The 72,089-nt window shown below is 33.1% G+C and overlaps 3 protein-coding genes, 1 long non-coding RNA gene and 1 pseudogene across 4 annotated transcripts; 2 read left to right on the plus strand and 3 right to left on the minus strand.

The window, feature by feature from the left end:
• Window positions 1–14,650: 14,650 nt before the first annotated feature.
• On the plus strand, window positions 14,651–16,879 carry LOC107644098 (U-box domain-containing protein 21-like). Its single transcript, XM_016347899.3, has 2 exons — window positions 14,651–15,485; window positions 15,759–16,879. The coding sequence occupies exons 1-2, from the start codon at window positions 14,966–14,968 to the stop codon at window positions 16,559–16,561; spliced, it is 1,323 nt and encodes a 440-aa protein (XP_016203385.1). The 5' UTR covers window positions 14,651–14,965; the 3' UTR covers window positions 16,562–16,879.
• Window positions 16,880–18,867: 1,988 nt separating this feature from the next.
• On the minus strand, window positions 18,868–19,452 carry LOC148565941 (uncharacterized). The gene has a single exon (XM_088487308.1). It carries the CDS (start codon window positions 19,450–19,452, stop codon window positions 18,868–18,870), a length of 585 nt encoding a protein of 194 aa, XP_088343434.1.
• A 25,104-nt stretch (window positions 19,453–44,556) lies between these two features.
• Window positions 44,557–48,130, minus strand: LOC107644099 (uncharacterized). Its single transcript, XM_016347900.3, has 4 exons — window positions 47,840–48,130; window positions 47,436–47,518; window positions 45,383–45,438; window positions 44,557–44,955 (listed from the first exon to the last, which is right to left on the minus strand). Exons 1-4 carry the CDS (start codon window positions 48,009–48,011, stop codon window positions 44,877–44,879), a joined length of 390 nt encoding a protein of 129 aa, XP_016203386.1. The 5' UTR covers window positions 48,012–48,130; the 3' UTR covers window positions 44,557–44,876.
• A 12,030-nt stretch (window positions 48,131–60,160) lies between these two features.
• LOC148565942 (uncharacterized) lies at window positions 60,161–65,230 on the minus strand. Its single transcript, XR_015883732.1, has 3 exons — window positions 65,158–65,230; window positions 64,673–64,738; window positions 60,161–61,467 (listed from the first exon to the last, which is right to left on the minus strand). It is a non-coding gene; the product is annotated as an uncharacterized LOC148565942 (long non-coding RNA).
• Window positions 65,231–71,215: 5,985 nt separating this feature from the next.
• LOC148565943 (uncharacterized) overlaps window positions 71,216–72,089 on the plus strand; it is a 1,764-nt pseudogene continuing 890 nt past the window's right edge.

Here is a 72,089-nt window from a genome sequence, read left to right on the forward strand (position 1 = left end):
AACTCCAAACTCAAAGTTGCAAATCACAAGCAACATTTCAAAAGCCACCATTCTTACGACCAAGAACAGAAATCAAGGAACAGTTGGAGTAAAAGACCAACCTTGAAGGAGCACAAAAGCAAGGAGCACTTCAAATGGCAATACACGAACGATCCTCTCCAAGAGAACGAAACAAGACCTTCGAAAACCTCAAGATAAAGAAGTCTTAATACGAACGAAGAATGGAGGAAGAAGAAGAGAAAGAGGCAATGGTATGATAAAAATGAAAAAAGGAAGAAGGGAAAAAATGAAGTATTTATAAGACACTAGGGGTAAAAGTGACATTCCGCACCCTCATTAATGACGCGCACAGATTCCAAGGAAACCGCAACGTAACACACGCCGTGTCATTAAGCAGTACAACGTTTCAAAAACTTTCAAAACACGTTGAGTACCCGACCTCTTGAAGGCGGTATGCTCGACGAAGGAAACTAAAGCCACAAATGCTTGAGCCCAACCTCATAAAAGCTCGAACTCAAGCATGGACACTATTCATACTCTGACCCCAAAAACATAAAGCCAGTCCCAATAAGGATAAAAGCCCACCCAAAAAGGTGGCCTCATCTACTTGTCTGACCTCTACGACCTCATAGAGGCCGGGCACGACAAGGATGGTTTAACCCTACTTATTTGCATAAGTAACTACTCCCAAAAATATCTCCTCCTATCTCGCTATTTTATCTAGAAGGAAGATTTCAACAAATTTTCAAGATAAATGGAATGGGCATCCACTATCAAAGGTACTCTAAAGGTGGTTATCTTTCTACTATAAATACACTGATGAAATCTTAGGTATATTCAGAACCCAATCTACTAAAAACCTGATTAAAGCCCTTGCAAACTTAAGCATTGGAGTCTCTTGCAGATACCACCTCTTCATGAGGAACTCGGATGGCGGCACCAGTACAAATCGGACGTTGCCTTAAAAAAAGTTTGGACCTCACATTCAGGATCAAACTACCATTTTAGGTAACTCAGAACAACATATATATATTACCTTAGGGGATATCAATGATACATTTCACTTTAAAAGAATATTTAGTTTCACTAAAAGAAGTCACGATGTTGTGCCATTCTTTTTTAATTTGTGGCGGTTTTTATCTCTGTAAAATGTATTTTGGCGGTTCTAAAAACTGACGCAAGTTTCTCTCTTGCAACGTGATTGTAGGGGTTTTTATGAAAATAGGACTGCTATACATACAAGCCTTTTTGGCTTACAAGCTATACAAGTTGCTCCAAGTCCAAGAAAAAAACACGTGCACCACTCTTTTAGAATCAAGCGTCCAACGCACGCGCCTTAATCACCCTTCCACAACACGTTCACTCTTCCTCTTCTTCCTCAATCAAAACACAAACCGTCAAGATTCAAGGGACATTCGAAATAAACTACAATTCTGCAGAAACGTTCCAACTCCTCGCGAAGAGTAGAAGAAATCAAGAAGAAAAGATACAAATCTCCATAAAAAAATCACCAAAAAAAATGAAGAAACATTATTCAAGGTACTGTTTTACTGTTCTTCTAGGTTTTTCTTCTAGATTGTCTCTGTCATATGCCTCATTCTTAACCAGCAAAACATTAAAAGATTTCAAGAAGAAATATACTGTCTCCCCCTGTTTTTGGTGTATTTCTTAAATCCTTTGGGTGTATTTCTATAATCCTTTGAGTATATTTCTGTAATCCTTTTTGTAACCGTTTGGGTGTATTTCTGTAACCGTTTGGGTGTATTTTTGTAATCGTTTGAGTGTATTTATGTAATCGTTTGGGTGTATTTCTGAAGTTCCATTATCTTCAAAACGATTTCAAAGCTTGATTTCAGAAACCATGAAAATCGAAAAAAAATGAAGCACAAGAGAGAACGCACGAAGGAGATCCAACAAATTTGGCAAAAAACTCGAAAAAAGAAACGAAATCTTTTGAAAAATGGAAGCTATATATTTGCGCGTTAATTGATTTGAATTGATTTAAAAGTCTATTAAAAATGCACGTAACATAAGTAACGCGTTTAGTGGGTTTCGTTCTTTTCAAACTTATAAAGCTTGTAAATGCAAAACACTTCTTATGAAAATGTTATACGGTGTTACCTATGGACATATTGCAGCAGTTTTCTGCTCCTGCAATTTGCGGCATTTTTAAAACTGCGGCGGGTTCAGAAATTGATCTCTCATTGGGTGCGTTACAAGATTTGTAAGAAATTGATCATGTTATTAAACGAAGAAAATTATATGGTACAGATCTAAATCTGTACAGATTTAAAGATTTGTTTACTTAAACCACACTTTCTAAAGCCACACTTTTCACTTAAAACCGTAGCTCTTCACAAAGAAAAACGTCACCTAATGGAAAAAAGTAAATTAGAAGATTTAAGAGAAGAAATAATTAAGTTATCAAAATTAATAGATCAAAAATTAATGATTTTAACTAATGTTAACTGTAATGACACCGAATTCTTAAAATCAATACAAAATGATTTTTCTCAAAATCTTTATTTTACTATAAGTTTTATTGAAGGACTTGAAAAACCTGAAAAAATTTATTTTTCACACGGAATTTCTAAGAAATGTTACCATGAAAATGATTCCCTACATCTTTATCATACTTTTAACCCACAATTAAATTCTATAGTAGATATGCTTGAAGAAATATTAGTATCTATAAAATTTCAAAGAAATAAGGAAAAAGAAAATCCCAAAGAAGAAAAATTTCAAAATATAATCAACATAACAGATTTAAAAGTAAAACCACCACTAAAATTATGAATATTGAAGAAAAATTAGAAGAAGTTACAATGCTTTTTAAACAATTAAAAATGGCTCAAGAAAATAATATTATGGAACAGGGATTTCAGATAGAAGAAGAATTAGTAAATTCTGAAAATATAGAAAATGAAGAACACATCATAGATTATTCAAGTGACGAAGAACCAGCAATTCCAATACAAGTAAAAAATGAAGCTGGAACGTCTAGGGATAATCAATCTCAATTTAAATGGGAAACAGGTTTTGATAATTATGCTTTTAAAAAAGGATTTATAAATAAAGATTCAAAATATACAAAAACACCATCAAAATACGTTCCTAAAATCCAGGAAATGGAAGGAGAAAGAATGCTCGATTTAGACTGTAAAAAGAATGAAAAAGAAATTTTCGAAAACTGGTTGAATTCCTTCTTATTAGAAGCCTTTACTAATCCAAAACTTAATGAATTATCTGGAAGAGATATTTGGAATTACATAGGGTTTCATACTAAAGGAGCTATAAGAGATTATATGACATCAATAAAAAACCAAATAATAGAAGAATTTGCAACAAAAACAACAGCTTATGATAAGATATTATATATAATGATGATTCTATATAAAGAATTTTTTGGAAAAAATATTATAGATCATAAACAAGAAGTCTATAATAAAGAATATCAAGAAGCAAAAAATCATTTAGCTAACATTCAGATATATGATCTATGTAATGTGGAGTCTTATATATGTGAATATAGAATACATTATTACAAATTAAAAGAAGAAGATAAAAATCATTATCTTAGTATGTATATAACAAAACTTCCATATCCTGCTAATGAATTTATTATGGGAAGATTTATAAGAGAAATAAATAGAGGAACAAGTGAAAATAATTTTGGTGGAGCAACCTCTGCAATAAGAGAGGAAATAAAAGAACGTTGTATGCAAGAAGCAACTCAAAAAAGATTTGCAAATATAATTAGAATTTGCTGTCAGGATAATGAAGAGATACCTCAAAAATATGGTCTTAATAAAAATTTTCAAAGAAAAAGAAAATATCAATTTAGAAAAAGAAAATACTATCCAAACTGGAGAAAAAAGAGGTATTTTAGAAAAAGAAATAACAATAAAAACAAAAGACAAAAAAGTGATTATTGCCCGAATAAAAAAGAAAATTGTAAGTGTTGGTATTGCCAAGAAGAAGGACACTATGCAAATGAATGTTCGAAAAAGAAGGATAAAAAGGATCTTACTAAACAAATAGAAATTGCTAAGTCCTGTTTCATGGAACCATTAGAAGAATCTGATGATAACTTAGACTATATTTTTGAATATGTCTCGGAAACAGACTTAGAGACTGAGTAATAATGCTACATTTATTACTATAAAAATAACAGAAAAGTTTATAAATGCTTTCATAGATTCTGGAGCAACGCAATGCTTTGCTAGTTCAAACATAAAACTTGATTGGAAAAAATTAAAGAAACCATTAAGAGTTAGAATAGCTGACAAATCAATACATAAAATTAACCAAAAAGCAGAGATGGTTGAAATTTTTATTCAAAATTATAGGTTTATTGTTCCATCTATATATATGTTAGACTCTGGAATGGATTTTATCATAGGAAATAATTTTTTAAAGCTATATCATCCATTCATTCAAGAATTAACATATATAGTTTTAAAAGCACCACACGATTCTTCAATAAATCAAAAATCAAAACGTATAAAAATACCAACTACCACTATAGATAAGATCTTAAAATTTAAAATATTTTCTATATTAGAGACATGTTATTTAAATTTATACTTTCAGATAAATATCCCAAAAAATAGTCTTGAAATAAAGATAGAAGAACTTTTGGATGAAATTTGTGCTGAAAATCCTTTAGATGTTAAAAATACAAATAACGAATTAGTAAGTATTAAAGAGATAAATGTTCCAAATAAAATTCCTTATTCCGCAAGAGATAGAGAAGAGTTTTCATTAGAATGTAGAGATCTTTTGGAAAAAGGAATTATAAGATTAAGTAAAAGTCCTCATGCGGCTCCAGCCTTTTATGTCGAAAATAATAATGAAATTAAAAGGGGAAAACGAAGAATGGTTATTAACTATAAGAAGATGAATGAAGCAACTATTGGTGATGCTCATAAACTTCCAAGAAAAGATTATATTTTAGAAAAAATCAAAGGAGCAACTTGGTTTTCATCTCTTGATGCAAAATCAGGATATTGGCAGCTTCGTTTAGACGAAGAAACAAAGAAATTAACTGCTTTTACTTGCCCAACAAAAAAATCAACAAGTGTGTTACTCTATGAATGGAATGTATTACCATTCGGATTAAAACAAGCCCCAGGTATTTACCAAAGATTTATGGAAGAAAATCTAAAAGAGTTAAATGAATTTGTTTTAGTGTATATTGATGATATACTAATTTTTACAAAACAGGATAGAGAAGATCATCTTCAAAAATTATTAATAGTTTTAGAAAGATGTAAAGAAAAAGGATTAGTTCTTAGCAAAAAGAAAGCAAGAATAGCAAAACAAGAAATAGAGTTTCTTGGATTAATTCTATCCACTCAAGGAAAGCTAAAATTTCAACCAAATGTCCTAGAAAAGGTAAACTTATTTCCTAATAAAATAGAAGATAGAAAACAATTACAAAGATTTTTAGGATGTATAAATTATATTTCTGATTAAGGATTTTTAAAGAATATAACAGAATACACTAAAAGCTTATTTCCAAAAATAAGTACTAAAAAAGAATGGAAATGGGATGAAAAAGATAGTATGCAAATTCAAAGGATTAAAGAATTATGTGAAAAACTTCCAGAACTTTATATTCCAGAAGAAAATGACTACTTAATAGTAGAAACAGATGCTTCAGACATAACCTGGTCAGGATGTCTAAAAGCTAAGAAAGCTATAAAAAGTTTGGAACAAGGAAAAGAATCACTAGATTCTAAAGATTCCCTAAAGGAATTACTTTGCAGGTATATTTCAGGGACTTTTACTCCAACAGAACAGAGATATACCACTCATGAAAAGGAAACTCTAGCAGCAATTAAATCTCTTAAAAAATGGAAAATTGATTTACTACCAAAAGAATTTACATTAAGGACAGATTCAAGCTACCTAACAGGTTTCATACGATATAATTTAAAAGTTGATTATAATCATGGACGATTGGTAAGATGGCAATTATTTTTGTTACAATATCCAATAAAAATTGAATATATTAAGGGTGACAAAAATGTTATTGCAGATACATTAACAAGAGAATGGAGTTCGTCTACAACGCATTAGATCAAGAAATTCAAAAATATGAGCAAGAGCTCGAAAAATGCAAGCATTGTCAGCAAATAAGGACACAGATCCAATCCCTCAAGAAGGCCATCGAAGCAATGAAATCAACACAATAAGCAAAAACATCATAGTTTAGCCAGCTAAGCATGGTGGACAAATCAGGTGAAGAAAAAATTTCAGAAAATAAAACAATTGCTGAAATCATTAAAAAATTCACCCAAGATAAAAAATATTATGTAATTTATAATGGCCCCATGAAAGGAGTATATGATGCCTGGGAAAAAGCAGCACCATTCACACACCAGTCAAAGATAATTCATAAAGGAGGGTTCCTAACACTGGAAGAGGCAAAGAAATCCTTCAAGGAATATGAAGCTCTCCATCCAGAGCAAACCCTAAAAAGAGCAGATAAAGCTCCAATTCAAACCCAGAGAACAGGGATAATAAGAAACATTCCTACAAGGGCTGAAATCAAGGAAAAGAAAAGGGTCTGTAGATCTAATCTCAGAGAAACCCTTAACATAGTCCTGAATTGGACTGAAGAAAAAAGGGCAATTTTGGGATATTATCCTGTTGCCAAAGAACAGCTAACAAAGCTAGTTATATTTCCAGATGCTTCCCCATCTGACACCTATCAGTTTTTCCAGTATGGATTAATTGATACAATCTTAATTTTTAATGATCTAAAAATTATTAGTGAGTTTCCTGCAGGATTCGTTGATGCAGTAAAGAGATTTAAAAATATGATTGACAATGTAAATCCAAGGGATATATCCCTAAAATTTACAAACAGTCAACCTATTTTTAATGAAGAAGAAGAATGCTTGGTTCCAGCACACCAAGTAATATTCATGTCCGTCTTCCCAGGAAATTTTCAACCAATTGATCAAATTCAAGATTTAACAATTTACAGTCATGAAGGAAGGCTAGCCAGCACATTAGCAAGGGTCTTTGAAAGAACTCAAAAAATAACGAAAGAATCTCACACAAGGATTAATTATAAAAGTAGAAATACTCTACTTGTGTCCAGTAAAAGAAATGAAATTGAAGAAAGAGAGATGAGACTCTTGGTAGAATTTGAATCAGCATTCTACAACTTATCTGGACTTTTAGAAAAGCTCCCTGAAGGGATAAAGAGGAATCTCTGCTATTTGATAAAAGACAGAGAAGACCACAAGTGCCAGCTATGTGCCTCAGAGTTATCTGAAGAAAGCAATAATGAAACGGAATCAACTGACATGATGAAGGAAGAAGACAATACATCTGACGGTCACATGATAAAAGAAGAGGACAGCACATCTGAAGCATCTCTCAACATTATTGCATAGTGACGTAAGCACTTAGGTCATAGAGCACCAACAATGTAGCTGGTGAAAGAGAACAAACAATGACGTAAGCAATGACGTCATAAGAAGGGTAAGGATGGGAATTGTCCATCAAACCCAACTATTATAAATAGGCTGCTTAGGCAATTGTAAAGGCATCAGACAATAGGAAGCAGGAGGCTAAGAGTACTCATATGCTAGGAGAGCAAGGAGGAAGCTGCCGAGGCGATTCTATAGTCTGAGGAAGAATCCCCTTAGGGAAAAATAGTTCTAAACTCCCCTCTGGAGTTAGTATCTACAATCTCCCCTCTGGAGATAAAAACCCCTTATGTAAAATATACTGAATAAAGGAAGTTTTTCTCCAGAAAGGTACATCTTCATTCTAGTCGTTCAATTATGAATTATTTAGAAAGTTTAGAATTAACAGAAGAATCTGATTATTATAGATTAACTGCTTTATTAGATAATGAAAAGCAGGCTGTTCTAAAAACAGAATTAAATCTCAAATCAAATGAAAATTTTAATAAACAAAATCTTTTAAAAGAAGTTTTTAACAGAAAAAATATAATATACTATGGAAAAATTCAACTTGAAGCTCCTATAAAAATAAAATCTGCCAATGGAGAACTTGAAATAGCTTTGATAAATAATGAAGAATTGAGTAAACAGATTGAGAAAATTAAGGATCAACAAAAAAGATCTAAAATTGGATGGATTCATATTAATTAAATCTACATATATGAAAGGAATTAATTCACCAATAAGTTTAACAATCTGTGACAAAAGAATTACTGATGACCCAATAGATCAAATAATTGGAATTGTTCATGGAAATTTGGCAAACGTAAATGTTAAATTTAATGCCTATCTTGGATATGCTATACCTTTATCAACTGAAAATTTTGGAAGATCTGTAAGTTTGGCTTATAAATTTCATAGAAAGAATCTAATGGAACAAGATGATGAACCATTTTCAATTACATATGCAATAAATTATGCTTTAACAAATAGCCATCATAGTATAATATTTAAAAACAGAGAAAGAATTTATGTCGATGAATTATTTCAGAAAATTGTAAAAACAGAAATACCAAAATATAAAGCTATTGAAAACTCAGTTCTATTACTAAAAGAACCATCAGAAAAATTGGTTTCATCAAATTTTCAAATAAGAGAATCTAAAATTAATAGTCCCTTAAGTTTATCTAAGTTAAAGATTAAAGAAGAAGATTCTGAAATAAAAGAATTAACAAAAAAGGTCAAAAAATTAAATAAAACCCTAAATACTAAATTATGACAATAAATAAAGAAGAAATATATGTAACTTATCAAAATAAGAAACAAGAGCTCTTTGAAAGAGAAAATCGTTTGAATTATTTGCAGAGCATTTAAAGCTCTAAAAATAATCTATGACAAGTTAAAAAGAGAAGTTGAAGAGTTAGAAAAATTAATAGAATCTCTAGAAAAAAGTGATGAAGCAATGATAGAATTTGTAGAAATTCTAAAATAAATAATGAAGCATACAAAAATTGAAAGACCAGAAAATAAAATAAAAAGAAAAAGAGCGAAAAAATTAAAAAGTAAAATAAAGGAGTATAAAAAGGAATTAAATAATCTTCAGATCGAAATTGATGACCTTATAATAAAAAGGATAGAAATAAGAATAAATATAAACAAGTTGGAGTTAAACTTAAAAAATTTATAAATGCCTGAAAAACCATATTATGACTTAAAAGAATTAAAGCTGTTAAAAGAAAAAATGGAGAATGAGGTTGAAAAATTAAAAAGATATTTAGAAACAACGGAAAGTGTAGAAATAAAAGAAGTTTTTGAAAATTTGAAAAAATATATTAAAGAAAAAGACAAACAGATAAAAGATTTTATAAACAATAATTCATGCAAAAAAGAATATTATAAACTAAAACAAGATTAAAAAACTATAAAAATGAAATCAGAATTATAAATACTAGTAATAATACCAATTTTCAACATCTTTAAATCTATACACATTATAAACATAAAAGAGTTAAAAATTGGTATCAGAGCCAAGTTAACGATTAAGGGTAACACTTTCTCTTTAAGCAACACTTTTAGTGATACACTTTTAAACCAAATAAAAACAAAAATCTGTAAATCTGTACCAAAATGCATCTGTATACTAGATGGACCTTAAACGAAGACTAGACGTAGAATTAAAAACTTGTAATGCACTCAATCCATATATACCTATATATAATAATATAAACTTAGGTTGCCTGCTTATTCCCAACATATATTTAAATATTATATATAAATCTCAGCTCATATTTCATCATTATATATAAACAGTTTCATAGTATTGTATTGAACTTGACTAATTCAACACAGAATGAATTTTTATAATGGGTTTATTTAATTATAACAATTAGGTATTAACTAAATCTGATGAGAAGAATTTCATGAATTTCTCGACAAGTGTTCAATTGACTCCAACAGAATATTAAACAGGTTTTAGTCTTGAAAAACCTTGTACAATTGCAATTAATTCTAGAGAAATAAAAATTTCAAAACGAAGTTAACTATAGAAGCCTCACGTGCGTATGATTCCACCGATTTCGTTCGTTTTTATCTTATGATACATTTTATTAGAAATATAATTATTCATATAATTTTTTTATAATTAAAACTTTTATAATAAAAAAAGTCTAAATATCAATTCTTGTTGTTTTTCAAAAAATGAAAAAAAAAATCAACATTAGACCTAAAAAAATGGAAAAGAAAAAAGTTTTTCTAAAATCTATTCAAAAAAAAAATTGTATAAAAAAATATATTAAAAATATAATTATTCATATATTTATCTTCCCTCATCAACTTAAAATTTAAAAAAAAAATTATTGAAAGAGTTAAAAATATTTCACCTCATCGATATGAACATCTAGAAGTCATAAAAATTATTCACAAATATAACTAAAGTATTATCACATGGTATATGACGGATCCTCTTATAATTAATTAATCAATTAATTTTGAAACTCCATCATTAGAGATAGAAGTTGGTCTAAACTCTCTTCCCCGTAAAAGAAAAGATATTGATAATCAACTTTGCCATTTTATTAAGTAATCAACTTTTCTTCGGGATCTTTTACCTGTGTGTGATAACAATATTAATAATTACTATTAATTGGAAAATATTATTATTCATGCATTACATTGCAACAATAATGATATAATATTTACCTGGAACAATATTGCTCATGTATATTTAAAGAAATATTTTTGGTAAGTAATTTTTAATATTTTTTATTATCATTTAACTAGCACAAATTTTAAATTATTTTTAAATAAATAAATTTTATTAATTTATGTGTATTAAACTTAAAAAATAAAAATATAAATTATATTTATTTATGTATATAAATTCTGATAAATATAAATACAAATTATATATTTTTTATATATAAAATTTTTATAAATATAAATATAAATTATTATTAATTAAATATTAAAAAACAATAATAATATTTATTAGTCACATAAGATTGTTCATATTTAAATGACCTAGTTTTCTTATCCCAATATTCTAAAATATGTTCTCCTTCGTTAAGCTAGCATGTAGTGGTTAATAAATATTAGAGTAAAATACCTAGATAAATCAAATGCATCATAAAATTATTTGGATCATCCAAAATGAAAATTGATACCTATATCATTCAAAGTTTAAATTTATGTAAATCAAATTATGTTAATTCAAATTACAATTTGTAGCAGAAAATCGAATTAAGTAGAGTAGATTTAGTAAGTAACGTTGTATTTAGAGTAAATCGAAATAGGCTATTTTGATTTATGCAAGTATGGGATAAATTGAATTAAGTGAAATAGATTTAGCACATAGTTTTACGAACCCATAATATTTCGAATTAGGCTTGTTCAAATTAGCCAATAGTTTGTGTGCCCATAGTAAATTGAATTAGGTGGTTTCGATTTATCCTATACTAAATCTAACCAACCTAATTCGATTTACCCTTCAACAACGTTAACGCCTCTATATAAATCTAGCTTGCCTATTTCGATTTATATGTGCATTGTCTCTATATAATTCGAATTCACTTCATTCGAATTACAATTTACCACCCATACCCCACTAAATCCAGAGAAAGCGATACAGCCAACCTTGATGGGAGACGTCCCGGACCGAATCTATTGCTTGGATGAAATCGCACATATCGCTGGCAGTGTGCATGAGGAGGTTAATAATATAAAATATTTATTTTGGTGCCCTTTTATTTGTTTATTGTAAGAAATAAAGAAACTATGTTTTAGTTTTGCTTAAATCAGTTATATCTAGTTTATTAGCATAATTAGAATGTGTAAACATGAAGTATTAGTTAGAGTTTTGATTTAAGGGTTGACATGTGTTAGAAGCTATTTATTAATACTATACTGTTTAGAACATGAATATTATATTTGATAGAATATGTAGATCTTAAACGCGGTAATAGTATTGATAGAATGATGGTAGTGTGTTAAAGTATACCAATAAAAAATAGATGTCAGAAAAGAGATTATGAGAGTTTAATACAAGTATGGTTAAGGTAAAAATATAATAAAAAATTCGTCTTAGATAATTTATTTTTGGTAAAATTTTTGGATTGTAAAAGTATTTTTTTTCATGCACACAGTCCCAACGCTGCATCTCGAGTATGAGGAGGCAGCACGATATGCTGTTAGACAAGAGGATCATGCCGTACGTCCAAATAGCGGGGCTGGCCCATCTCCCAAACACATCATCGACTATCGCTACAGTATCAACCCATTTTCCCTCACGAGTGCGGTCCAGATCAGCAGCGAAGGACGGGGAGGCCACCAAACCTGCATGAGTCTCAATTACGGGCAGAGATGAAGAGGCACCAATAAGCCTCAAACTCTACCAGGCGGTCGTGGCTGAAGGCAGAGGAATGCGGTTAATTAGAACCTCCTGAGCTAGAGATTACATCTACAAGCTTGGCCAACAGCTCACGGGTCCTCACCTCCGAAAATTGTTGACGACAATGGAACAAAATTTTTAAATTTTCATCGCTGCCTATGATAAATGAATCATACTTCACATCATCCCGCAAAACCGAGATCGAACTTCTGTGGGTATTTTCCCCTCTAATAAGTAGTAATACATTCTTTTATAAATAAAGAAAAAGTATAGGTAGACAATGAGAATACTAATTAAATAATGTGAATAATAGATATATCAGATGTTTAATTTAATAAGTATGCAGATGATTATGTTCACTATTTTTAATTGGATGGTTATTTCTTTTGATTCGATATACTCATGCACAGTTAATAATGGCTGGATGTTCAATTCACTAGGTGTACAAATAGTTATCCTAATATTAAGATTTAGAAGATAATTTGGAATAGAATATTTTTTTTACGTTATTGGGTCAATTCTAAAATCTATTATTCACGTTATTTACAAAAATTATTATTTACCTAGTAAAATCGTAAGTAAAAATGTGCTTTCATCTTTTGCATATGGCAGATGAAGTTGCTTGTTATTACTCATCCAAACATATATTAATTTTTGTATACAGTATAAAAGAGTTTTCATTTTTATAAAGATCAACCATTCTATCAAATTATTAGGATTATTTTTAAATAATATTTTTTATTAAGTAAGACGTAATACACTATTTATTAATTAAATAAATCTTAATTTTTATTTATTATATTTATATTAATAATTTAAATTTAAAATTTAAAATTTAAAATTCAAAAAGCGTTTAGCTCTTAACTTTTTTTCAAGCATTTGGCATTCGCCATCAAATTAAAACTCCAAAAATGATATACACGTTAAGGATATCACGTCATAAAAAAAAAACACCAAAAAGTTCTTCATATGATATATATAGAACACAAATTTATTAATAAGCACTTATGCTCAATTTACATAAATATTAATATATAAAAGCACAATTGAATATATAATAATAAAAGGAAAAATCTAGGGACTAATAATTTTTGTGTTTTGTGGCCAGCACTTAACCATAAAAAAAAAGTGAGTGATCTCTTACTATTGGATGTAATCTCACACCATTAAAAAAACTATTAATGACTAATTAATGGTTATAAAACACAAAAATTACTGGCCCCTAGGATTCCTCGTATTAGAATGTGAAATTCATTATTGAAAGTGTCCTGCCTTCTACTTCCTCCGCCATCAAAGAAACTAATAAGGATATTGAATAATAACATGACCATTTTATTAATCCATCAAATTTCCTATTGTCATCACGTATTAAAACAAAATTAATTCTTTTTAAGATTCTTTTACCTGCGTTGTAACAAAGTATCATTAATCGTTAAATAACTTTATATCTTTTCATAAGTCATTTAGATCATGAATTCATCATGATGAATAATTATCAGGTTTGATGATGATGATTCATAGCGAAGTTACAAATCATTTACTCCTCAAAATAGTTATATAAAAAAATTTACACTATAATGTACATCGTAATTAAACTCTCCCTAAGTCTTAATAATTAACCGTAAAAAAATAAAATTGTTTATAAACTTTTACTGATGACACACCTATCTATGTTAGGGTTGTTACGAATACTTCAAACTAAAGTATATATAGTATAGTATATATCAAAAAGTCCAAAGTCTATATAAAAAAAAAATCAAACTAAAAAAGCAAAAGAGAGAAAAGGGAGAGGGAGGGGCATGTTACCAATATGCCATGGCGTGTAATAAAATATGCATAAGTGCGTGTTTGTGTTGATCTTATTCAATAGTGGAAAGCGTGTGTCACTTAGTCTAAACTCCAAACACACCCCAAAATAACAAAACTAACGTATTTTGATTCATATTTGTTTAATTGTTTTACCCATTCCCCTTCCGTCCCCTTTGACGGTTACAAGTCTCCATTTTTTTCAACTCTTTATCTTCAATGGTCAATATTCAAAATATATCATATCATCTCACACACACACTAACTATTACAAATTAAGAGTTTAATTGATGAGTTTTATATTATCGTTTAATCATATATATATTCTTTTAAATGATTATTTATGTCGTTAATATATAAAATATTTTTTTTTACATAATAATATCTAATTGAATATGCATTAAAATTTAATTCTTAAATTAAAACTAACCAAAAAATATATAAAAAATATCCATTATGTGTCTTACTCTTCTTCAATTTGAATGCTTCTGGTTAGAATATTTCTTAATTCTTTTCTGTTCTTTTGGGTTATGGTCTAACCTTTGAACACACATTGTATGAAAGCAAAGACCCATGACTCTCAACTTATATAGCTACCAAAAAACACACACACATGAGATACATGACATATATGATATATCTACAGGTGTATATATATAAAGAGAGAGACAGAGAGAGAAACACCAACTATCCCAAATTGCAAGACCCATCAAAATATTCTTGCAAAGTTTCAAACTTTGATCATCAAATAGCACAGAACCAATAAAAAAAACAAAGAAGCACCATTGCTACTACTATTTCTAGCTTGATTTCTATTATCAAGTTGGTTGTGTTTGAACCCTTTGAGATGGTGCTAGGTTGGAGTAGAAGGAGGAAGAACAACAATCACAAGGCTAATGGAAAACCAAGCATGGAGCTAGTGATTCCAAACCATTTCAGGTGCCCAATTTCCTTAGACCTAATGAAAGATCCTGTGACATTATCAACCGGCATAACATACGACAGAGAAAGCGTTGAAAGATGGTTTGATGATGGGAATTTCAAGTGCCCTGTCACAAACCAGATTGTGAAGAACTTTGACATGATCCCAAACCATTCTCTGAGGATGATGATCCAAGATTGGTGTGTGGAGAATAGGCAGCATGGTGTTGAGAGGATCCCAACACCAAGGATCCCAATTAGCCCAACCGATGTCTCTGATCTTCTTCTGCAACTTAAGGAATCTTCACTGCGCTTGGAACAGTTTACTTGCCTTGAATTGATTCAGAAGATGGAGAGATGGGGTGCCGAGAGTGAAAGGAACAAGAGGATTATAGTTGATAATGGAGCACCAGCTGCATTGGCATCAGCATTTGATTCATTTGCAGGTAAATAAAATAAACCCTTTCATGCATTAATAGTAGCACTTCATTTTATATCTTTTCATGAGTTTAATTTTCATGCCAGTGTAAAATGTTTTATATAGTCGTGTAATCATATTTGTTGTTTCGGATGACCATTCACATGGTCAATATAAAAAATAATCATTTTTGCTTATGTGATATTATGTAATTGGATGCATGTGTAGAACTACTTTACGCATCAAAATTAAATTCATCTTTTTCAAGTTACATGACCAACTTGGATTCTTATTTGTGCAGGTGATTCGGTTGAGAGAAATGTGGGTGTTCTTGATGAGATCCTTTCAGCACTGAAATGGATGTTCCCACTTCAATTGGAGGCTCAGAAATCATTGGGGTCCATTGCATCATTGAGCTGTATGGTTTGGTTCTTGAAGCACCAAGACCTCCCTGGAAAAGAAAAATCCATTGTTGCATTGAAGGAGCTTCTCTCCTTTGGTGACAGTAATAATGTTGAGGCACTTTCAAAGATTGAAGGGGTCAACGAACTCTTGGTGGAATTGGTCAACAAGAGAATTAGTCAAACAATAACAAAGAACTCACTGAGGGTGATCTGGTACATGGTTTCATCATCAAAATCTGAATGTGGTGAGAAGATGAAGATTTCATTTGTGGAGTTGGGTTTTGTGAATACCCTTTTGGGAGTCCTAATTGATTCAGAAAAGAGCATTTGTGAGAAGGCTTTGGCAATCTTTGATTGTCTTTGTAGCAGTGAGAAAGGGAGAGAAAGTGCTCTTGGGAATGATCTAACTATTCCTGTTTTGGTGAAGAAGGTTCTGAGGATTTCTTCACTCAGCACTGATTACTCTGTGTCTGCAATATGGAAGATGTGCAAATTTGGAGAAAGAGGTGATGAAGAAGGGAAGGTTCTTGTTGAGGCTCTTCAAGTTGGTGCATTCCAGAAGCTTCTCTTGGTTTTGCAGGTTGGTTGTGGTGATTCCACAAAGGAAAAAGCCACTGAGCTTCTCAAGTTGATGAATCCTTATAGGGCTGAATTGGAATGCATTGACTCTGATTTCAAGAATCTTAAGAGATCCTTCTAACACTTTTCATACACAACAATACATAGAAAATTAGACAAATTTTATCTCAAAGATATCATTTGTTTCTGTCTATGTTTGTCACATTTTTTTTAAAACAAAAATAATTTACCAAACATTAAGTATCTCTGAAACACCTCTTTGAACCAAAAGTTTGCTTTAGGATTGCCATTGATTTTATGGATTAAATGCATGGATCTGTGTAGTTTGTATCATAGGATTCAAAGGATTATAGATAGGGAACATAGAGAAAGATTATTCTTTTTGTATATTGTAATAATTACGCTAAAATATTATATTAGTCTCCAATGTTTGAGCAAAGTCCTAATTTGGTTATTAAGTTTCTTTCAGTTTCGAAAAATTTTGAACGGGTTCAATGTTGTCTCACCGTTAAATTTGATATGAATAATTAACATATTGAAGAGCTAATAATATTTTATTTTAGAATATAACTAAATCAATCTATTAATGATCACTAATATAAGTTTTTTCTTTGATTCTAGAATATTGATGATTGATTGCTAGAATTTAAAATTTGTTTACAAGCAAGAGATCGAAAAAAGAGATATTGCAAAAAGTTTTAGTTGTGTTTTTCTAATACAAAACAAAAATCTACTAATCTTCTAAATTCGGATCAATTGTCCCAGATCAAAAAATAAGTATTCGCTATTAATATGTCTGAGCTAAAATTAATTGAGGTGGATAAAAACGGTTGCCTAACTTACTAAAAAACTCTTTTATGCCTTAATAATCATGTTATTAACGTTTACATTATTTACTTTATTAATTCTTTGTGTTTAATTATAGGATAATATTAAATTTATTTAAAATTTTTTATGATAAAAATAAAATATTTTTAAAATATTAAAAACTAAATTAAAATTATTTAATTTAAACGTTAAAAATTAAAATAGTATTTTATCTTCATAATTATCCGTAGTAAGATGAAGTTTGATATATATCAAAATGTGTTTGTGCGTGTACTTGAATATTCCCAAAGGAAGATTATCGAGTTTGAACTTTGAACCCCCAAAACAGGGCTCCTACTGTGGGGGTGAAAAAATGAGAATGCAGGCGTAAATATATTTGGTAAAGTTTTTATTTTTTAAAAATAATTTATAAAAGTTAGTTTTTAAAAAGTAATTATTTAAAAATTATAATATTAATATTTAATAAATTATTTTTTAATGGATTAGGTACGATTTTAGTCTTTAAAGTATATGTCGAAAATTTTTTATGTCTCTAATTTTTTTTTTATACAAAATCGTTCTTAAGATTTGAAATTAAGTTTTAAAATTATCATTTTTACTCAAATCTTAAAATTTTGGACCAAATTACTCATAAAAAAAAATTATATAAAAAAAAAAGAAATATAGTGTTTCTGTTCCTGAAAAGGGGAAGAAGAAGAGGGTAAGAAAGAAGAAGAAGAAGTTGTTCATGATCCACTTCTGTCTCTGTTTCTGTCCCTACTTCCGTACGATTTTGGTCCCTAAGATAAGGATGATTTTAAAACTAAGTTAAACCTTAAGGACGATTTTATATGCAAAAAAAGATTGGAAGCGAAAAAAATTTTCGACCTATACCTTAGGGATTAAAATCGTACTTAACATAAACTAAATTAAAAACGACTTTTAATAAGTATAAGCAATAATAATTTTATTTGGTAAAATAATTTTTAAAATTTTAAATATTATAATAAATATAAATATAAGAATTAAATTTAAAAACTAATTAACATATGATGTTATATTAGACTTTTTAATTTCAATAAATATAATTGTACAAATTATCTTTAAAAAGATCTACTTTAGGCAAGCACGGACCCATGCTTATGAATGGGGGCACTTGCCCTCAGTGTCTTTTGATATTTTTAAACCAATATATATATGCCTCCATTTTAAATTTTAAATGACCCAACTACAAATAAATTAAGCTCAATTATTAAAAGTCTAAGCCCATTTTTATCGTTTTATGATTTTGATTATTAGTTAACCTTATTAAATTTAGTCTTCTTCTGTTTTTAAATCTCAGCCGTCTAATATAACTATGCAAGCAATTCAGCAATTAATTTGAATGAAGAAAGTATGAGGGTAGTATAAAGGTTCAACAACTAGAGAAATGAACCAATTCACATGACAGATAACATAATTGAGAGGTAGAGTTGAGGAAAGGAGAGCTTCCTGCAGCAGAGAAGAAGGGAGAATTGGTCAGAATGGCCAGAAGTAAGAATTAGCAAGAGAAGGGGAATTTCAGAAGGAGAGAGGGTCAGAGCTTATAAATTCCATGCCATTCCTTTGGTGCCTTTCTTCCTATATATTTGTTGTCATTCCAGGGGCGTTCATTGCTTCCATTTTGCTAGTTGAGTTGTTATGCCAGCTGTCCCATTTCTCTTTCCTTCTATCAACAGTCCCCCCGTTCAAATTGACCTTGCCCTCAAGGTCGAAGTTGGGATGCATCTGCTTCATATCTTCATAAACTTCCCAAGTGGCATCCTCCACAGGCAAAGCTTGCCACTTGATCAATACCTCTTCATGCCAGCGGTTATCCTTCTTGACCATACGGTGTCCTAAGACTAGTTGAGGTTGCAATTCGAGGCCCTGGCCATCCAGCAACAATGGTGAAGGAATGCTGGATTCTGGGGGTCTGCCGGTACACTTCTTAAACAATGACACATGGAAGACTGGGTGGATTTTAGCAGTTGTCGGGAGCTGCAACTTGTATGCAACTTTTTCGATTTTTGCGGTTATTGGAAATGGGCCAAAATAGCGCATGCTAAGTTTTTTATTCCTGCGCAACGCCACCGATTGTTGTCGATACGGTTGGAGCTTCACATAAACCAAATCACCGACTTGAAACTCCAATTCGCTGCGCTTCTTATTAGCCTTCAGTTTCATGTGAGCTTGTGCTCATTGTAAATGGCTCCGAAGGGCTGTCAGCACATGGTCACGCTGCTGGAGGAGTTCTTGTACCGCTGGTAGGTCCGTGGCCTCAACATTGTAACGAATAATAGGAGGGAGATCTCTCCCGAATAGGGCCTTGTATGGAGATATACCTGTAGCTGAATGGACTGTGGTATTATAACTAAATGCCGCCCAAGGCAGTAAATTGCACCAAGCCTTCGGGTTCTGCTGAGTATAGCAGCGTAGATACATCTCGAGACATCTATTGAGGACCTCGGTCTAGCTATCAGTTTGCAGATGCCAGGCAGAGGCTTCGAGCCAACTTGATGCCCTGTGCATTGCACAAGTGTTCCCAGAATTTGCAAGTAAATACCTTGTCTCGGTCGGAGATGATGGACTAGGGAACCCCATGGATGCTAATGATGTGCTTGATGAAAGCATCAACGACCTTAGAAGCTGAGAAGTCTGATGGAAGGGGAATGAAATGAGCAAATTTTGAGAGACGATCGACCACCACCATGATTGTCGCAAAGCCATGAGATGGGGGAAGACCGGAAATAAAGTCCATGGAGATATCTTGCCACACATGGGAAGCAATGGGGAGAGGCACTAAGAGGCATGGGGTTGGGCGGGTGGAGTACTTTGCCTGTTGGCAAATGGCACAAGATGAGATGTATTCCTTGATAGAAGTTGCCATGTGTTTCCGAAAGAATTGACTTGCAATTCTAGCCAAGATTTTCTGAATACCCGATGTCCACTGAAGAACTGAAGATTGATGGTTTAGAGGTTATAGAAACTCTCGTTGTAAGTATAGTTACTAAACCAAGCAATCAACCTTTCTTACAAACGTTTTGTTTGTCGCAAGTAACAAACCCCTTTAAAATTGATAACCGAGTATTTAAACCTCGGGTCGTCTTCTCAAGGAATTGCAGGGAGGTGTTCTTATTATTGGTTATGGAGATTGTAAATTGGGGTTTTGGATCAAGGTAAAAAGTTAGTTAAGTAACAAGTAAAATAAAATAAAATAATAATAATAAAATAAACTCTTGGCAAAGTATGAAGAACTGGAAGTCCTATCCTAGTTATCCTTATCAATTGTGATGAGAATTGGATTCTTCCCCCACCTTATTAACCTCTAACTATGAAGGTAAGTTAAGTGGACAAATTAATTCGAATCCTCAAGTCCCAGTCTTTCCTTGGGAAAAATTAGAGTTATTGGATCTCGAAGCAATTCTTGAAGAATTCCAATTTTCAGTCAACAATGAGTTTGATAACTCAAGAGTTACCAATGACTCAACCAAAGCCAAAAGAGAAAAATCCAAATTATTTATATAATAAAAAGGAGCAATCATAAGTCTGAAATACCTCAAAATATATTAAATAGAAAATCAATCTAAACATAGAGAGTCATAAACAAAATTGAGAAAAGAAATAAAAGAACATTGAACCTGGGATTGAGAGTCACTCCTAAAACTAAGAGAAGTCCTAAATCCTAAATCTAAGAGAGATGAGAGAACCTCTCTCTCTAAAAATTACATCTACTCCTAAAATTGTGAATGTGAAAGCTTCCTTATGAATGGATGCATTCCTCCACTTTATAGCCTCTAATCTGTATTTTCTGGGCCGAGAACTGGGTCAGAAACAGCCCAGAATTCGCTGGTCTCGAATTCAAATGCGCTGATTTCCGTCACTGCGACGCGGCCGCATGAATTACGCGGTCGCGTCGCCTAGCGTCAGGGGAAATATAATATATTATATATCAAATCGAAGCCCCGGACGTTAGTTTTCTAAAGCAACTGAAACTGCGTCGTTTGGACCTCTGTAGCTAAAGTTATAGCGGTTTGAGTACGAAGAGGTCAGGCTGGACAGCTTAGCAACTTCTTCATCTTCTTGTATTCCTTCCACTTTTGCATGCTTCCTTTCCATCCTCCAAGTCATTCCTGCCCTATAATATCTGAAAACACTTAACACACATATCAAGGCATCTAATGGTGATAAGAGAGGATTAATAATAAGCAAATATAAGATCAAAGAAGCATGTTTTCAATCAAAGCACAAAATCAGGAAGGGAATATAAAACCATGCAAATATTATGAATAAGTGGGTAAAGAGTTGATAAAATTTACTCAATTGAACACAAGATAAACCATAAAATAGTGGTTTATCAACCTCCCCACACTTAAACACTAGCATGTCCTCATGCTAAACTCAAGAGAAGCTATAAAGGTGAAGAGGAATGGTAGGATGTATGAAATGCAATCCTATCTATATGAATGCAACTACATGCAAAATATTTCTACCTACTTAGTTTAAAAGTAAACAAGTTCTTCAAGACAAATACAAACCAATTTTCACTAATTCAAATCGTACAATAAAAAGCAAGTAAACTTGTAAGAAGACAGCTCATGAAAGCAGGGAACATAGAATCAAGCATTGAACCCTCACTGGTAGTGTATATCACTCTAATCTCTCAAGTGTATAGGGTTATTCACTCTACTCTTCTCTAGTCATGCTTTCTAAACCTTGTTCTTCATCTAACCAATCAACAAATATTTAATGTACCAATGCAAACATCATGAAGTCTTTTCAAGGTTGTAATGGGGCTGAGTTAAGGGTAAGGATATATGTATGGCCAAGTGAGCTATAATATGAATCTTTAATTAACCTAAGCTCTCACCTAATATACATATACTCTATATACTTTTAAATTCATGCCTAGCTACCCATAATTCCCACTTTTGTATAATTCCCATACTCATGTACCAAATTTTTCTTTAATTTTTATCACATGTGCATTGATCTTTTATTAAACTTAATATTGGGGTAATTTTGTCCCCTTATTTACTTATTTATTGAGTATTTTTGGATTTTTCTCTTTTTTCTCTTTTTTTTCTTTTTTTTTTTTTGGTAGAGAAACAAACATAACTTATCAATGCACATGGATTTTCTATTATTTTTCTATTTTGATTTTTCATGAGTAGGTTCCCAAATTCCTGATATTCAAATAAATTAGAAACATTATATTTTTCCTTTATTAACCCATGTTCCCACAGTTTCCCCATACTTAATTAACACACTATCTTAAACTAACCAAAGATTCAATTGGGATATTTAATTATTTTTCTGCTTTAAGGCTAGTGATATGGTAAAATACAGAACAAGAGGGGGTTAAAAGGCTCAAAGTGGCTGACAAGGGTGACTTAAAGGGTAGGCTTATTTGGGATAAGTGAGCTAAAATCAAATAATGGCCTCAATCATATGCAAACATGTAAATACACTAAATAATGGACATATAGGTTGGAACAAAATATAGATTACAATCATAGAGAAGGGAACACACAGGAATAAAATATTTATGGTTAAATAATGTAACTATGTAAATAAGCTCAAAGTCTCACAGGTTGTGTGTTCTTTGACTCAAAAACCATGTTCCAAATACAACTTCAAACAAATTTAACACATAAAAATTTTTAAAAATTTTTATTTAAATTAGTGAATTTTTTTCAAAAATAGGATCTTAAAAAGAGATTTATTATTTAAACCAAGTAGTAACTAAATGCACAAAATCAAATAAATATGCAATCAAATATGCAGATGCAACAATGAACAAATAAAGAAAATAAGATTATTGGTGTTGAAAAGAAAGTACTAACCCACGGAGATCGGTATCGACCTCCCCACACTTAAAGATTGCACCGTCCTCGGTGCATGCTGAGATGTGCGGGTGGACGGGTTGCTCCAACTGACGCTTGTAGATGGAGGTGCCTTAGTTGGAGATCTCTTGGTTCCTTTCCTTGCTGGTGTCTTGTCAGTGGCCTTCTCTTTTTCTTTCTTGGCACCCATGCCTAAGGAAGAAGAAAAGAGGAAGAGTGTAAAATATAAAAAACTAAGACTGGAAGGGAGGAAATTTCAAGTAATAAGGAATGTCAAAGGAAAGATGATAGCCCAACTACATGGTAGCTACAACATGTAGGAAAGACAACAATAAATATCAAAAAGGGGAAATTCAAAATAATAAGATGCAAGAGGATAAAAACATGCAAATAGCAGGCATGAGAAGTATAGCTCAAGCATCAAGTAATAAATGTGCTAAATTAAAGAGCATGTGTAATGATGACAATTGTGAATGATAATCCCAAATACATGTGGAGCACAAGTGTTGTGAAAAAGAGGCATGCAAGTGAAAGAATAAAATAAAATAAGATTTAAAATGCCATAAAAGCTTTTTCACAAATGCAGGGTGTGCAAGTTAAAATAGGAATGAAAATAATGTAATCCAAATATATATGAGAGCTATGGATAAATGTCAATTGTCAAATCTCTCCTCAGAATAGCCACATGCTCAAATAAATTAAGGCACTTATCCAAATAAAACTCCAACACCAACATAAAAATGCATGAAAAAGAATTGAAAAAAAAAAAGGAAAGAACAAATAAATGCATTAAATTAAAGGGATGGAAGAGTAGAAGGGAAGAAGAAGAGAAAGAAAGAAAGAAGGAAAGATAGAAGAAATAAGGATTAGAAGAGAAAAGATAAGATAATTGGCACTAATCTGGATAGGTTGTGCGACGCTGGCAACGCGGTCGCGTGGGTGACGCGGTCGCGTGGTGCGCAATAAGGTCAGACGACGCGGACGCGTGGGGCACGCGATCGCGTGACTTGATTTGTGCTAGTGGCGCGAGTGCAGCCTCGCGGTCGCACAACTCTCTGTTTGAAACTTGGTATTGCCAAAATCCAGGGTGACGCGGTCGCGTGGTTGACGCGATCGCGTGAGTGGCCATCATGGGGATATGACGCGGACGCGTGAGGCACGCGTTCGCGTGGTGAGGCTTGGGCTTCCAGCCCAACTCCAGCTCAACTTTCGGCCATGCACCTGGTTGACGTCGATTTTCAGGTCACGCGGCCGCGTGGGTGACGCGGTCGCGTGGGAGGCCATTATTCCCAGGTGACGCGGACGCGTGGGGCATGTGTCCGCGTGGGTAGAATTGTGCCATTGGCACGCCTCCAGCCACGCTCCAGCGTGACTCTCTGTTCGTTTTTATTTTTCTCCCCTCTCCTTGCGACGCGGACGCGTCGCTGATGCGGTCGCGTCGCGTGGCATTTTTTTTATAATATGAAAAATGAAGAATGCACTGTTAATATGAATGTGATGCAAAACTCCAGGTTCAATATAATAAAATAAAATAAAATAAAACTAGAAAACAAATAAAACTAAATAAAAATAAAAAAGGAACAATCATACCATGGTGGGTTGTCTATCACCTAGCACTTTTAGTTAAAGTCCTTAAGTTGGACATTGGATGAGCTTCCTGTGTTATGGTGGCTTGTGCTTGTACTGATCCAGGAATCTCCACCAATTTTTGTGATTCCAATGGCCTCCGGGATCCCAAACTAAGCATGTAAAGCCCTTAAGAAGCTTCAAACAGATTCTTAGGCTCCCGGGATGACAAATGCCAGAACAGATTCCAGGATCCCAAACTTTACTTTTACACCCATTTTTGTCTCGATCTGCATTTTCCAACCGGGTGAAAGGTGATCTGAATTCTCACTGCAGCGACCAAACAGCTTCCTAGACCCATTCAGTTGAGCTTTATACCAACCTTTGCGTTTGAACTTAAAGCTTCCAACCATGATGAACCTTGCAGGATAATTCTTACCACTAGCCATCTTCCTCTTACTCTTAATATCATAAAGAGCTCTAAGTTGACCATCCGTCTCCAGTAGCCCATATTCAAGTGGGGTTAGAAAGCTAAGGGATATGAATTTTACCCACTTGAATGTTGTGAAGGATGATGGCAACTTAGGGGGAGGTGTTTTTAATGAAATTACAAGCTCCACTCCCTTGTGCTCTTCTCTGATAATTACCACCTCTTTGCAAGCTTCTTCAATTTCAACCTCTTTCTCTTGGCAGCTTTCTTCCAATTCAATCTCCTCTTCATTGCTTTCCAAGGGCATGGGAGGTTGTGCTTCTTCTTCTTGAATCTCCATCTCTTGATCAACCTCTTCCAAGTCTTCAACTGTGATATGCCTTGGGGGTTGTACACCCTCCTCAGCATCAATTTCAAACGTCTTGGAAGGGGGTTCTATGACTGGACTTTTCCATGGAGGTTCTGCATCTCCTAAGTCTTCAACCCACTCTTCTTCTTGAATAATGACAGCTTCTTCTACTTGTTCTAGTACGAATTCATTCTCTGTCTTATCCACTGGAGTTTTTGGTATCTCCTTCATGCTACGCTCTTCGTTAGACTATTCACATGGGGCTGTGGCTGATCCTTGTGTATTTGAGCGCCTAGAAACCCATTGAATTACTACTTGCTCCAGTTGTCGAATGGTTGCCTGAAATCGATCCATTGTTTCCTTGAAACGATCCTGTGTCTCTTGATGCACTCGGCTTTCATAAATAAGATCATAGTGCTCTTGGATTGATGGATATGGAGATGATGAATATTGAAGTGGTGGTTCTTGTGAGTAATTGGGTTGGAATTGGGGTGGTTCTATATATGGTTCATATGGCTCATAAGGTGGTTGGTATGGTGGTTGAGGGTTAGGGTCATATGGAGGTGAATGGCGGAAAGGGGCTTGTGAGTTCGGTGGTCCAAAGTTATGTTGAGGAAAGGGTTCATAGGCATATGGTGGTGGTTATTGATAGTCCATTGGAGGTGGTTGTTGCCATGAGGGTTGATTAAATCCTTGTGGCTCCTCCCATCTTTGATTCTTCCAACCTTGATGCCTGTTCTCATTATAGTTTCCATTCCTAACAACAACATTGGAATCAAACTTGAAACCAGAGGGGTGAGAATTCATAGTAATTAATAAAAATTAAAAACAAAAATAAATAAACAAGCAAAAGAAATTTTTTTTTTGAAAAATATTTACAATAACCAATAATAAGGCACACGTTTGCAATTCCCCGGCAACGGCGCCATTTTGAAGAACTGAAGATTGATGGTTTAGAGGTTATAGAAACTCTCGTTGTAAGTATAGTTACTAAACCAAGCAATCAACCTTTCTTACAAACGTTTTGTTTGTCGCAAGTAACAAACCCCTTTAAAATTGATAACCGAGTATTTAAACCTCGGGTCGTCTTCTCAAGGAATTGCAGGGAGGTGTTCTTATTATTGATTATGGAGATTGTAAATTGGGGTTTTGGATCAAGGTAAAAAGTTAGTTAAGTAACAAGTAAAATAAAATAAAATAATAATAATAAAATAAACTCTTGGCAAAGTATGAAGAACTGGAAGTCCTATCCTAGTTATCCTTATCAACTGTGATGAGAATTGGATTCTTCCCCCACCTTATTAACCTCTAACTATGAAGGTAAGTTAAGTGGACAAATTAATTCGAATCCTCAAGTCCCAGTCTTTCCTTGGGAAAAATTAGAGTTATTGGATCTCGAAGCAATTCTTGAAGAATTCCAATTTTCAATCAACAATGAGTTTGATAACTCAAGAGTTACCAATGACTCAACCAAAGCCAAAAGAGAAAAATTCAAATTATTTATATAATAAAAAGGAGCAATCATAAGTCTGAAATACCTCAAAATATATTAAATAGAAAATCAATCTAAACATAGAGAGTCATAAACAAAATTGAGAAAAGAAATAAAAGAACATTGAACCTGGGATTGAGAGTCACTCCTAAAACTAAGAGAAGTCCTAAATCCTAAATCTAAGAGAGAGGAGAGAACCTCTCTCTTTAAAAATTACATCTACTCCTAAAATTGTGAATGTGAAAGCTTCCTTATGAATGGATGCATTCCTCCACTTTATAGCCTCTAATCTGTATTTTCTGAGCCGAGAACTGGGTCAGAAACAGCCCAGAATTCGCTGGTCTCGAATTCAAATGCGCTGATTTCCGTCACTGCGACGCGGCCGCATGGATCACGCAGTCGCATCGCCTAGCATCAGGGGAACTATAACATATTATATATCAAATCAAAGCCCCGGACGTTAGCTTTCCAACGCAACTGGAACCGCATCGTTTGGATCTCTGTAGCTAAAGTTATAGCCGTTTGAGTGCGAAGAGGTCAGGCTGGATAGCTTAGCAACTTCTTCATCTTCTTGTATTCCTTCCACTTTTGCATGCTTCCTTTCCATCCTCCAAGTCATTCCTGCCCTATAATATCTGAAAACACTTAACACACATATCAAGGCATCTAATGGTGATAAGAGAGGATTAATAATAAGCAAATATAAAATCAAAGAAGCATGTTTTCAATCAAAGCACAAAATCAAGAAGGGAATATAAAACCATGCAAATATTATGAATAAGTGAGTAAAGAGTTGATAAAATCCACTCAATTGAGCACAAGATAAACCATAAAATAGTGGTTTATCATCCACCTAACGGTGAATCGTGGAAGTGCCGCATAATGTGTTCACCAATGAAGAATTGGTTGGGATGATAATGCGGTTGTCCCAATACCAGAGCCCTTGCCTGTTGCGCAGCCGGTCTAAGGATACTGCTGACCCAGATAATTCTGATTTGGGGTCAAAATCTCTGAGGCCCTGTCGGATTTGAGCCATCAACTCACTCTCCATAGTAGTCAAAGACATAAAGGCACGAGATAAGCCATCTGCACCTTGATTCTTGGATCCTTTCTTATATTCTATTGAAAAATTATAGCCCAACAGCTTTGACATCCACCGTTGTTGCTCTGGAGTTTGAATGGTCTGTTGTTGCAGCTCCCGCAAGCTTTTATGATCTGTTCGAATAATAAACCTATTGCCAATAAGGTAGTGGCGGAACTTGGCCACAGCCGAAATGATGGCATGCATCTCCCGAGCGTAAGCTGACCAGTTTTGGTTGGAAGTAGGGAGTTTTCGGGAGAAATATGCAATAGGGTGGTTGTCTTGGCTGAGGATAGCACCAATTCCGGTCCCCAAAGCATCGGTTTCCAACACAAAGGGTTTCGAGAAATTCGGTAGTGCCAGCACCGGCGCTGTTGTAAGTGCATATTTAATGTTGATGAATGCATCGTTGGTGGCCGCAGACCAAGTGAAGGTGTCCTTCTTTAGTAAGTCTGTGAGCGGCGTAGCCAAGGTTGCAAATTGGCGGATGAACTTTCTATAGTAACTAGCAAGGCCCAAGAATGCATGAAGTTGCTTCACCGAGGTTGGCACATGCCATTCCCTGATAATTGTGACCTTTGAACCGTCCACCTGGACCCTATTTCTCGATACTACATGTCCCAAGTAATCAATGCTCTGCTGCCCAAAGGAACACTTTGACAACTTAGCGAAGAGGGTGTTCTCCTGAAGAATGGACAAGACATGCTTCAAGTGTTGCAAATGAGAATCCCAATCAGGACTATAGACGAGTATATCATCGAAGAAGACTAGCACAAACTTCCTTAAGACCGTCGCAAAAATGGAATTCATGAGGCTTTGGAAAGTCGCCGGTGCATTAGATAACACGAATGGCATTACCAGCCATTCGTATAATCCCTAGTGTGCCCGGAAAGCTGTCTTATGACGATCATCTTCGCGGACCCTGATTTGGTGATAGCCCGATCGGAGGTCCAATTTGGAGAAGAATTGCGCTCCAAAGAGCTCGTCCAATAATTCGTCGACGGTTGGCATGGGAAATGAGTCTTTTATGGTCACAGCGTTGAGAGCCCAATAGTCCATACAAAAACGCCATGTCCCGTCTTTCTTCTTAACTAACAAGACTAGGGACGAAAAAGGGTTGGTGCTGGGCTGCACCACGCCTTCTGACACCAACTCAGCCACAATACGCTCAATCTCGGCTTTCTGGCTATGTGGATACCGGTATGGGCGCACTTTGACCGGGGAGGAGTTGGGAAATAGGGTGATACTATGGTCATGGGTACGCGGTGGCGGGAGGCTGTGAGGGATCTGAAACACTGCAGTGAAGTCGGTTAGAAGTGAGGCCAGTTCAGGTGGCATGGTGGAGAAAAAATCCAATGGAGAAGGAACAGGGGTCCCGAGCGGCTGGGCTTGAAGAGTGTATAATTCAGTAATAGCAGACACTGAGAGGAGACGCCGGAATTGGCTAAAGTGAGCCTGGGTTGGACCTTGCCACTTCTTGCCTTGTAGGGTGACTAACCGATCCCCAGCCAAGAATGTGATGAATTTATCATTGTAGTTGACCAAGTGAGTATCTAGTGTCTCCAACCAACTGTCACCCAAAACCAACTCCTTTGAAGTAATTGGCAGCACAAAAGCTAATATATAGAGAGTGTGACCTTGGATGGTGACTGGAACATTGCGCACTTCACCTTCACAGTGTAGTAAGGCACCGTTGCAGACCTCCACTGCAAATTTTGGGGCTGCAAAGATGGGGAGAGCAAGCATAGTTGAGAGGTCAGGGTGGATGAAGTTGTCAGAACTGCTGCCATCCATGAGAATCCGAAGTTGTTTCCCTGCAATAGAGCCAGTGAACTGAATCGACTTCCTAGAGGGTACTCCTGACAAAGCATTAAAGGATAAGTGGTGAGGTTCCTCCGTGGTGGAATCCTTATCAGGGGTGGAAACGGGTGGGCTAAGGGGCTCCTCTGGCGAGTCTTGGTCCGGTGGGAGTTCCTCCACTGACTGGATGATGAAGTAGTGTTTGGAAGAGCATTTGTGGGAGGGGGAGAATTTTTTGTCGCAAGTAAAGCACAAACCCTTGTCATGGCGAAATTGAATCTCAGCGGGGGAGAGTTTACGGATGGGATTTGATTTGGGCGGGGTTGGGAGGAGCGGGGGTGCTGAAAGCGTGCATCGGGTTGGGGTTGGGGTGTCCGCGTGGGCGTTGCTCGCCAAAGTGAAAGGGGGTTTCTGGGAGTGAGTGAGGAAAGGCGTGGCTGGGGTTCAAGATCTGGATGAGGCTGGGAAGAACTTCTCGTCGAATAACTTGGCCAGGGCGACCGCCTGTAGCAATGAATTCGGTGAATGCGATTTGACTTCGCGTTTCAGATCTGGGTGTAACCCACCGACAAAGCAGTCAAGAAGAAGAGCATCATCCATACTGTATGCCCTTGCGGCAAGATCGGTGAAAGTGTTGAAGTATGTGGTGAATGTGGAGGATTGTTTCAACTTCAGCAAATCCTCGCGGGGGTTGTCGAACTGGGACGGGCCGAACTGGATCTGCATCACGGTGGATAAGGTGAACCAATCTTGGATCGGGCTTGTTCTTTCGAGCAATTGAAACCAGGACAGAGCCTTGCCTTCCAGGCTCACGGCAGCGAGGTCAACCTTCTGGTCCTCCAGGATGTCGTGGATCTTGAAGAAATGGTCTGCTCGATAGATCCACTGGAGAACATCATCGCCGCCGGAGAAACAGGAAAACTCAAGCTTCACGTGTCGTGGGGGCGCGAAGATCGAGTGCGGCTGATTTGCCGACACCGATCCCTCCGCACGTTGAGCGGCATGGGCTTTGAGTGAAGCCAAGGATTGATTGATGGCAGCAAGTTGTTCCTGGTGGGCCTCGGAGCGTTCGGATAGTTTGTTGATAGCGGCTTGCATTGTTTGCAGCCGAGTATTGTCGGCCATGAAAATCACAACGAGAGCACCAGTTGATATAACTATGCAGGCAATTCGGCAATTAATTTGAATGAAGAAAGTATGAGGGTAGTATAAAGTTTCAACAACTAGAAAAATGAACCAATTCACATGACAGATAACAGAATTGAGAGGTAGAGTTGAGGAAGGGAGAGCTTCTTGCAACAGAGAAGAAGGGAGAATTGGTCAGAATGGCCAGGAGTAAGAATTAGCAAGAGAAGGGGAATTTCAGAAGGAGAGAGGGTCAGAGCTTACAACTTCCATGCCATTCCCTTGGTGCCTTTCTTCCTATATATTTGTTGTCATTCCAGGGGCGTTCATTGCTTCCATTTTGCTAGTTGAGTTGTTATGCGAGCTGCCCCATTTCTCTTTCCTTCTATCACCGTCACTCATTTATTCTCTTAAACCCTTTTCTTAGTTTCATATTTTCAACCTTCTTTTTCTATTCCTTGTCTAGTGGTCATCTTCTCTTCATCAAAAGGTAAATTTTAAATTCTCTATTTTGTTTTATATAGCTCTCTATGACTCTATGTATCTTTCAATTTCATTGTTTCTCTTTTTGATATTTTCAATTGCAAATATTAATTCAAACAATTATAGTTTAGGTATTAATCTATTTTTTTATTCTCTTCATGAATTTATATATTTTATTTTATTCTCAATTTAGTGATCCTTATTATTTATTTATTTATCTTTCGTTCTATTCTATTATATGTAATTATATTGCATATAAATTTTTAAAGTGAATTGATCAATTTACTAATTTAGAATATATATTTTTATTTTTAGAAATAGTAATGGAAAAATATTTCAAAAGAAAGCTACCACTAGAATTTGAAGTCACTCCATTAGTCTCTTCAAATAAAAAGAAGTTCTTAGAATTCAATGTGAAAAGTCTGGTAGCCGGATGATTGTTTGGTTACATATATAAAAAGAGAGACATTCAATCAAGTTAATAATGAAACAATTATTCAACACTTTCAAAATATGAAAACAAAAAGAGACGTACCTTCAAGATTTAAAGCGAAGAACGTTAGCAGCTAATGTAATTTTTGATTTTTTTGTATTAGAATAATTAATGTGCACTTTTATATTTTTAAATTTAAATTAATATATATTTTAATAGTAATGTGTATTATTTTTGTCTTCCAACATAAATTTTTTGGATCCGTCATTGAGTCTTTAAGTACTTTTTTTTAAAAGTATTCGTATCTTTTAAAAGTTACAAACACATAATTTTTTGAATTTACCAAATACAAAATGAAAAATTTATAAAAAAACACAAATATTTTTTCAAAAATTTTTATTAAACTAAACTTAACAAAGATAATTCTAATTCATGGTTTTACTTATAACTATGCTCGATGTAGATTAAAAATCAGTTACTAAATATAAAATATATATTAAAAATAAATTAAATAACATATATATTATTTATATATAAAAACTGTATTAATATACATTGATTGATTTTGTTTTACTTATATATTCAAAGGGTGGAGATTTTCATGCTAACATAGAAATGGTTATTAAGTTTGGCTAACTTAATTGACTGTAAAAAAATTTGATGGTTTTGTCAGAAAAAAATTAAAAACTATTTTTTATAAAATAATAAATTTAATATTATAATAATATCTAAATTTTTAAAGTATTTAACATTGTTTCGAAAATTAGATTGAAAACCAAGAGTCAGTCCGGTTAACCAAAAATTAGTTATTGAATTGATTTGGTTTAAGATAAAAAAAAAAAAAAAAAAACAGTATGTAATAAATTAGTCAAAAAATTATAAAAACAGTACAATTAGTTAACCAGTTGAACCGGTCCGAATTATTAATAGTTAAGTGGTTTTAAATAATAAAATATGAAAAAAATTTATCTTTTTAAAAAATTATATATTTTTATATATAAATATATATTTTATTATATCCAGTTTAATTCTGTTTAAATTTTAATTGAACTTTTAAATTTATAGTTCTATCGGTTCAATTACTGATTCGATTTTTAAAAACTTAGCATTTAAAATAAGATTTAATTTTTATATACAGTTAGTGTACAAAAAATTTATATAAACAATGAATAATATATCGTCGTATCAACAAAAATAACTAATTTTCACTAAAAAAGTTGTCTACCTAATTTTTTCGACCATGGTAGCTAATAAAAATAATATTGTAACTCATAAATTTGATATTATCAGTTTTTGGTATAATTTTTTTAAATTACATTTTATATTTACTATTTTACATCATATGCATTCAATTACCCGTGTTAGCAAAAATAATTATAAAAAAAACAGATGTAATCAAACTTTACATCTAAATGAGGAAGAGTTTATATTTAAAATAATATATAATAGAAAACGGATATTATTAACTAGGAAGTGACAATATCCATTCTCAAAAATAATTTGAGATATTTGTTTTTCTTCATGAAATTCTCATGTATGTATGTGGTTCTTGAGATGAGGAAGCACAGATTGATGTATGGTGGTTACCATGGATCAGAGATGCAATTTGGACAGTGATTTAAATAAGTTGAAGCTGCAGTCTCTCTCTCTCTCTCAAAAGAAAAGAACCCTTGTGAAAGTGTGAAACTTGAAATCAATAGGTCATTTTCATTTCCATGTTTTCAATGCAATGGAGAAACGTCCTCGCTAGAAATTGAGTCCTCTAATAATCTTTTATCACCAAATTATAGTAAGCAAGATTTTCTTTTTTTCAAATAAAAAATTGGTATTTGTTAATATAAATAATTTAATTTTAATGTATTAACAGAATATATTTTATACCGTCATTTAATTATATCTATTTTTTAAAATAATTATTCATATGATCGATGTAAAAAATAATTATTATTGCTTACATAGTGTTATTTGATTAAATGTACTGTAAAATAATTTTATATTGACAAATTAAATTTTATATAAATAAAGGTTATGAATAAGACTATTTGGAACAATATAACAACAATAAAATATTATTTTAATTTCTAATAAAATATCATTTTCAGATATGTGCTTCAAATTCCATTAAACGTGTGAAATCATTCTTCAATATATCAAATATCATTTATATCAGATTCACCTTTATTCATTCAAGCACATTTAACATTTCCATTATTATTATTATTATTATTATTATTATTATTATTATTGATTTTAAATCATTCTTACCAAATACCGAGCAATGCATCTATAAACGCATTATGCCTAAACCAAACCCTATTATAATAGAATAATTCTCCTTATACAAGTGATTTTCAATACAGGTTATTTATATTTACATCGTTTTACATTTTTTTTTCTTTTTCTTTTTTTCTTTCTTCATGTTTCCTCTTCCTCTTCCTCTTTTTCTTTTTCCGTGTCTCTTTTTCTTTTTTTTCGTAATTTTTCTCTCTCGTTATCATCGTCATCAACACCACATCTTCCTCCCTCTTTTTTATTGAAATTTCTTCTCCATTTTTCGTTTTCTCTTTCTCCTTCATCAAAATCACCAGAAAAAACGAAAAAACATTATTCAAGGTACTGTTTTACTGTTCTTCTAAATTTTTTTTTAGATTGTCTCTGTCACGTGCCTCATCCTTAACCAGCAAAACATTAAAAAGATTTCAAGAAGAAATATACTGTCTCCCCCTATATTGGGTGTATTTCTTAAATCTTTTGGGTATATTTCTTAAATCATTTGGGTGTATTTCTGTAATCCTTTGGGTGTATTTCTGTAATCGTCTGGTTTATTTCTGTAACTGTTTGGGTGTATTTCTGTAATTCTTTGGATGTATTTCTGTAATCGTTTGGGTGTATTTTTGTAATCGTTCGGGTGTATTTCTGAAGTTCTATAATCTTCAAAACAATTTCAAAACTTGATTTCAGAAACCATAAAAATCGAAAAAAACAGAAGGAGATCGAAGACAAAGAGAGAACGTTTTTCCATACAAATCATACAAGTCATTTATATTCACGCTGTTTTCACGTTTTTTTTTTTGTGCCTCTTTTTCTTCGTCTTCTTTCTCCGTGCTTCCTCTTCTTCTTCTTCTTCTTCTTCTTCTTTCTCTGTGTCTGTTCTTCTTTTTCGTAAAAAAAAAAGAAACGAAAATGAAACACGCGAAGATGATTCAGTAACGCGTGTGTTAGGCCCAACTTGTAAGACTTGTAAACAAAAATGACTTATATATATAGCACTTCTCATTATAATATGTGAGAATGTAACTTAAAATAATCATTACATACAACACTACTGCAGCGGTTGCCCTTAGTTGTGAATCCAAGAGTATGTAATATTATTTTTTTTTAAAGTATTTTTTAATTCGATAAATTAAAAATTAATTCGTCATAAATTGGAGTTGCATTTAAGGATTTATTATTAGTTAATAATAAATTATTGTATGTATAAGACAGAAATTAAATCCTTAATATTTATTTAAACAGACAAGTAAACTACCTACTAGATCACCCAAAATCGATTAGACAATGTAATATTATTATTTAGTGTGAAGATGTACCACACTCCACACTTAAATGGAAACTGGTGGTTTTGCCATTTCATTCATACTTCATATCTTATTTTATCAACAAATTAAACGACTCTATACAATTCAGAATGTGAATCACGTGATAAATTATGTTTATATAAACATGATGAGCACAACACAATGGTTCAAGAACATGATTGAGAAAACTTTGGCAAATGAGAACATTTGTTTGTTTCACACTGCCACTGCTAAATGAGCAGTGAAACCTTGTTTAAAACAATAGCTACTTTTAGCAGATACAGCCACAACATATAATAAATAAGTAACATACAACGTTGGAAAATTAATATTTTATATATTTTATAATTAAAATCAACTGACCTGAAATTCTTCCTATAACGTTACCTCTAATACGAAGAAAATTGTTGCATACAATATAATAAATTAGAAAAAGTCTAGACCAGTATTTTTTTGGTCAATATTTTAATAAATTAGCTAATTTTATAACAAAATACTGAACCAAAAAAATCCAAAATTTAATTTAGAAAAATCTAAAATTATAAAAAATAATTTAAAATCTAACAAAAAAAATTTAAAATTATTAAAAAGAAGTAAAAAAATATCTAAAACTTAATAAAACAAAACATTCAAAATCATAAAAAAAAATTTCAAAACTTTTAAAATTTAAATAGACAAAATCCAGAGGTATTATTTGTTTTCATTTACTTTTTAATATACATTCATTACAAAAAACATCTAAATATCTAAAATTTAAATATCAAAAACTAGGTATAAGAAACATTTGAAATAATGTCTTCGTTTTTAATAATTTACTTTCATTTACTTTTAATTGTAGTAATAAAATGATAATGGAGAGGTATCATAGTAATAAAAGGAATTTACATATATATAGTGTTTATTGATTTGGAAAAAAGCGTACGATAGGATGTTAAGGGAGGTCTTATGGAAGATTTTGGAAAGGAAGAGAGTAAGGATAACATATATTCGTGCAATTAAAGACATGTATGATAGTGCTACAATTAGTGTGAAGACTCAAGGTGGTGTGACAGAGAAATTTTCTATTGGTATCGAATTATACTAAGAATCATTAGTTTATACCTTTTCACATTAGTCTTGAAGTACTCATAGAGCATATCTAAGAGCCTGTGCCATGATGTATGTTTTTTGCCGATGATATCGTCCTTATGAGAGAGTCAAGGAAAGATCTAAATAAGTTGAATTTATGGAGAGAAGCTCTAGAAGTGTATGGTCTGTAAGTTCGGCCGTCGAAGGAAAAACTCTAATATACAAGTGAAAATTGGAGAAAATATCCTCCGAAAAATTAAAAGTTTTAAGTATCTTGGATGCATCATACATGATAATAGAGATATTGAGCATGATGTAAATCATAGGATCCAAGCAGGCTTGTCAAAACGGCAGAGTGCGTTAGTTTTATATGTGACAAAAAAGTGTCTTTAAAACTTAAAAGTAAATTCTATCGCACTGCTATCAAACAGGCTATGCTTTTATGGTACAAAGTGTTGGGTGGCCAAAGGAAATCACGAACATAAGTTAAGTACGGCAGAGATAATAAAGATGTTGAGATAGATGAGTGGTCATACGCGATTAGATAGACTAAGGAACGAAGATATAAGAGAGAAAGAGAGTTGGAATAGCACCTATTGTGGAAAAGATGGTAGAATCGCGTCTCAACAGGTTTGAACATGTGAGAAGAAGACCGACAGAGCACCTAGTCAGGAGGGTGGATGAGATGGAAGATGGACAAGGGGTGAAAGGTGGAGGAAGACCTAGGAAGACCATCCATAAAGTGGTTTAACGAGATCTACATATAAATGGTCTCTCTATAGATATGATACATGATAGGGTTCAATGACATTGTTTGATCCATGTAACCAACCCCACCTAGTAGGACAAGACTTTATTATTATTTGTACATTTCTAAAAGAATATCTGAAATTTCTAAAATTTAAATATATAAAATCTAGGCATAAGAAACATCTAAAATTATGCCATTTTTTAATAGTTTATTTTTATTGTACATTCTCATAAAAAAATTTCCAAACCTCTAAAGTTAAAATATCTAACATTTAGGTATAAGAAACATCTGAAAGTGATGTTTTTTTATTATAATTAAAAGAGTGATGTTTTTTTATTATAATTAAAAGAGTTTTTATTGTGTTTAGATTTTAAATTTTTTGTTAGATTTTAGATATTTTTTAGAATAATTTTAAATTTTTTTGGTTGAATTTTAGATATTCTTCTTAAAAAAATTTTAGATTTTTTTTGGTTTAATTTTAGATTTTTTTTTGTTAGACTTTAGATAATTTTTATTTGATTTTAAATTTTTTTTATTTGTTTGCAATTTAACTAATAATTAATTGTTATTGGCTAATATTCTAGTTAGCTACCTTAGCATGATTGAATAAACGAAGGCTATTTCAGATCTTGCGCGTATTTACTCTGATACGTGTATCCTAGTAAACAGAGACGCGTATGACTTGGAAATTTTAAGGTTCCGTTTAAATCAAGAAAATTATTGTATGCTTTTATTCAAATTACTGCCAAAAATAACAATAAGGTCCACACGTGAAAATAGTCCACCGACCCAATTGACATTAGAATTCGCCGTTTAGTTTATTCTGTTGTTATTTACTTTGAAGTTTGAACAAAGTGTGCTGCCTTTCATTTCTGGATGGGTTTATTGACCCACCATTTAAGATTTCCAGAGGATTGTAATTTATTTAATGCATAGCTAGGGCGCGTCTCATTCTCGCAATTTAAAAAAGTGTTATTATAATTTGATATTTTTTTATATAGTTGAAACGAAGCTAAAAACTTAGATGCTATTTTGTTTAACTTATTTGACAAAGGCTTTTTTCTCTTTTGGCATTACCGAATATGTAAATAACTAAATACTGACTGATTTTTTTTTCCATAAAGAAAGGATCCCTTTTTTTTGTTAAAAGAAGGTAGAATTAAATGCATCTATTTTTCAAAATATTTTGTTGCTAATGTCTTTTATTATTATTTTTTTTTTACATAATACTATTAAAAAACAATCAAAATATATAACTGATGGACTTTGGTAAAAGGTTAAAAATTTGTGAATCGTCAAATGATCTACACAATTGAGACATGGGGGATGATCTACAAGACTCTCTATGTCTACGTTTTCTGTCATTGTAATAAACTCATACCATGAGTATTCAACTATTCATAGAGGGATTCATGAGGGATTTTTTTCCTGTTATAAAATATAAAAAAAATTAATTTTTATAACAAATTATTCTTTCCCTGTATTCTAAAATTTATTCTTTTAAAGGTGGCAATAAGTTTACCCAATACATCAATAAATTTGCGGATATTAGACAAAGTTTACCCAAATCAATGATGAACTCTGTAAAAACATGAAGTTCGTCCATATATTTGACGAATTTTAGGCAATTTTAAACTTTATACAATTTTTTCTAACTATATAAAGATGTGCCTCCCTTTATTTCATTCACAACAATCAAAATTCACTCTCAACTCTTTTCATTCTCAAATTTTACTCTTTTCTCTTCTCATCTCATCTCATGTCAATTGTAAGATTTATAAACTATTTTTTTATCAGTTATTTTTTTATATAATTTACTAAATATTATCTATTTAAATTTAGAATAGATTTTTTTTTTGTAAAAATTAATGTTAAGTATTAATATAGAGATAATTATTTAAAAATTATTGTTAAATATTAGAGATATTTTATTAATTATTTAAATTTGCTATGTAGATTTAATATGTTTTAATTTTTGTATTTTGTATTTTTAATTATTTAGAGGTATCGATATTAATTATTTAAGTATTTACAGTAATTTTTTGTATTTTTTAAATTATTTAGAGTTATTGGTATTAATTATTGATATTAATTTTTTTAGTTATTTAAGTATTTAGAGTTATTGTTAGTTGTAAAATAGTTGAAAGTTATTGATATTAATTTTTAAATATTTTATTTTAACTATTTTGATGGAGCAAAACTTACTAGGTTACGAGGACACCTTTTATAGATTAGATTAGGCGAAGTATATTGTTGGCAAATTTCGACAACTGGTATAACATTTAAGTGATATCTTTAATGAATATAAAATTTGTATTATTTTGGGCATGAATTTTATGTAAGTTTTTTTTTTTAAGTTTAATAGGGTGTTACTAACGAGACGGAATTTACTGGTAAGACCCAGCGAGCGTATCAGAATATACCTCAAACGTGCTGGTTTCGAGCATGTGACCTACATAGTTGAGTGGACATGATTGAGTTTTGATCTCCGCGTTTGTCAAGAAATGACGGATAGAGTCTTATACTTTTCACCTGCCCTGTGGGGAGATGACCATTACTCTACAGGACGTAGCATATCAACAGAGTCTTAATGTTAATGGAGATTCTGTTAGTGGTTGCGTTAGTGGATAGAAGCAGTCCTATGATGGACGTTCCATGGAGAACCTATGTCAACAGCTGCTAGTACATGTACCAAGCCCCAACCACAGACAGGCGCACTTATTGTGGTTCAGAGATACTGTATGTCGGAATTTGAAAGAAGATGCGACGGAGGAGCAACTACTATAGTACACCCAAGGGTACATCATTCAAATCTTAGGGGGCATCTTGTTTCTAGTCGCGTCCGACTCTTGTGTTCACATGAGGTAGCTACTTCTTTTGGAGGATTTGGAATGTTGTGGCCAACTGTCTTGAGGTTCAGTTGTACTTGCGTAGTTATGTGGTTGTACCACCAAATGTGTCGTGCCACTGATTATAGGCAGCGAAATTTAGATGGATGCGAGGGGTTGCTTCTGTCTTGGAGATATCATCACATCCCTGGTTGTTGACATGACGAATTTGAGCAGTGGCAATTTTCTTTGATAGAGAGTTATTATATGCATTTAAAAATTTATATTTTATCGTCATATAAGTCAATGTTTATGGTTGTGTAAATTTTAATATATCCTTTTATTGTAGGTAGTTAAGTCACAAGCTGCATAATAAAATTGTAGAGACCAGGTTTCGGTCTTGAAAACGGGTTTTGAACAACATTGGAATTTATAACATATATAATCAGTTATATTTTTAGTTAAATATCTTTGTATCGTGCATCGACTTTATATTTTCCTTATCTTGATATTGAGTATATTGTCTTGGCAATGTGCACAGGTCAACTGGATTCCATATGTGACTCATGTATCTTGAACATGGTTCCATCGACAAGCTGAACCCTTAATATATTTTCGTGTGTCCATTGTTGTACTTTGCGATCGTGGAGTGGCATCAGGTGGATCGTGTTGTCAAGCAGTTTAGTGGTTTGCAGTACATCCTCACGAAACCACTGAACATTATTGAGCTGCATAGACATGATGGTAGACTTGATAGGGGCGAATAGTACCCTAATTATTTGGGCAAGTGGTACCCTCATCCATGTTGTTACGAATCCTAGTAGAAACGGGACGACCTCTCTTGACTCTCATTAGTCAAGGACTGGGTCGAATATGAGGACCATCATATATGTTGGACAGTCATCCTTGTGACCAATCGGTCTAAACTTCATTCTGTAAACCTTGATTACAGTTTTCATGGGATGCACATGATCTTTCCAATCAAGTCTTGCGTGTGAGCATGTTGCTAGAATATGACGACAAGGTAGGTGAAGGGCTTGGAAGTATCTGTAGTCGCATTTACCTTCATCGAGCAATATTTGATAATTCTGTTGTCTAGATCCTGGCATTGTTGCTAACTCCTCAGTAGTTAATGTTGATCTCAATAGCCTTCATTAGCGTTTGTGAGAATTTAGTACCCACTTGAAACTGTGCTTGAGCTTCTATTCCCTTCTTTGCAAAAAGCTCACCCAATCGGAAGTAAGTTGACTTGACAAGAGTAGTATTCAACAGACTGCAAGTAACTATCATGACAACGTTGATGCACTCATATATATTTGTGATCATGTGCCCAAACCTACGACCTTCATCAGCATAATGTGTCCATTGTTCACGTGGTATTTCTTCTAGCCAGTTTGTGATTGTCACATTCTTCACCCTCAATTTGCCAAAGTAGTGAGCGAACTCCCTGCGTGATTTCAAATATGCTGTATTGACGAATACATTATTCAATTCCTTGTTCTTAAAGTATGTCATGAAGTTGGCCGCAATATGTCTTGTACAAAAGGGAAGGTATGCGGGGGTTTCCAACCACTTTCATCGGCATTCAGCGCAACATTAATGAGCAAATCTCCTTCGTCTCTCTTCGACCACAACAAATGTAATAGGTAATATGTTTGAATTGCCATCTTGGATGATATCCATAAGCAGAGTACCGCCATATTTTACCATACAAGTAAGTGCCATCAATGGAGATAAGTAGTTTGTAATGCTTGAAAGCTCTACATAAGGAGAAAACGTCCAAAACATCTGATAAAACATAGCACTATCATTATCACTTTGCTAAGATTGTGCTACAAGTTGCACCCAAATACCTAAATCACTATAGTTGTTAGAACATATTAAAATACAATGAACCATATGTAACTGAATGCAATGTAATGAATCTTATCGAGTAAATATATCTATATTGAGAATAAACTACCTAGGAAGTTCGTTGTATGATTTCTCCCAATCTCCATATATCTTGGCAATGACTTTTTACTTTGCAAGCCAAACTTTTCTGTAAGACGCTTTGTATCCAAAGTGATTTTCAACATATCCTTGAAAAACTCTTATGCAAATCGTTGGATTTTCTTTGACCATTGTGAATATGTGTTGAGCTACCATCTTCGAGTAAAACATTCCATGGTCCTAGCCTAATGATGTTTGCATGCAAGAATGAGGATCGCTGTATCTCCTAACCTCCCATTTTTTTTGCTTTCAGTGATAAGAAATGTGTATGCTCCATTGACAACCCGACCCAAACTGAGTGCATTGTACAACATATTTCAATTAGTCACTTTTTAATATCTTATACTCCACAACCCTCCTGATGCTATATATTTTAACTACCATAATGACTTCTTTGTTTTCAAACTGTTAGACCAATTTCAAACTCATTCGTTGGATCATCCTCAAGGCCTCCCTAACCAAAAGACCAATCTCAATTCATTGCTTCGAGGTTCAACGTGAAATAATGAGTAGGTTGATCGTACAATCTATAAATAGCAGGCTATATCAGCGCGACTTGTGAGATTGTGAAGTTGTTTATCTCTTCATCCTCCTCGTTAGGTATATCTACGGATTTAACCTCTACTTCTTCACCACTGGACACGGGGTTAGCTTAATAAGGACCCATTATTAAGTCTCTGATCGCAGAACCATCATGACTTTCAAAATCCGCTTCCAGAATATAAAGCTTGAATACTTTGTTATAGGAATTAATGATTTTTTTATTTTATAACAGAAAAAAATCTGGTTCATGAGCCAACTTATTTAAAGGTTGAGTCATGTAAGTTGTCATTTCAGATAATCCTCTATTAGTCATGTTGCGATTATCTAGATTTTGAGGATTGAATCCCGCTTAGGTGTAAGATTCTCTTGTCGAGGTGTGATGCTTTCTCACCATGACAGGTCGGTCTCGATAGACAGAGCAAATTGATATTTTAAATAAAATTGAAAAAGTAAAATAAATACGTAAAATATAAAATTGTAACAAAATTTAAATCGTAAAATTGTTGGACCTAGTAAAAATTTTGCAAAATCGATCGAATAATCTAAAATATTAATATCAGAAAATTTTAAAAGTTAAATCGAGATTCTGGTTACTCTAGTCTTGAATGAATTATATGTAACTATCGACTTTACTTGTGCTTGAATTCTTTTCGGCTAGACGTGTCTTGGACTCTGAGTATAAGGCTAAGGTTGGGCCTATATGTCATGGGCTCTTTCTTTATTAAGCCCAAGTCAAAACAATATTATTTCTAACCAAGTTGGATTGGTCTAATGGTTAACTCACTAAATCGCTATGCAAATATCGAGGGTTCAAATCTGCATTGTGCATACAATAATTTATTGGCCAACGATAAACTCTTAAATAGAGGTCAGATTTTTGATGGATTAGTTCTTGACATACTGAGAAAACTGTGGAAAACAAAAAAAATATTATTTCTAATTTCTATTGTTTTGGTTGTAATTGTTTTGGTTGTAATTTTAACAGATGGCTAATGTAAAAATGTTTTTTTTTTTTTAAGTTCCAATCACATAATATAATCACAAGAACGCTTTCATTATTTCTAAAACTTCACATATAAGCATAGCACGTACTCTTATAAAATTCTCAAATATGGGGTTCGTTTGTTTATACTTCTAGGATAAATGAAATATTTTTTGTCAAAAAATAAAAACTTTTTTTTAAGTAATTTGTTTGTGACTTTGTGCTAACAAAACAAAAGCATAAAATAAGCAATTTTCTGCAGTTTTTTTAGAAGCAGGTAGAAATCTACTTTTGCTAGAAGTAGAAAAAGTTGAAAAAAACATATTAATAAGATTATAAATTTATCTCCACATATTTTAAAAAATACAACTATATTCATTTAAAAAATATAAAACCCTACCGGAATACAAATCCAATAAAATTTCTACATTGCACTACTCTAAAAATGAGATAAAATTATATTATAATTTTTTGTGATATCTAAACATTTCATTTTATTTTGAAATAGAAATTGTACTAATGTATATACACATGTATATGTAAAAATTGTGATATATATATATATATATATATAATTAAAATAAATTATTTTGAATAAAAATATCATTAAAAATATAACTTAATTAGTACATTCTACTAAAATTTTTATATAATAAAATAATATACCTTTAAAATTTTAAAAAATATCATATTATGCAAAATAACTTTTTACCACGAGTACATGACCATAATTGTAAATTTATATAAAAGATATTTATATTTTTGTCGTATCCAAATAACGAACTGCTTCTGATTCTAATGAAAAATACTTCAATAAATATACACAAACAAAAAATATTTTTCTACTTCTGCTTTAAAAAAAAAAAGAGCTTCCACCCCCCCACAAAAAAAAAAAAAAAAAAAAAAAACTAGCATAAGCATATAGTTACATCACCAAGCATGTATTCTCTTGTATAAAAAGTTCCATTATGACTTGACTAGGATCTTAAGTAAGATCTACCTTGAAAATTTAAGTGAATAATAGAATTTGGTGCTAAATAGTAAAGCTTCAAGTAACAGAAACTCACAATCCACATTAGACGTCTTTTAAATTAAACAAAAGTGAAAAAGCACACACAAAAAAAGGTTGTAATATAAATTTCTAGAGCTGAAACAAATGCTATTTTGACAAGAGTGTATAATTTGGTACATCAGACTCAACTATAGACTATAGCTGCCTCCACCAAGCAATAAACATATCACAATATGAAGCTGCAAAAGGAAGCTACTTGGACTTGTACCTCTTCTCCACTTCCTCCAAATTCTTGAGGTCCTTTTGGTACTTGCATATGCGGTAGATAGACCTGTCACAATATCCAATTATTCACATAACATGATCTCGCTATATGTTCAATTTCAGGATGGATTAGAAGTTTCCGTGGGTACAATACTCGGCTCCACTTAATCAAAATTATGAAAGTCGTCACATAATAAGGAAATGTAAAATTTTGTGTTCATTTCCTATTGAGACAGTAACAAAGGAAGGACTTGTAATTAGGCATATCAACGATGCTCATTATAAAGCACAAGAACATGGGTGATCTGAGTGTCTAAGCCGCTTATGAATTAGTTAAAACTGAATTTGATTTGGGTAACTAATTCGCGACAGCTCAGATTCGTTCGATGCTTCCACTCTCGTGCTTTTTTATAATACTCTCCCTATTAACTAGGTCAATTCCATTACCAAAAGAAAAAAGAGATCCAAATGTAAAATTGGTGATGGTGCTTTACCAGTAGAGAAAACAAGCTGCAATGCACAGTACCACATTTCTCTGAGCTTTGTATATCTGAGAAAACAAAATCAATTAGTAGTCCGTAAGTAAAAAATGTAGTCAAGTATAAGGAAAGAGAATCAAATCTGGCAAATCTTATTTTCAATTGAGTAAATCAAAAGAATATTACATAGTTTCAAACCCAAAAACTGGTATAAGGCATATATTTTAATTTTTAAATAGTTGGAATTTTGAGATTTTTTGGGAAAGCAGGGAGGCGATAATAAAAGTCACAAAGTATATTGACGAGACTACAATCATCTGCATAGCAACGATAGGAAACAAGGGATTGAGACAGTTCCAATCAGGCATGCAACGAAAGTCTGTACATTGTTAATAGAATTTGCACTATCAGAGAACGTCGTGGCTTATTGAAAGAGAGAAAGAAGAAGGCAGGGGACTGAACACCAAAATGCAGTTAACTTCTTAAATCTGATTTAAAATAAAGAAAGCATATTGTACCACTCAAGACCAATATGGATTTAATTTCTTGTTGCACTTTTGTTGTTAATGTTTATTGTCTAGTGTCATTTACAGTTTGCAGCAACTGATTATTGTATGTTTACTAGAAAGCCAACATTAAGTTTGTCTTCATAGATGGTAATGGTAAGATTTTTGTCTTAAAACATATGTAGAAAGTGTGCATTCAAAATCTTCACATATAGTATTTATTTATCTTTACATTTGATGACTTAAAACACATTTGTTCCCAATCATTTAAAAAGGCTACAATGTTTTGATAGGTGCTGTAAACAAAGCTATATGAATTTAAAGTGATTTATCTCACAGTCAATATATACCTACTGCATGATTTACAACACATTTGAAGATTTCAAGAAGTGGAACCTTTTGGCATAAAAAGTATGAACAACAACAACTAAGCCTTATCCTGCTATATGAAACAAGACGAAATTGAACAGATCAAAGCAAAAACCATTGATTGATTTTGATCATGATCTGCTTACATTAAAAGCTGCTTTCGGAACCTGCCCATGAGTAAGGATCCTACTTTCCAACTACATGCAATATACGGTACCAGGAAGCCGGACTGAATTGAGTGAATTTGGATACACAATAAAACCCAAAAACTAGATTAAATACAATTAACATGAAAGTTTCAAGTAATATAAATTAAACATGACGGTTATGAACTTTCTCTGAGTGCAACATTTTGGTTTAAACCACCGATAGATATTCAAAATGGTGACACGACATAGGACTGTAGACCCGAAGGGTGTGGTTGGGAGTTGGGATCTCAGATGGCGTGATTAAGGAAGGGAATGGCTTGATGAGTAAAGAGGACAAAAATGTTAAGAATAAGTATAGATAATTCAATCACAAATAAACATCCATAAAGGGGTTAAAATCCAGTTAAATGCAACAACTATTCTGGTGCTTTATGTGATTAGCTTTGTAACATTCAGAATCACAGAAGTCTCCAAAGCAATATTAAACAGCTGGCAGTAAAATGTGTGCTTTAAACTACAATCCCATGGTGTGCCAATCTATAATTAACCATTGAAATTAGCAATTTGCGAATAACGTAAGCCAATTTGACCAACAGTTAATTCCTCAAGGGTTTTGCTAACTAGGAATCAGCCCACTAGTAAAGTTTCTAAAGTTGAAAGTTTGTATTGAAGGGGTATTTTTCAGAAGTGTTCAAAACATTCAATGTATTCAAAGCTCCACTACTTTTACTTTCCATCATTAGAAACACTAATTAGTACCTTTACGACACTGGTTAGCTAAAGCCAATTACTAATACTTTTGAATCTCTATATTCTTGCAGCATTCATTAACTAATTATAAGTTTGATACACTTCCCTATCACCCATAATCACCAAAGGTAAACTATGAACATTCAGTGGCCATAATTCAGGGAGTTCTCTAATCAGGCTACTTTGACAGTAAGGCTAAAATAAAAATCACCGAAATCTAAATCATTCTACGTTCACAACTCAAAAGGGCAGAAGAAAGTCCCAAACAACATATTTCACTGAAAAAATACTTACAGATTTCTCATATCGATCTCTCTCTGCAGCAGTACAAACATCAGATGTACACATCAACCTATGCTCATTCTTCCAGTATATATCTGCGAACAACCACAAAATCCAAATTCACTGAAAAAACTAACACAATAAATTCCCCCAAAATCACCACATGGATCTCCCCCAAAACAGTGGCATGGTTGAATACAACTAGTCAACTACCAACATAAATCATCCCAAATAGAAAAATGAAAAAACAATATATCTAATTTTTGTTCTATGACTAATTACACGCAACCCTAGATCAAAGAAAAATTGCACAATTTGCAAGCACCCTACCTAACAAAAAGTGGAAAATTGAAGATTTTGAGGCACACACATGAAATTGAAGAAAGGAGTTAAGAGAAATTGGAAGAAGAGCATACCGACAAGCTGGAATCCAGCGAAAGGAACAATAAAAAGCGCAGGTTGGAGAATGAGGGAAACAAAATAAACCAAACGGTCCCTTAAGAGCTTGGGAGTGGGAAGTGTAACGAGAATGGCGACGGCAGCCTCAGCAGCCACCACGTAGGAGAGAACCAACCACTGCAACGCCATGTGATCACTCTCTTTCTTTCTTCTTCTTCGTTGCTCTCCAGACTCTGATTCTGATTTCGTTTTCTTCTCCTTACTCGCTGTCTTTCTGTGCCAGTCTTTCGATGCCTCTACATTTGCAGGGTTTTATACATGATATTTTAATTAGAGTGAATAAATATAATTAATTGAACTAGAACGGATATTTTATTTCTTGCCTTTATAAATAAGAAAGAACATAACAAAATGCAATAATGCATACATATTAAAAAAAATAATGATTGAAAGTTTTTTAGTTTATTGAAGATGGTATTTACTAAAATATGTTAGTAGAATGTTTAACTATATAAATAAAATTTAGTACTTTTTTGCGCGTTATTATTTTGATTAAAAAAAATATTTTTTAATATTTTTTTTATTTTTTAACATGTTTGGCAAATTTCTAATAATAAAAATAAAATCACTAGAAAAATAAAAAAAACATCTTTTTTTAGAAGATGTAATTTACTTTTTTTTTTAAAAGATTTTTTTTTTTAAAAAAGATGTTTTTTATGTAATAAATAAACAAAAAAGTACTTTTATATCCTTATACCCAAACATAATTGATAAATAAAAAGATCTTTTTGTATGAGATACCCAAACATAAAATTACTTTTACTTTTTTATAAAATCTTTTAAAAAGAATAACTCAACAAAAGATTTTTTCTTAAAAATTCACCCAAACAAACCCTAATAACAACAAACAAAAATATGAAATATGTATACTTTTACAAATAAAAAATGTGCAAACTAAAATGTGATTGACATAAAAATTAAGGATTATCACGAAATTATAAACTAAAGCAAAATATATATTCTCTACGAAAATTTAAAATTTGTATATTATATCTATGAATATATTTAATTTAATTGAATTATAAGTAACAACTGATCAAAAAAATCCTGAATGATTTATCCAAACAAAACAAAAATAATAAAAAATACTCGTTATTTAAGGTATGTAATATTATTAAGCTTCTCTCTCATCAATAAGCATACAAGCTTGCTGAATAAAAATGTTAAATGCTGCCTCTAATTTCTTTCTAATAAATAGTGACACATGATTATAAATAGTCGATAATTTTTTGTTGTAGGAGCCATGACTTGGAATATTTACAAAGATATCCTACACACATATTTAATAAACATAAGAATTCTGAATAAACTTAGAATTATATATTTCATGAATCAATTAGGTATATAGCTAAAATCTTGTAAAAAAGATGAATTAAAAACCGTTATTTGTGTGTGATTCATTTCCATTAAATTGAGAGTATGGGTAAAAAAAAATGAACAAAAAAAAAAGAAAGAAATGATAATAAAAATTAATTATTAACAAATTGAATATAAAAAGTATGCCAACAAGTAACAGACATCTGAATACGTTGAATTCTAAAAACATTATATATGAAGGGAAAAAGAATATACTTTGTTTGCGAAAGAAGCAACAGATTCTAAAATTTCATCATGGGATAAAGTTGTACAAGAAAAATGAATATCATGCTATTAACAAAATAAAATCAAATGATTAAAAAATCCATATAAAAATGAAACCTGGCAAGAAAAAATGCTACAATAACAAAATGTATACACAACATATGAATTATACTAATAAAAAAAAAGTAATGTTACATACACATCAAAATCAGCTATCAGTATAAAATACATATTAAAATATAAATACACATTGAAAATAAATCAAATTACACATATATTTATACATAAATACATTAATAATTGATTTTAATGGCTGATTTTAATGTACAAATAATATCTTTTATAAAAAAAAAGGCTAACTAATAAGACAATTGCACGATTTTCAACATCTACAAACAATTTTGTGAGCGAAGCATTAGTTGAAACTCTATACACATTATAGGCAGGGCATATACTCATCATCGATGAGTTTCGGGTCTACCATGAAAATTAACTTCTAACCCATTAGTTTGGATAAAATCTTTAAACTATGTGAGTATAAGTTATAACTCGGTGGATTAGAATACACCAAGTCATTTACATATATAAGAATTACATTGTATGAACATAAAAACTTAAAACATAATTAATGAAAAAAATTAATTAAAATAAAAATAAACGGTGTTGCCCACATTGTCGGTGTCATTGTCAATGAGGTTAGCTTGTTTTTATTTTTCTAAGTATTAGAGTTTTTGTAAAATAGAATCTAGTATGTAGGGTATAAGAGTTATAATTTATAATTTAACCTTTATAGTTGAGTATTAGACTTTGAAATTTAGGATCTAGAATGTAGGGTATAGAAAATGGAATATAAAAATTTTTATAATTTGATATTAGACTTTTGGATTATAGAATGCAGTATGTTGTAACGTATAGGACATGGACAATTTGATACCTTAAATTTATAGTTTAGGGTGTTAGATCTAATTCGGATAGAATGTTAGACTTTGTTGTGATTTTGTTGCGGATGTTATTTAGTGTTTATGCATGTATGAAGTAGAATAATTTTTAATTATTTAGTGTTAATGCGTTTAGGGTTACTTTTAATTTTTTAATTAATTAATTATTTAATAATTTAATTTCGGTCTTAAATAATTATTTAATTATGTAATTTTAATTATTTAGTGTAATCATTTAGGGTTTATTCATGTATCAAGTAGGATTTAATTGCGTTGTGGTTATTTTTACTACATGGTGTAATCGAGTAGGTGTATCTACAGCGTTCGGTGGCAATAGAATATGTCCATGCATGAACGAATCATACCTTATTTAGAGAAGATTGGTTTGTACCACTTGGCCAGGCTGAACAGTCGTTGATTTTGGTTGGATGAGCCTATGGTCAGTGTATTCATTGAGAGGTGGCATCCCGAGACGCACACTTTTATATGCCTTTCGGAGAGTGCACCGTCACGCTGCAAGATGTGGCGTTTCAGCTTGGGTTGCCTGTCGATAGGAAGGCCGTTAGTGGGTGCCTGTCTGAGTTTGAAAAATTCATGGAGGGTGGCCGACTAGCTTGGGAATGGTTTCAGGAGTTATTCGGTGAGTTTCCACCGCCGAATAAGGTCAAGCAGATGATAGTCCTGACGAACGGATTTTTGCTAGTAAAGAATTCACAATAAATTCTCGTTGCTAGTATAGTTTCTAAACCAACAAAGAATCCTTTCATAAAAAAACTTGTTTGTCACTTAAGCAAACCCAATAAAAATAAACTGAAGTATTTAAACCTCGGGTTGTCTCTCGAGGAATTACAGGGAGGTGTGTTACTTATAATTGGTTATGAGATTGTATCTTTTTGGGTTTTTGAAACAAGGAGTAATGAAATAAAATGGCAAGAAAGTAAATTAATACTTAAGAAAACTCTTGGCAAGGTATAAGAACTAGACGTCCTATCCTAGTTATCCTTATCAATTGTGATGAGAATTGTTCATTGCTCACACTTAGTTAACCTCTAACTATGAAGGAAAGTCAAGTGGACAAATCAATTTGATTTCTCAAGTCCTAGTCAACTCCTAAGGAAAGACTAGCTTTAGAGGGATCCAAATCAACCAGCAATTTTCAATTAACAATCAACAAAGAAAAAGAAAACGTAGTACATGTTCCTAACGCTAATCCTTCCATAGGAGAGGATTAGGACTTGCGAATAAGAGTTAGCTCAATGGTGCATGAAATCGCAATCACACTTTTACAAATCCGCACAACTAACCAGCAAGTACACTAGGTCGTCCAAGTAATACCTTACGGGATAAATGAAGATGACGCATACGCGTGAAGCACGCGTACGCGTCGACCAAAATTGTGCTAAACGCACAATTCCAATGTCGTTTTGGCGCAACTCTCTGTTCAAAGTGAGGGGGGCTAGGTGTGACATGCGACGCGTGCGCGTCGCTCACGCCCACGCGTGGTGTGCTAAAAATGAAATTGATGCGTATGCGTGAGGGACGCGTACGCGTGGCTCGAAGTGTGCCCTTAGCACACCAGCCGCACGATTCCATCACAACTCTCTGGTCGTTGGATGGAGGCGCCGAATTGGTGTCGACGCCCACGCGTGACCTACGCGCATGCGTGGTGTGGCTCTTTTTTTTAAATTCAAAATGCAGAATGCAGAATGCATATGCTGATGCAGACATTATGAATGAACACTAAAAAAAATATAATAAAATAAAACTATGAATAAAACTAAGACTGAAAAAGAACGATCATACCATGGTGGGTTGTCTCCCACCTAGCACTTTTAGTTAAAGTCCTTAAGTTTGACAATTGGTGAGCTCCCTGTCATGGTTGTTTATGCTTGAACTCATCCAGGAATCCCCACCAATGTTTGCAATTCCAATAGCCTCCGGGGTCCCAAACTAGGCACATAAAGCCTTCGAGCAAGTTAAAGCAAGTGACAAGGTTCCAGGAGTGTGGATTGTTAGAATGAATTCTGGGGTCCCAAACCTTGCTTTTTCACCCACCTTCTTGTTGATCATCATTTTTCCAACCGGGTGGCAAGCAACCTGAATTTTCACCGAGATACCCAGTCAACTTCTGAGACCCATTCAATCGAGCTCTACACCAATCCTTGTACTTCAATTTAGAGCGTGGAACCTTATTAGACCTTTCCTGCCAACTCCAATTACTAACCATTTTCCTCTTACTCTTAAAGCCACAAAGAGCTCTAAGTTGACCATCTGTCTCAAGTAAACCATATTCAAGTGGGAAAGAAAAGGTTAATGTTAAGGATTTTACCCACTTGAATGTTGTATTGAGTGGTAATGGCTTTGGGAGAGGTTTTCCCAATGGTCTTGCAGGCTCTACTCCCTTGTGCTCTTCTGTGAATTCTTCCACCTCCCTGCAAACCTCTTCAATTTCAACTGCATCCTGATCAAAATCTTCTAATTCTTCCCCATCACTCAAGTCATAAGTTGGAGGTTGAGAAAAGTATACCTCCACATCATCTTCATATTCACTTGGGGAAGGTTCTTCAAGCTCAAGGGGTTCAATTGCAGATGCAAGTTCATCACTAGGAGGGCTTGATTCATGATCATTATCACCAAGGGAACCTGCTTCTTGATTTGTTCCATCCAATTCTTCATGAGGAGCATGCCTTGGAGGTTGTGCACTATCCTTCTCAACATCAATTTCAAACTTTTTGGCAAAATTCTCTAGAACTCTCGATTCCCATGGAGGTTCAGCATCTCCTAGGTCTTCAACCACTTCTTCTTCTTCGATAATTACGGCTTCCTCCAGTTGCTCTAATACAAAATCGAACTTCTCCTTGATGTCGTCCCTCACCAGTTTTGCAGCTACGCCTTCATCTTCAAGCCGATCCCTTCTCTCTTGTTTCGTATCAATAGCATTATTGGGATCATGTTGCTTTTGGATTGATGCATCTATACGAGATATAAGAGTTTGGAGGGTAGAGGTGAGATTAGTGAGAGTAGAGGCAAGTATGGTTTGAAGCTGTATTTGTCCTTAGCGAATAACACAAAGGGTGTTGCTATCCAATGGAGGTTCATAGTAGGAAGGTGGTTCTGGAGGGTAATTATTTTGGAGTTGGGGTGGTTGGGATGATGGATAAGGGTTAGGGTCATATGGGGGTGAATGGTGGAAAGGGACTTGTGAGTATGATGGGTTAAAGCTCTGTTGAGGAGGAGGTTCATAGGTATATTGTGGTGGGTGTCGGTTGTCACGAAGAGGTCCACCATAACCATTACCTTGGTAAGCATCATAGAATGGTTGTTGATAATACCTTGGAGGTGGTTGTTGTCAAGAGGGTTGATCAAATCCTCGTGGCTCCTCTCATCTTTGATTGTCCCATCCTTGATCCAAGCTCTCATTGTAATTTCCTCTTCCTACAACTTGATTGTAACCAAACTCATAGCCAATGGGGTGAGAATTCATAGTAGCAAGAGAAATAAAAACTAATAAAAATTAATGAATATAAACTCCTAAAACTAGAAACACTAACAAAGAAACAAAAAAGCAAAATTATTCACAATATTTACAATAACAAAAAATAAGGCATACGTTTGCAATTCCCCGGCAACGGCGCCATTTTGACGAAGGGATTTTTGACGGTTTAGAATTTCACAAATAAATTCTCATTGCTAGTATAGTTTTTAAACCAACAAAGAATCATTTCATACAAAAACTTGTTTGTCACTAAAGCAAACCCAATAAAAATAATAATCGAAGTATTTAAACCTCGGGTCGTCTTTCAAGGAATTGCAGGGAGGTGTAGTTATTATTGTTTATGGAAAAGTATCGTTTTGGATTTTTTGAATGTTGAACAAGAAAAGTAAATTGCAGGAAATAAACTAATGGTTAAGAAAGGCTCTTGGCAAGGTAAGAGAACTAGAAGTCCTATCCTAGTTATCCTTATCAATTATGATGAGAATTGTCCATTACTCCCACTTAGTTAACCTCTAACTATGAAGGAAAGTCAAGTGGACTAATCAATTTGATTCCTCAAGTCCTAGTCAACTCCTAAGGAAAGACTAGCTTTAGAGGGATCCAAATCAACCAGCAATTTTCAATTAACAATCAACAAAGGAGTTTGATAACTCAAGAGTCTCCAATTACTCAACCAAAGCCAAGAACATAAAAATCTAACTTAAAACCCTCCCAAGCATTTTATCAAACACTTGGAAGGCATAACATAAAGACATAGGAAACTAGCAAGGGATATTAAATCTAAACAACCAATTGAAAGTGTCAATAACATAAATTGAAGAAAGCAATCATAAATATGGAAAACCTCAAATTGCATTAATAAGAAAATCAAATCTAACATTAGAATTCATGAACTAAATTGGGGAAATAAATAAATCAACAAGAGAAAATAAATAAACTAGAGAACTAGAACAAATAAGAGTTGAAGAGAATTAAATTAAAGGAACATTGAACTTGGAATTGAGAAGAAATAAACCTAAAACTAAGAGAAATCCTAAAACCTAGACGCTCTCTCTAGAAAACTACATCTAAAACCTAAATTTGTGTGAATGAATTCATGAATGAATGATTCCCCCACTCTGCAGCCTCTATTCTGTGTTCTCGGGCTTGGAATAGGGCCAAAAAGGAGCCCAGAAATTGCTCCCAGCGCTTTCTGCAAGTTTCTGCACGTGGCGCATATCACGCGTTTGCATAGGTCACGCGTGTGCATCATTTGGCGAAATTCCTTGTCACGTGTACGCATCAGTCACGCGTACGCGTCGCTTGTCTTTTGTGCTAGGCACGCATACGCGTCGCCCATGCGTGCGCGTCGCTGCCAGCTCCTCAAAACTTCATTTTCTCGCGTTCCTTCCACTTTTGCATGTTTCCTTTCCATCCTCTAAGTCATTCCTACTCTATACAGCCTGAAAGCACTCAACATACAGATCACGACATCGAATGGTAATAAAGGATAATTAAAATTGACAGTTTAAAGGCCTAGGACACATGTTTTCAACTATATTACAGAATTAGGAAGGAATTGTAAAATCATGCAAATTATATGAATAAGTGAGCAAAGAATTGATAAAAACCACTCAAATTAGCACAAGATAAACCATAAAATAGTGGTTTATCAAGTCCACTTCATAAGTAGATGACAGTCCTACGAGTGTGGTCGGGCTGTCTGGATAGGCCACATTGCTTCGGTCTACTTGGGTCAACCTCATCCATGTTGTTGCATATTCTGGTGGATCGTGGTCGCCCTTCTCTTGCACGTCTCATATTAGGGTTAGGGATGACAGTCAGACCGTCATATAGGGGCCAAAGACCTTTTGGAATACAAGGTGGGAAGCCCATCCGGTACACATTGAAGACCTCAGACATGCTACATATGTCATCAACATATGTAGCCCAATCTAGTCGCGACTGAGCACAGCATGCGACTGCATGGCAACAGGGTAGTGCAAGGCCTGAGAGCGACCATAGTCACAGGTACGATCTCTAAGGGAGACTCAATACGTACCCAACGAGAAGTTATCTGTAGGAGTATTCTTAGCCACGGTATACTCAGACTGATGCCTGTTGAACAGTGTAACTGTGAAGCATCTGGAATCCCTCAAGTTCCGCTCAAAGGCTTTCACAAGTACTTGGCAAAACTGGTGCCCAAATCCCAGTTGCGCCTCAGCCATCTAACCCTGAACAACAAACAGCTCTGCAAGCCGTAGATATGTCTACTTTACCAACGAAGTGATTGGTAGATTCATCGTTTCATCATCTGAATCATCATCTCGCATCGCATTTTTTACTCGATCCGGTCCACACTCAACTGCAAAATCAGGAACACCCTGAGGCACACTAGCAATACCAACTGCAACACATGGAGGATCACCCAACAGACAAGTAGGCGCTATCACAGGCATCGACGTTAAGGCATCCCCCATTGTTGTCGACTGAGGATTCGGCGCTGATGCCCCAAAGCTGTCGACGCCATCTTCCAACTTGGCAAACAACTCGAATATTCTAACTTCAGGAAAAACTTCGGCTACAATGAAACAAGACCTGCATATCTTCATCAGACCCTATCACAAATGTCTCATACTTCACACTGGTTGACACAACAGCAATATGAATTTTGTAGAACAATTTTTTTATCCAGTTTGTCCCACACACCCCCAACTTCTGTAATATGCTACTTTTTATATCGGCCAACGTACTCGACGATTGAATAAAAAAACTAAGCGGTTTCCTATCCGTAAATTTAACACCGTGCCTTTTTCTTTTCTGAATTTTTCCAGAGCAATACACTAAAGCTAAGAAACTCTCCTCACCAGCCATTTGTGAAAAATGGCATTCCACAACTATCTCATTGCCTTGGAGATATATATATATATATATATATATATATAGGCAAGAACCACATGCATATGGTATACATAAATCGCTACTGCTTGTAGCGGTTTATCAACAAATCCATTCGTTCAGAAATCGCTGCCGCCTATAGCGGTTTCTGCTTGCACTGTGTTACACGTAAACTACGGTTCTCAGTAGCGGTTTACGTATTCCTCTAATTCGCTACTACCAGTAACTGTTTCTATAGAGTAAGTAAATGTTGCAATTGCGTCTTTTCTTTTACAAAGTTGCAATCTGGTAAAATATTTCTCTAAATATTTTATTTAAGTGAATTGCCGTTTAATGTGTATTGAGCAACCAAACCATCCAGATCGACCTCAATAGTCTCCAAAGTCTCAGCAATAATAGATACTCTAGTTTTCAAGGGTGGTAAATGATCATGAGGATGAGAATTTTGTATTATATCCTCATAAAGTGGTGAGAATATGTGTTTGAATAATTCGCTACAATAGAAGAAAATAATAATCAAAGACAATGGTAAGAAAAATTATAAAAAGTTATAATTATCTTGATTAAAGAGAAAGATAATATGGTAATAGTAAAAAATAAAAAGATTCAACAAACTAACAGTGAAAATTGGATCCATCTTAAATTTGGAAATAATTTCTGGTTCCTGACAGCAGTTAATGACTTTGAATGAACCTGTGTATGGAGCATACCCCACTCGCTTACATCCAACTTTAAAAACCACCTTTTTACTTACAATAGTATCAAATAATAAAGGATATGGGGTCTACCCATAACTTGTAAAATCAGATTTAAAATTCGAAAAATATATTAAATAGATATGCAAAAGTTTTGTGAAAAAATCAAAAAATAATGGGTACAAATTAATAAAAGATTAAGTAGTTTGCAAAAGTACCACAAAGTCATTCTCAAAATTTTGGAACAATCAAATAGCTTGGTTTTAAGTAATACAGCAGCAGGATGATCATACAGAATGAAAAAATATTTGCTTATATTATCTTCAACATGTAACAAAAGTCTGAATTTAGGATTCACATGAGAGATTTTATTAGGTACTTAGAAAAAAGGTATAATTACTATTAATGAAACCAAAAAATTACAAAACAAAGTGTTCAACTATTTATGAGGACTAACTTTTTAAGTGAATTTTGTATATCTTTTTCACATTGAAAGAAAGTAAAATCTTTTTCTGATAATTATAAAGGATGTCTACAAATACAAAAATAGAACCACCAATCGTATTGATTATAAATAGTTTTAACTTTTCCAACCACATTGAAATAGCCCTCATACATTAAAAAAAAAGGGTTCAACCAAATATAGTAGACTAATTAAATATAGAAAGATTGCAACAGATAAAAAAGAATTAAAGGAATAAGTGATTATGGTACACCACTGGAAAATAATAAAAGTAAGACATATATAAAATTATGATCTCACTAATTGAAAATAGAAAATTAACCTGATCATGTTCCCTTAATTCAAGAATAGTTTTATTCTTATATAAATTAACAAAATCATCAACAATATTATCAGTAGTAAAAATTTGGGTGAACCAACGCTGAAAAGGAGTCAGGCTGCATTTATAATGAGGATCAACAGAACAATTACTAATCAGGTATTTTTAAAAAGTCTAATACTAAAGAGAAAGTATATAACATTTGAGAAATCTAACCTATATATGAACTCCACAACTTGAGGGATGTCAGGATTAACAATGACATTTGTGCAATTTATGATATTTTTCAAGCCAACTTTTTCTTTACTCAGTAGAATTAATTAATATAACATGAAAAATATTCATTAGAAATTGAGTATTTATAGATTAAACCGAAATAAAATGATACACCTAAAAAGATATAAATAATAAGTATGGAATAATAAAAATTTTAAATTATATTTAGAAAACATAACACAGAGTATAAGAAACCTCTATATAATTTAACTCAAACAGATTGAAGAAGAACAATGGGTGGTTGTCTAATAGATTTCATCAAGCTTGAGTGCATGGTTGCCAAAAAGTCTCTAAATAAGTTACAATGAACATAGCAGCTGGAAGATATAAACAATATGAATAAGGATTAGATATTCACTTATTATGTGTATAACAGTAACAAAATTAATTATAACAAAGACAAATAATATATGAAATTACAAAAGACCTATTAACACTATAACAAAAATGTTGATTATCGTCAGATTAATCGAGTAAATCCGTTGGTAATTAAATTACCGTTGGATTTACTGTCGTCTTGTAGTTGACGGTATAAACGGCGCCGGAAACCCCTTATCGGCGGATTTTTTTCGTTTGACGCTAATTATCAGTGGATTATCCGTCGATGTTTTCAATTGATTTGTCGAGTTTGAATTTATGATTACTGTCAGATTAATTTGACGGTAACTTTGGCGCCATTTCACTTGAAATGGCACCAAAACCTATTCGACAATAAATCCTACAGTAGTATTTTTATTTATTATTTTTTTGGCACAGTTTAGCCACAACTAAAAGTCAAATCAAATTAAAACTCGTATTAACAAAATTGTTATCAGAAATATAAAAAGCAGAAACCAACAAACTATTTTATTAAAAGTAAATGGTATGAATATAATAAAATATTATAGAAGTAGAGTACTGTACCATAAATAAACAAAAATGCATAAGACCCTAACTCCTATAGATCCTGATAATCGTCGCCGTGGGCATCGTGGTTGATGCGTGAGCATATTATACCCTTTTCTAGTTATTTTTATATTATTTTTAGTTAGATTTTATTTACTTTTACTTGATTTTAGTGCAAAAATCACATTTGGATGCTACTTTGAGTTTTTCTTGTGTTTTTATGATTTTAGGTGAAATTTGGAGCAGTTTGGAAAAGCCTAAAGCAAGAAAGAAAAATGCTGGCAGCACCCTTCCTGGGTGTTGAACACCCACCTGGTGTTTGGTGCCAGCAGAGGGCACAAGCCAAAGACGCACGCTTCCTCTCTTGGCGTTCAACGCCCATTCCTGAAGTTGAACGCCAGCAGCAGCCCGTTTCACACCTCTTTAGGCCTCCAAGTGAATTTAGCACTTAGTAGTTTTATTTTATTTTCTTATTGTACTTTTTAATTACAAATAATGTCTTTTAGGTCTAACATTTATTATCTAGGTTAGTATTTAAAGGAAAAGATTAACCCTAGCAAGGGTTCAAACATAATCTTCTTCCTTTTGCACTTTTCAGAACCCTGTTTTCTCTGTAAGTTATGAGCAACTAAACTTCCTGGTTAAAGTTAGGAGCTCTGTTTATTTCTATGGATTAGAACTACTATTCTTCTATTTTAATTAATGTTTGGTTCAATTCTAAGGTATTATTTTCATTATTAATCTTATGAACTTGGTGGAACGAGAGTATGACCCTTTTCTACATGAGTTTTTGTGATTCTCGATAGAATTATCTCGCTTGAACTATAGCTTGAAAACACTCCTCCTAAATTGCTAATTACATGAACCAATTGGGATATGTGACATAAAATCCTATTAGCTTTAGGTAACTAGAGTTTTTGTGGCATTAAACTAGTTTTCTGAACTTAACCCTCTAATCGAAATTGAGTGACCACGAGAGTGGTGTTTGATGAGGATTAGAGGAGATTAAATTACTAAGAGATTAGGGTTTAATCACTTATAGTTTGCCATAGAATGAATCATTCATTGTTAAAATAGTTGGTAAGACGTTTTAATCCGGAAAAATAAACATCTCTGAAACCTTAACTGTTTTCTCACCATTGTTTTACACTAAACCATTTAATTGCAATCTTTACTTTCTTGTTAATTGTTTATGCGTTTACAACAACAATAACTATCTTTTACTGTTTGCCTGACTAAGTCCAATAGGACAACCATTGCTTGCTCAGTCCGACAATCCTCGTGAGATCAACCATCACTCACCTGAGGTATTACTTGGATGACCCGGTGCACTTGCCGGTTAAATTCTGCGAGTTCTAATCTCGCGGACTAGTGGTCCCCTACTGAGGCGGCGGAGTAAGTGCTGCCATCGGTGCCCCACCAGCAACGCCGCTGCCTCCAGCACACATCTGCTGGCTGTACTCCTCCATTTATTATCGCAACCGATCGAGTTGCTCCAGCTTCTCCATCAGGTCCGAGCTAACGGCAACGTGTGCAAAAATCTCTCGATATCTCTTCTCAGACTACTCCACCTGCTGGTGAAACTCTTGTGTTATCTTCTGCACCTCCCCCCTTAGGTCGACAACTTCCTGAGGATCAGCAGGGCTAGTGGCAGAGACAGAGGCAGAGAAAGCCACCAACGCAGAGGAGTAGAGGACACTGGCGAAGAACAAGCCCAACTCAAAGCAGCGATTCTTGTGGGGTTCAGAGGCGGTCTCGCACCAAATCTGTCCAGATCCACGACTGAGATCTCGGAGCCGGCTTTATCGGCTCCACTAGGCGGCTGAAATTGAACTCATGACTGCATGCCATCAGGTCAAATTGCTGCATCTGCATGGGGGCATAGCAGAAAGAGGCACCCAGTTTGGGTTTGGGACCATGATGAATTGCGGGTCCATCGACGGGATAGTCGAGGTAAAGGGCAACGATTGGGCAGCCCTGGGAGATTCAGTGGAAGTCGCCCTCTACCATGACCATGTGTCCCATTCGACCTACCTCTGCTGCCTGTCGTCATGTCTGTACATCAAATATATTAATAACATAACAAACGTCAATAAATAATAATATAAGAAGAAACTCAAGAAATAACAAATAATTTGAAAACTGGTTTGGTTTAATAAATCTAAAAAAAAGGAAATTACATAGTGTTTTAGTTTCAAAATAATTGAATTAGGCTTTCAAAGCATTCTAACTTTATTCTATCTTATTAATAACTTGGTTTGGTCCTTGATATTTTATGCTATTATTCAATTTGGCCCTTCAAATTTCAATTTGACTATAATAGTCTCTCAGATCACGTTTCAGGCACTATAATAATCTCTAGATCTCTTTCAGTGCTGAGTCGGTTGTCATAGTAATGATGTGACACTCCGTTACCACACTAGAATGTACAATGGCTAAGTGACGACGTGGCCAAATTAAAATTGTGACCCAATTCGATCCCTCCATTTTATATAACCCTAATTCTTCTTCTTCTTCTTCTCCTCTTAATGAAGCACTCTCTTCTTATTGAAGCACCAACTTTCTTCTCCTTGTTTCTTGATGTGCTTAATTAAAGATGAGGCTCATTTTCTTCAAGTGTCTAAGATTTCATCTTTACTCCATATTTGTCACAACACAGTGTTTTTTTTTTCATCTTCACGAAAAATTATAAATTCACTTTCATGCCCATGCAATAACACCATTTTTCTACTTTCTAGTTTTTTTATAGTTGTATTTTTATCAACATCTTTTCTCAAACAGGAGTGAAAAACTTCTTAAGTTCTACACATAAAACTAATTTTATGTCTATGGGATAAAAGAGAAGTAGTGTTGCAATAGAAAACCCAAGTACTATACTAAGAGAGTGAGAGGGTCATAATAAATACAAGGAATTACATTTAAGAGAAAGTATAGGGAATCAATGGAGTATCTGTACAATATGTACAATGGGTTGTATTGTGTTCGATTCAGTAGGATATCAGATGTTTATTATTCCTGATACCCGGATGGTTATTTTGGATATTGTGGGTGTATTGTGTTTGATAAATTAGTAGTATTTTATTTTGGATATTCATTTTTAACTCATATTGGGCCAAATAAACAGCCCATTGTACACATGGTACAAATACTCTATTGGCTCCCTAGCGAAATTCTACATTTAATGATTTAAAGATATCAACAGTTTTTAGAGGAGGAATGTGATTTTTGTAGGACAACGTTAAAAGCAAGAAGATAAGTGTAATTTACCATGATTTAACTAAATTACCAACTCTTATAGACAATAAATAAGTAGAAAGAATGAGAGAAAAATTAAACAAATTGAGCATATACTCTTTCTTTTTACACAAAAAATCTTGCAGAAGCAAAAGAAAATCTCATCACTGATTTTTGCAATCTTATCAAACCCTCAATCAGTCAATCTCCTTTGTAAGTTCCTCAATCTCAACCTTCACTCAAAGTCTCAATAAGTCTTAACCACCAACCTCTTCTTCTAACCACAACATAGACTACAATAACAATAAGAAGACAATATTATTGTCAAAATTATTTTTAAGAAGACTCTGGATATTACCAAGGCCTTGTTTAATGAGATATTAAGAAGAAGAAAAAGAAATGGGAATGAATTAGGATTATATAAGAGAATGGACCAAATTGGGTCACAATTTCAATGTGGCCACGTCACTGAGCCATTTCACACTATCACTACAAAGGGGTCCGGGGCATAGTTTTAAAAACTGGATCGGATTGGTCGGTTTGACCAAAAAACCAATAAATTAGAATCTTAACTGATTTGGTTCAATTTTTGAACCGTTTAAGAATAAGAATCGGTCAAAGTCGATGAAAACTATCTAAAATTGGTTCAACCGAATCATTCGAAAAAAAAATTTCAAAATTAATGACAATGTAATCTGAACATGGATCTTTTTTATGCCTACATGATCTCCTTACCACTAAGCTATGTTATTCCTTATTATTTTAAATGTAAATTATTAATTATATAGTAAAAATATATAATAAATTTTTTAGATATTATTTTATTTTTATATTAACTTATATTTAAATTAATTATATTTTTTATTATTCATAATTATTAATGTAAATGTAATTAAATATGTATAAATAAAAATATCAAATATTTTTATTAATAATTACAATATAATTTTTTTATGATTATATGATATTTATTATTATTTTTCAATAAATACATATAATATATAACAATATAATAAATATAAATTAATTAGTTAGTTATTAAAATAAAAAATATTTATTTTAATAAAAATAAAATTAAAAAAATCTTTATTATGAAAACATACTAGAATTTTATATACTTATTTAATAATAACTATATTATAACTTATTGATTATAATTTGTTGAAATTTGATTGTTTTTAAAATATTAGTAAAGATATATATTTAAAATTTTAATTTTAAATTTTTGACTATTTTATATTTTTTATTTATATGGGATCGATTCTACTGGTTTAACCAGTGTTAAACCAATAAACTAGTAAATCAGTAATCTGACTGGTTCGATTATCAATTCGGTTCTAATAACTATGGTCCAAGACTATTATAGTGTTCGAAGCTCAATAAAAGACTACTATAAAAAAGTTGGAATATATATAGAGAACTAAATTGAGTAATAGCACGAATTTTAAGGACTACTACGAAAATTTACTCAAGCAGGCATAATCATATCAACTATATATCATAATTATATGCCAAAATTAATTATTCGTCTTAATAAAGGTTCTTTTAATTTTTTGTTTATTAAAATAATTGAACAGCATATAATAATTTCCTCCTAGATAGAATTGAAAAGAGAGAAGAATATTTAGATATATAGCAATGCATTGAAACAAACTGAGAGTAAATGGACAAGAGGGAGGTTGAGAACTCATATATGTATATATGGGCTAATTGGCTAAAAAATGGATGAAGCATTCACTGAACTATTCTGCTGCCTGGAAATTATAGATAATTGACATTTTCTTGTATATTCTAGTGTAAGAAAAAATTTTCTGTTCAGTATACTTATACATTACATATATCAACTTATTTGTGATAATCTTTAATTTCTTATTTAATTATATATATACATAGAAGAAATCAGTGTTAGTTTCATTCTTAATTTATCATGTTAACAAAACTATGCCATTTGAGTTGGTTGCCTCTCATAAACCACAAAAGAAACTAACGCATACAAGAGAAATTAAAATAAAAGAAAAACACATACCTACCAAGCATCTCCCAAATTTATGTACGCGCATACATCACTAGCTCACGGGCTTTGTACTGAAATCTTAATGTTAATAAACAGCAAAATAAGTTAATAACATGATATTGATGTATGTGTATATATACTAATTCTAAGAGAGAAGAAATTAAATTAATGTGTATGTAGGGCTAAGAATCTTGATAATGAAAAAACAAAACATTGCCAGAAGATTATTTCTATCTCTTTATTCATCATGATCACACCTTAATCGAGTTAGAAAATTTGAAACAAAACTGAGAGAACAAAGAATAATATAGCAAAAGAGAAGAGACGAGAGAAGACGGAGTGAAGGGAATGAAGCCTGGTCCGAGAAATTGTCACAAAAACTCATCACATGACTTAGACATCTCGAGCCAGGCGGCATTCCCCACACCCTCAATCCCTCACATTCATTGTAATATATGCTATCTAATTAAACAATAATCATCATACACAAACTTTACCCTATAGTACTGCGTGCACAATATGTATATAAGCATGCACGAAAGTGGGAAAAGTGTACTTGTTTCTTTTCTTGGCTTCCAAACAGAACTTGTTGTGTTGATTATTACATGCATTCTTGGTGGGAGGTTGGAAAGATATACAACATACAAGTGTGTGTGCTGATCATTGTTGTCTTGACTTCAGAACTCACCATGTCCATGTGTGTGTGTGGAAGTTGGAGGCTTCTCTTTGTCGTTAAGACTTTCCAACATTGAGTTTTCAAGATATGTTGCTTAAGATTGGTTAAAACTTAAAAAGGTTACGCTCTTCATTTTCATGTTTTATGCATAACCACATCAAACATATCAATTTTTATCCTCCATTATTACCGCAAAAATATATGTGGAAAAATTGAAAATCGATTTTTTTAAGTTAATAATTAGTTAAGGAATAGTATAGGATCAACAATTTTTGTGTTTTTTGGCCAACACTTAACCATCAAAACGAAAGTGACTGATCTCCCACTATTAGATGTAATATCACACTATTAAAAATACTATTGATGGTCAATTGATGGTTATAAAACACTAAAATTGCTGACCCCTTAGCATTCTTCATTAGTTAATACTAGTATTTTTATCCGTAATAACATTACAAGAATATAAATCTTTTGAAACTATGTCGGTTTTGTTATGACATTATAGATTATGGTAGAAAAACTTTATATAATCAAAACTATTTTTACAAAAATATCATAGGGGACAAAAGTCCTTGTCAACTAAGAAGACCAAAGTCTTCGTAGATAAAAAAAATCAAATAATAAATTTTTTAATTATTTATTATTTTCATATGAAATAATTTAATTTTTTATTAATAATTAATTTTAACATTCATTATCTAAAATTTAAAAGAATTTAATTTATATATTTTTATATTTTGATTAAGTGTTAAAGTCTGTTGCACAAATAAAAATAATTAATTTTTATACTTGCTTGTTATTTAAAAAATAATTTTCCTCTCTCTCAAATTAGATATTAGTATTAAAAAATTTATATTAATATTTATAAAATTAATTTTTTTTGAAATAATTGAATTTTGATTCTAATTAATAATCACAACATCAGTTTTCTCTCAAAATTATATGTAATAAATATTTGAAGGAAAAGAAGTGAAAATATAGATTAAAAAGATAAGCGATAAAAATTTAAAATTAAATAAAAAATAAAAAATAAACATATAATAATAATAATAAAAATAATATATTTTATGTGAATAATATTATTATTTTTTTAATTATATTATTTTATTAATTTTATTTTTTGTAGAATAGATAGAAAGATAGAGAGCGATAGAAAATGAGAGTGAAAAGAGAGAGAAACATAAAGAAGAAGAAGAAGAGGGAGAGATGGAGTTTGTTAATTTTAGAGGAAAAATTTTTATTTTAATTGTAATGAAAGAATATCTCGTGATATATTTTGATTCGTCAAATTTATAACATAAAATATAAATTATAAGTTATATATAGAGTGAGAATGGTAGAGAGAAATACAGAACGAGAGAGATGTAGATAAGAGGATGGAGGAATAAAATTTACCAATTTTAGAAAAAATATTTCATCTTAATTTTATTGAATGTTATGTGATACATTTTGGTTGTTAAATTAATAATATAATATAACTATATCTTAATTTCAAATTTAATTATAATTAAAGAATGTTATGTTACATATTTTTATTGTCAAATTCATAATTAGTCATTGATAATGATATCTAAGAGAGATAGATATGGTGAAACAATGGGATTGATAGAAAAATGATCAAAGAGAGAGAAGAGGATGAGAGAATTTTTTTAATTTTAGAGGGGAGGTAAATACTAAATCCGTACCCAAAAGATTCTGGTGCTGACAAAATAGTACCTGACTTTTGTTATTAACAAAATAGTTTCTAAAAGATTTTAAGATTTGACAAGCGTGTCCCCGAGCTCGCCGGAGCAAATCTCCGGCAAGTACAATACTGATATGGCCACTGTATTTTGGTGACCTAGCAAACTATCCCCCAAACCCTAATCCCTCCCTCCCAATACAGACTCTCCCTCCATTTCCCTCCCATCGCAGCCCTCCCCTACCCAACGCAACCCCCTCCCTCTCCCTCCCCATCACAGCCCCCTCCCCAACACACACTCCCTCCTCTCTCCCTCAACACCACCACTCGCAACAACAATTACCTCAACATCAACAGCAACAGTAAGTAGTAACAACAACAACAACCCCAACACACACTTTCCTCTATCTCTCCATCGCAGCAACAACATCAACAGCAACAGTAACCTCAACTGCAAGAGTACCATTAAGAATCACTCCCACCACTATCGGAACCACAACAAAGCCTGGAATATAATAACCTCAACTCCTTAGTCTTTCTCTCTTTCTCTCTTTATATTTATATATGCATGTTATGTGTTTGTGTAAATGTCTGTGTGTGTGTGAATGGATATTGTTATTATTATTGTTATGGTCCTCCGAAAAGAGAAAAAAGGAAGGAAGAAAAAGAGAGAAGGAAGAACAAGTAAGGTTAGGTTCTGAATGTATAGATTCTTCTGTTGGTTCTGTTTGAAATTTTGATGGTATTGTTTCTGCTGTTATTGCTGCTTTTGCTGCTGCAATTAGAGAGACAGAAAAAAAGAAAAGTGTGCGTTGGTGAGGGGACTGTGATGGGGAGGGAGAGGGAAGGGGGCTGCAATGGGAAGGGAGTGTGTATTGGGTAGGGGAAGGGCTGCGATGGAAAGGGAGAGGGAGGGGGAGGGGAAGTGTGCGTTGGGGAGGGAGAGTGAAGGGGGGACTGCGATGGGAAGGAGAGGGAGGAGGAGTATGCGTTGAGGAGGGAGGGATGATGGTTGGGGGCGGTTTGCCAGGTCACCAAAATACGGAGGTCACGTTAGCATTATGTTTGTCAGAGATTTGCTCTGGCGAGCTCAGAGACACGCTTGTCAGATTTTAAAATCTTTTAGGGATTATTTTGTCAATAGCAAAAGTCAAGTATCATTTGTCAACGTCAGAATCTTTCGAGTACCGATTTGGTATTTACCTCTTTTAGAGAGAAAGATATAATTTTAATTATAATAAAAGAGTGACATATGGTATATTTTAGTTATAAAATTAATAATATATAATAAATTTTTTATTTTTGTTGATTCGTTATTAATTAACAAAGTTAATTCTATAAAAAAAACCTATTTACGAATATTATTTTCATGATAAATTTCATTAAGGAAAAGTCTAGGGGGCAGTAACTTTGTCAAAATTTGGATCAATTTCACACCATTAAAACCATCATTGATGGCTATTTGATGACTACAAATCACAAAAATTGCTGGTCCTCTAACATTTTTCTTTATTAATATATTCAAAAGTGAGTGGGACTGCAACTCAAATTATACAATTAGTCGTGTTTATAATATATTTATATGAGAAAATATAGAATAATTTTAAAAATTTAATTTTGATATATTATTTTTATACGTCCATTCAATCACTAATGTTAAATCAATAAAAATATTTATTTTTTATATTACTTGTGTAAATAATTATTTAAAAAAATAAATATAATTATACGACTATATAAAATGCTTTATATTTTTAATGTATTAAAATTGAACTCTAATTAAAAAAAATTCATGTATGTGTACACTTTGAATCTGATCTAAGATAACTTTGAAACTGGTTTTATCCATATATATTTGTTGCCTCCATTTGGAGAAAAGAGAGGTCACTCCTTTTTGGGGGAGTGATGGGGAGCTAGGAAATTAGATGAGTGAGCTTCTAGATATGCTATTATGCCTAATGGGTCCTCTTTATATAAAATTGACACAAAGAGGTAACACGTGCAGGATGATTAGAGTAGCATATAATGTTTGATGAGTGCTACTAAGTACCAAAACTCATCATCATCATGATGGATGAATATGTGTTATGTTGTGAACTGTTCTATTTTGCCCTGTTTTTATGAATATGAAATCATATGATTATTCGGATTTTTTTATTTGAATATTAATTTCCATTATACGCAAAAGTAGAAAGAGTTATGCTGCAAATGCGTACGCATGGTCATTTTGCAGCACAATGTGAAGGAATTGAAGCATTTCGCAATAGGTAATAATAGTACGTAAGACGTTATAAACCTTCTAGAAACATTTCGCAATAGCCTTTAGTGAATTGGCAAAGTCTATAGTATGGATGGGAGTAAACATCCATATGTATGGATTCTGAATTTTTGATGTATGCATCTCATATAGTGCTCCGTGTATATGTTAAAATAGTTTGTAAGCTGAGTTTTGAAAATTGTGTCCGGATAAAAAAAAAGGTGGCAGAACTACTTTTTAGATGAAATGAGGATTATAAGTATTTTACTCAAATTTTTATTTTATTATTAACATCAAATAAATTAATTATTTTTGAGTTTTGTTTTACAATTTTAATTCAATGAGCGAAAATGACTCTTTTTATAGGTGTCTCAAAGTCTCAATTATAATTTCAAAAGTAAAATTAAAGATAAAAAAAAAAACATACAAAATACCAAAGACAAAGTAAAATGCAGAAATTAAAAGAGAATGAAAGAAGAAGATAAAGACGAACAAATAAAAATAAAGAACTTTGATTAAAAATAGAAAATAGAGTACAAGTTTAAGTTCAGACTTCAAAGGAATTACTTAAGATTCCCAGTTTTACTCAGTGATGCTAGGAAGACTGAGAGCGTTTTTGAGTTTTCAAGTGTTTTTCAAGAAAAACCGTTCTGATTATAATGTTTGCCCAAAATTCTATTTATAAACTAATCTAATGTCAACTGACAGTTACTCCTATAATAATTTGCGTCAGTTTTCAAATTCGAATAATCGTCTGCACTTATTTCCTTGACGACCATTCTATATCCTACTTTGACGCTCTATGTTAATAACTGTTCCCGCACATAGCACATACCATAATTTAGACTTAATTCAAATTTTGAATAAAAACTGCTCCTTTGCTAGTGAATTCGAAGCCTCCCCTAATATACTGAATTTAGCTTCCTAATTTAATAATAATATTATCTTATATTTATTTATTTAAAATAACTCTTTTTTTTCTAAGTGATAATAATTTTTTGTCTAATAAGATGCCCCCAAAATTTCTCACTTAAGAATTTGCAATAATTGAAAGTGAAAAAACTTAATTGTTTATTGACATTTATCTTATTTGTGACACCGAAAATCAATTGACACTTTAAACACATATCTGCTTGACAAATTTAATGTCCATTAGCAATAAACTTAACATAATTTCTAAGCCTATAAAGCTTTTACATTAATAATTGAATTGTCAATAGGATTTATTCTTCTGTATAAAGCTTTTAAGTGTGTCAAATGGTATTTGTTCTAATTTCGGCACATTAAATGTGTGTTAATTGACATTTGTCTTAATTTTTGACATTTCACTTGAGAACTTTTGACACGCACTTCTTCATTGTTTCAATTGACATTTAATTGACACAATTTTTTTAACTTTATGAAGTCGTTTCTTTAATATGTTAAGCTCTAGGTGTCAATTAAATTTGATAAAATTTCTAATTCTATAAAATCTTTTTAATGACATTCTAATAGTTTTGACTCTAAACGCTATTAAACTTGTTACGGATCCAACCCACGGATCCATGACCCGGGACCAAACCCAAACCCGATTACCCGGTTCCGACCCGTCTCTCTCTTCTAGAAGGCCCGAAATCGGCCCTCTAAGACTCCTAACCGACTTTCGAATTCAAACGTCTCCCTTATCTTAGGCGAACAAGATAAGATAAAATAGTTACCATTACCTATAAATAAAAGGACCCAGGTCCCTCCAGATATTCATTCATTTCACATACCATATACCTCTTAAATCCATTCTGACTTGAGCGTCGGAGTGTCTTTGCAGGTACTTCCCCCCATTGCTCCAGTCCAGCGATCCGGCATCCGCCTCGACCCGCCAGTTCCCGATCCATCTCTCAACCCGTACCAGAGACATCTTGTACATTGGCACCGTCTGTGGGGAACAGCGCCGGTTGAGCCGGAATGGCGGACGAATTTGAAGAGCATTCCATCAGCCGCCAAGATGACTCCAGAACGCGGAACCTACCCCCGAACACCAAGAAACCATACCCCACGGAAAGATAGCAAGCACCGTTCATGACAAAGAAGACGCTACTATCGTCACAAAAATCCGGCATCCCGAGAATCCGGAAGACAGGTCGGCCCAAATAATCCAAGAACTCTGCCACCGAATTCAGGAACTCAAAGGCCGGATTACCACCAAGGAAAAGCACAACACCGAAAATGGAAGTCACGCGACCTCCAGATCCAGATCCCGCCACGGGAGATCGCCAGAACGGCGACACGCCAAGAGATAGGATAGAAGCACCTCGCGTGGCCAAAGACGCGACAGATCACCAGAATGGAGACACAGCAAAAGATACGACCGTAGTACCTCTCGCGACCCCAGGCACACGTACGACGACCGACGACACCAGGAAACCAAGCGAACGAGAAACGACCACACAATAATGGGATCTACTCCCTTCACAGAAAGGATCTTAAAAGCAAAACTCCCCAAAGGTTTCGATAAACCCACAGACATGAAGTATGACGGAACCAAAGATCCCCAGGAACATCTAACGGCCTTCGAAGCCAGAATGAACCTGGAAGGGACAGCCGACGCAGTCCGATGCAGAGCTTTTCCAGTAACCCTAGCTGGACCGACAATCAAATGGTTCAACGCCCTTCCAAACGGATCCATAACCAGCTTCCATGACATCTCGCGAAAGTTTATGGCCTAATTTACAACCAGAATTACTAAAGCTAAACACCCATCAGCCTACTAGGGGTAACACAGAAACAAGATGAATCCACAAGGAAATACCTCGACCGTTTCAATGATGAATGCCTAACG

Source organism: Arachis ipaensis, chromosome B5, assembly GCF_059453495.1.
Source record: "Arachis ipaensis isolate K30076 ecotype BB chromosome B5, ASM5945349v1, whole genome shotgun sequence".
In the NCBI taxonomy this organism is placed as follows: Eukaryota; Viridiplantae; Streptophyta; class Magnoliopsida; order Fabales; family Fabaceae; genus Arachis; species Arachis ipaensis.

What these genes read in the sequence shown, in the direction of transcription:
- LOC107644098 (XM_016347899.3), top strand. Translation starts at nt 14,966, where the DNA reads ATGGTGCTAGGTTGGAGTAGAAGGAGGAAGAACAACAATCACAAGGCT. An exon ending in AGCATTTGATTCATTTGCAG is followed by an intron (nt 15,486 to 15,758) that starts GTAAATAAAATA and finishes TTATTTGTGCAG; the next exon opens with GTGATTCGGTTGAGAGAAAT.
- LOC148565941 (XM_088487308.1), bottom strand. Translation starts at nt 19,452, where the DNA reads ATGAAACTGAAGGCTAATAAGAAGCGCAGCGAATTGGAGTTTCAAGTC.
- LOC107644099 (XM_016347900.3), bottom strand. Translation starts at nt 48,011, where the DNA reads ATGGCGTTGCAGTGGTTGGTTCTCTCCTACGTGGTGGCTGCTGAGGCT. An exon ending in CGCTGGATTCCAGCTTGTCG is followed by an intron (nt 47,519 to 47,839) that starts GTATGCTCTTCT and finishes GGTTGTTCGCAG; the next exon opens with ATATATACTGGAAGAATGAG. An exon ending in GAGATCGATATGAGAAATCT is followed by an intron (nt 45,439 to 47,435) that starts GTAAGTATTTTT and finishes TTGTTTTCTCAG; the next exon opens with ATATACAAAGCTCAGAGAAA.